Genomic DNA, 72,089 nt, shown 5'->3' with positions numbered 1-72,089 from the left:
CGGTAGATTCAAACTGGTTTGGTTCGACCCAGATAGCACTGGTCAAACGCACTGTATTGGATCTCTATAAGAAGTATGAGATTTCTGCAAGTTTGTCTCCACGGCGGGTTGGCGATGCATACAAAACAGTTGGTTTAAAACTGCGTAAGTTTGCCTCACGGCTGCGTTTTACACTATACGAAATTGCACATTTGATTTTCACATGAACCGGGCCGAGAGGAATCAATCCCATTCTAACTCCAGGTCAAACAAAGGCCTAGCCTCCGGTTTAATATGCAACTAAACTAGATTAACGTTAAAAACCTGACCTATCCTTCACCCCACCGTAAGAGTTTGGAACGTTTGTGGCCGTCAATAAATAATATCTTGGCCTGTACTGGCTTTACATCCGTACATTCACCATACCACAGGTTATGTCTCCCACGTGGTACAAACATTGATCTAGACGGGATTGGATACAGTCTATCAACAATCCCATAAAGACATCACATACACCATACAACATTTAACCACAGGTATTATTTCACCCACGTGGGACAAACATTAGATCTAGACGGGATTGGATACAGTCTATCGACAAACCCATAAAAACACACTCCTAGCCCTTTGTTCCTTTAATATAATTATTTAATTTAATCTGTTAGCGTATATGAGGCCGTCCAAGTAACCAGCTGTTATGAATTACAATCCAGGCCGAGACCACGAGACCCCGCAGCCAGACAGAGGCAGTACAAGCTATTTGCCCAAATGTTACTATTCTAACTATTAATGACGGCCGTGTGGTTAGGGTCTCGGTAGAACTTTTCCAATCACGTCAGGGTCACCAAATGCTGAATAGTTCTTCAAGGAAAGGGTTCAAATCCGGGATTGCTTTTAACTCACTTTATTGTTAAATTAGTAAAGTAGTATGTTTCGGTATGGTAACTGGCTACACTGCAAAAACTGATTTTTAAGAAAGTAAAAAAAGCCTGATTTCGAGAAAATGTGTCTTATTTTAAGTCTTAAAAGAAGAAAAATCTTGCCAAGCATATTTAACATAAGAAAAATAGTCTTATTTTGAGAAAATATATCTAACTTTTTCTTAATAAGATTTACCAACTAATATCAAGCTCGATTTAACTAGTAACAAGGTGTTGGCATATTTAGCTAATTATCCCAGCAAAGGAACAAGATTATCTTCCTTATTTTAAGATTGAGACCACGCGCACAACTTCTCAATTTAAGAATCTTAAGAAATGACAGCAATTTATTTCATTTACATGACAAACATGAAAATACAGTTTAACATGACCGTTGACTGATTGGGAAAAAGATATAAAACAGTTCTGTGTTGCCCACTACCTTCTTACCAAATATATTTCAAAACTTTCCATAACATTTCTATAACTTTTTGCCAAATTGCCATGCATATCTTATGAGCCACAGCTGTTGTAATAACAGAATAACAGTGTGCCTTTTACAATACATCAGATGAGGCTTTGTGTAGCCCAATCACATCCCCGAGGTAATATTTCATTGGGACAGACCATATCCTTGTGAGTAAAGCTGTAATACGGGGTGAAATCTACAAGGTTATCGACAGATACCAGTTCAGTTGCTTGTGCCAAGTTTGGGATCTCTATTTGATATGCCATATAATCTCTATCATAACAAATGGTGTTGTACGGCATGAACTCAAAACAATACAATGATGAATTAATCACATAGATATTTCTTAAAAGTCCAAATTCTGGCAGATCAGAATTAACATCACTCACAAATAATGACTTTTCCCGTATATATTTGTTGCCATTTAGATTAATCCATTTTACAGAAACAGCATGGTTAACCTCATCATTTCCAAGGAAGGCTCTGGTTTTCTCTTTTAAGTATGACATGTTTCTTATTTCTGATATGGGTCCTAATGTACAATCATTTGAAAAAATGGGGTGTTCAGAACTACTTACATTCTGACAGCATTCATACATTTGATTATGCTTTATTAAGGATTTGCAAACATTTTTAAAATTGAGTTTTGAAGCCCACTGTTTGAAAAAGCAATGCTTTGATTCAAATCTCATGCACATATGACGAACCATTGGTCCCAGTAGCTTAATCTGAGATGGCACATGGATCAAATAATGTTGCTTTGGAGTGATGTTGTTATCTGGGAAAAGGTTCTTCATATGTTTTAGGTGCTGTTCAATAAGTGATTTCAATTTGTTGATAGTCTGTAGACAAATAACAGGAGCAAACAAAATTTGAACTATCTCTATCAGCTCAAGAATGAGTGTGTGGTACTCATTGCCTTTAACTGCATCTATCAGAAATGGCAGAATTTTAAGTAGAACAAGCATTTGGCCTGAGGACTGCTTTAATTTATTGTCACTGGATGCTAATGTACTGTGTTTTATAAGGCTTGGTTTGTCTCTGACATCATGTGGAGAGTAGGGAAATGCAAGTAATGCACTATTGAAAACATCCAAGTCAAGTTGTCCTAAAAGTACTAAGTGTTTCATCACACACTTTATTTCTAATGGGGCAATGCCTTCCAGTATTACGTGCATGATGTCTTGGGGTGTTTGTTGGATCAAGTTAAAAGCCGGGAATTCTACCAATTTACTCCTTCTATTGATCCCAAATGTAGTTTTTAAACTGTTTCTAAGAGACTCTGTATTGGCAATCTCAATATCACTACACTGACGCATATGTCTCTCTATTGTTCTTCCTTCAAAGTAATCCTCATCAAAATACAATTGCATGTCCTCAAATGTACATTCACACTGCCTACATTTCTTGAAAGCAAAACCAACACCCTCTTTAAAACCACAAAGCTCATGCTGAGCTAAAGTGTCCCCGCATATCGAAAATAATGCTCCAAATATTTCTCGTTCACCATTCCCGATTTTAATTTTAACACCTTCATATAGCCTTACTAGGTCCTCATGCAGCCTTCCCAAAATTCCATCAACTCCACATTCAGAGAGTTGGCTCCTCTTTGCAATGGCAAGTAGACGAATCGAAGCCAGTTTTGATCTATATTTTGGATTAATGTTTCCAAGTGTATAATAAAACATTGTCAACTTATTCTTTGAAGCATGAGACCCAAGTGGGTTACAGAGTTCAATGTCATCAGTGTAAAGGATTATCTGTAAGGCAGAGGGCCGGGCAGAAAATAAGGGGTGTGATTTCATGAATTCACCATCTGTAATGTCATACAAATAGCCACTTCTGTATTTCTGTGGCTCATCTATCATTGCCAGGACTTTTGGATGGGACAACAACTGTTCCAGACTTTTGATCAGAGGAACATACTGAAAACATTTGGGTATGGTAGAGAGGACTCTTTTTGCTCCTTTTTTAAGAAAGCAAGCAGTATACCCAACAATAACTTCCTCTGACTCTACAAAATGGAAACGGTCCTTAATCACACAGTCCTGCCTGTACGTTGTTGAAACAGAGGCAAACGGATCCTCCAATCGGTCAAATACTTCCAGAGCCTCCTTTTCAAGTTCACTTCCCTGATGTTGATGGAATACTCTTTGTAGCCGACTCCTCAGATTGGTTACCAACGAAGCTTGGTACTGTTGCATTGCCGCCACAACATCATTCACACCAGTCTGAAAAACAGGCCCAAAAGGACAGATAAAAATAACATTAACATTATTATCACAATAGTCCAATATAAAACATGTTCATGTTGTCCTGTCCTCTAAAGGGCCAAAGATTACACCACCCTTTCAATGTGAATGAATGAGAGAAACATAAACTATACTATAAAAAAAAACTAGGGAACAATTAACTTATCAATTGAATGAAGGGGCAATAAGACATAATGCAAAATACATGTCTATCTAATTTGTGTTGAGCAAAAACAATTGCACAGGTTTAAAAAATAAAGCATCCCAGAGATGTCAGTTGTGTTACAGTAAAAATAAGTTGCGAAGGAAACAGACTAAATGCACAGCAAAACTGAGAAAATAATCAATGCATGAGATGCTTGGTAGACCGTCAGATTCACTACACTCAAGAGAGAGGCTATAATTATTAAGAACGTTTTTTTGGAGCACTCCAGACTGTGACAGTTTAAAGACAAATGTAAATATTATCTAATGATCAGATTTGACATTGCAGATGATCAACAAGGCCAAAGAGTATGTTAATGTTGCATGCGGACAGACCTGCGAAAGATGGTGTCTTTCTCTTGCAGTCAACACAATAGCAGTAGCTTGTCTGGTCAGAATGTCCTGGCTGGAGTCATCCTTTAAAAAGAACAGTCAAATCAGATGTGTCTAATAGGTTCAAGTATCTTTTGGTCATTTTATTTTTCTTGAAGAAACAGCAGCCGCATACAATGAGTTACACTTTATGTTGCAGATATATGTCTTGTATGCCTTAGTGATTAGCATGACCAGTAGTATTTGCGTGGAAGACCAAGAGGATAAGACTCACTGCTCTTACTATTTTAATGAAATGTCAGTGTCTCTGCTTCATCTTCAGAGTAACCAAGCCACATAACAAAAGATCTTGCTATATATGTTTTGTGTAACCTTGACGTGGAGCAGGTAATGTGTTTGAGGAAATTAACCTGCTCTAATCGCAGTATTGGCTGATTGTGTGGGAGCAGAGGGCTGCAAGGGCCGTCAAAATATGAACTACTGACCATGACCAACAACAATATACCCAGAAAAGTCAAATGACAAGAAGATACATGCAGCATTATAAAAGATTGTTATTGTGTGCTCAAGAAAACTATTAATATGCATACCTCAGATTGGTGTGATGCAGAGGGGTCATCTGCCAACCCGGTATCACGCAATTGCGTGCTCCTGCGCACAAACGTTAATCTATTGAAGCGTGTTCCCGAGCACGATAGTCCGACTTTTTGCGTGTTACACAAAACGAAATGTAAACCAATGCATTCTGAATGGGAGTGTTCTAAGACAATCAACGTGCTCCACAAAACGGTACGAGAGAGAGAGAAAGAGAGAGCGGGAGGGACAGAGAGAGAGAGAGAGAGCGAGAGAGAGAGAGAGAGAGAGAGAGCGAGAGAGAGGCTTCAGAAAGGGTGTGCGCAGATAGTACAGTGCACCCTAGTTATGTTTATGCCAAAACCTATATATATAATTAGGCTGTGGAAATTGCAATAATTTAAGAACACAACTTCGCACGTTGAGCACACAGCCGTGTGACTCGTTTATTTTGTAAAAAAGAAAACCGGAAAACAAAGCGTGCTGAAGGTAAACAAATCCAGCATGGTCTGTGACGTCATGAGACGCACGTAATCCTTAGGGACCGCGATCCCTGAACCACCAAGAACGTAAATGACATGCAGTAAACAACAACACAATTGAAAGAACAACACATAACGAAATACTGTAGGTGAATTATGTTACGGTCACTACAAGGCTATAATTATATTATTTAGCGTGTAATGAGACAATCTATAGCCAAATTGTCGAAGATGCCCGAGAATCTTCGGGGATATCAGCATGGGAAATCGGCGAATCAGACCCATGAAGGATGGGGGGGGGGGACACGTTAGTTGAAGGGGGGGGGGGGGGGACACGTTTGTTGAGGGGGGGGGAGACACGTTTGTAGGGTGGGGGCACGCTCGACAACGAGAGTTGGTTTTTATTGAACGCTCGACAACGAGAGTTGGTTTTTATTGAACGAGACTTCAACACGGAACAGCTGCACGAAACGATGGTCACGTCACTCTCGGTGACGGTGTCGACAATAATGAACACACGAACAATGTGGGGCAGAGAGGAGAGAGAGAGGTCATGTTTTCCCGAAGCTCCGCTGGGCATTGGAAAGAACTACTTAATTCATCGTTCAGATCTACTTTATCTTATTTTATTTACCTAACAGTATATAGTTTGTTTCCGTCGTCCTCAATCGCTCGATTCAACAATACATTTTGGCACTTTTTACTCCCGGATCAGACCGCAGAAAAAGCCTTGGACTTTCCTATCGCCAACATGCCTCTGTATTCGGATATCTCAGGCACGGAGACTGGGAAATGCACAGACTGCGCCAAACTGAAACAGACATTGGCTTTAATTGAAACGAGACTAGCAGCAGTAGAAAAATGCAAAGGACTATCACAGGATACAGTGCCGATGGGTGAGTTTGCTGAGCTCACTCAGATACAGCAAGATGATCAAAGCTACACTGTATCCTTCCCGAAGCTGGACAAGAGAGAGACAGTTCCAGCTGCGTCTCACTGGAACAGAGTCGGCGCTAAGCCAAAGCAACATACCAAAGTGAATCAACAAGTTCACTCAACACCAAATGCTAAACTACCCAAAGCTAAAGTTATCAGCCGGATTAGCCCGTCACTCAAATCAACCCTGCCACTGAAGAACCGGTTCCTGCCACTTCAAGAGTCCACGAACGCGCCTGCCACCGATGCACCCCTGAGCCCCGAGATGCGTCCGGACGGACAGTGCGGACAGAGACGGAACAACCAGTCGCCACGGAGGCGGGCTGCGCATGTGTCTGCCACCGTCCAACAAGGGCCCATCTCAGAGAAAGCAGATGAACCAGACACTCTGATTATAGGAGACTCAACTATCAAGGATATAACCGGTAAGAAGATCAAAACATGCATCTTCCCATATGGAATGGTTAGTGATATCAACCATAAACTAGCCAAAATCATATTGGAAAACCCCAAAATCTCACAGATTATTGTGCATGCAGGATTTAATGATATTCAAAGAGAACAGTCAGAACTTCTGAAGAGGGATTACACTGATCTATTGGATACACTGGACAAAATACACATCAAGTCTTCCATCAGTGGACCCATACCAACAGTTGACAGGGGAATAAACAGATTCAGTCGTCTACTTGCACTGAATACATGGCTTTCCAGAGTCTGCAATGAAAGAGGAAGGGACTTTATTGACAATTTCAACTTATTCTTGGGGCGCAAATATCTTTTCAGAGCAGATGGCCTACACCCAAACAGGTTAGGCTCAAAACTGTTGAGGTACAATCTTCTCTTCTTGCTTTACGCACAGGCCACAATCTTGCCATGGTCTGACGCACAGGCCACAATCAGAGCACAGGTTGAGAAGAAGCGAGACTACAGCCTCCCCCACACAACTACTCTGCCACTATCTGACACACAGATAGCAGACAGCCCACAGACCTTGAAGAGAGACAACAGCCCGCCCGACGCCATCAACACTGTGCCCTCCCCCATCGCTGATGCTGGCTTGGCGAGGAACGGCCACCCCCCTCCTCTGCACTCCCCCATCGACGATGACCTCCAGCCTCATCTCTCCCATAGCCACAACAACAACTCCAGCTGGGATAGAGTCTCCGATGTCTCCCTTTGCGATTTTCCAGCCGAATTTAAGAAACTGGAATATGCTGGCATCAAACTTGCATCTGTGTCAATGATAGCATCGCCACGTCATGGCCGCAGGCTGCTATCACCCAGGAGGATGGCGCCCCACCCCCACCACCGTACTGATAGTAGTCCTGAGTATTACTGAGACAAAAAAGGGTTCAGCCGTAGACACAGTATAAAGGAAGTTTCTCATAATCTGCTGAACCCAAGGTTGCCTACGTCAAAGCAGGGCAACTTTCGCATTCATGCTGTAACCACTAAGAGAGTAAACAAAGGGAAACTTAGACACACTGCTAACCTCACAAATCTCATATCTATTGCCTCCAAACCAAAAACAACCTTAAAGCCTATCAACAGCACCATCAGGATGGCTCTACTTAATGTGAGGTCTCTTGATAACAAATCATTTTTAGTTAATGATTTTATTAACACTTCCAAACTGGATTTTATGTTTTTAACTGAAACATGGCTGGAACAAAATAACAGTGCAACCGTTCTGATAGAGACAGCTCCTCCCGACTATAACTTTTTTGATGCATGTAGATCTGGAAAAAGAGGTGGAGGGGTTGCTGCTATATTTAAAAATGTATTTCAGGGGAAACAGATGTTATTTGGTGATTTTCCATCGTTCGAATACCTTAGTGCTGTATTGAAATGCTCCCCCAGAGTTCTCCTATTAATTATTTACAGGCCACCCACATATTCTGCAAATTTTTTCGATGAATTCACATAATTATTGTCTAGCATCTCCACAGAATTTGACTGTCTAGTTATAACTGGTGACTTCAATTTTCATACCGATGATTTGAATGACAAGTGTGCAAAAAAACTTTTTACCATTTTGGACACATTTGAACTGTCTCAACATGTGAAAGAGGCTACTCATTGTAAGGGGCACACTCTAGACCTGGTTATCACAAAGGGCCTCAATGTTTCTGATCTCTCTGTGACTGATCCTTCCTTGTCTGACCACTTTTGTGTTTTCTTTAACATATCTTTTATTCCCGACATACAGACAAAATCAAACACTGTCAAAAAACGGTATATCAATGAAGATTCTAATGTACTTTTTTAAAAAGGCCATCTCCTTGCTACCACCTCTAAACCCATGTTCTGCTGATGATCTTGTAGAAAACTTTAATTTGAAAATTTTGAAAGTCATAGATGTCATTGCACCTTATAAGGTTAAAACGATTTCTGGAAAGCAAAAGGCACCCTGGAGAAAAGCTGCTTCTGTAACAGCACAGAAAAAGGAATGCAGGAAGGTTGAACGCATCTGGCGTAAAACAAAACTTCATATTCACCATGATATCTATAAAGAGAGCCTCCGTGCCTACAATTTAGACTTAAAAAATGCTAGAGAAACATTTTTCTCCAATATCATTAAAACCAACACTAATAATGCAAAAACCCTATTTGCAACTGTTGACAGACTGACCAACCCCCCAACAGAAATTCCACCTGATCTCCATTCCACGCAGAAATGCAATGAGTTTGCAGCTTTTTATATTGATAAAATTGAAGGTATCAGACGCGCCATCAATATCTCCACGTCAAACAAAAATGATGGACTACCACCCTGTTCAGGCAAAAATTACGTGGCAAGGATGGCATGCTTTAATGTTATAGACTCTCAAAATCTTGTGGAAACTGTGACACAACTAAAGCCATCCACCTGTTGCCTTGATACTATACCTACCAACCTCTTTAAGAATGTTTTCGACTGCCTAGCAGTAGACATATTGCAGATAGTTAAATACTCTCTCCAGTCAGGCAAGTTCCCAAAAGCTTTGAAAACTGCAGTTATTAAACCCCTTTTAAAAAAGCGGATCCTAGATGCCTCTATTATTAACAACTACAGACCAATATCAAATCTACCCTTCATAAGTAAAATCATTGAGAAAGTTGTCCTCCAGCAACTAAATCACTTCCTGGCATCAACTGGTTGCTATGACACCTTCCAATCAGGATTTCGACCCCTGCACAGCACTGAGACCGCCCTTATTAAAGTTGTAAACGACATCCGTCTTAACACAGACTCTGGCAAAACCTCAATACTAATGCTACTTGACCTCAGTGCTGCATTCGACACTGTAGACCATACATTACTTCTGGAAAGGTTAGAAAACTGGGTGGGGCTTTCAGGCACTGTCTTAAATTGGTTCAGGTCCTACCTACAAAATAGGAACTACTTTGTTTCCATTGGCGACTTTGTATCAGAATCAACCAGCGTGACATGTGGAGTCCCACAAGGTTCGATCTTAGGACCCTCTTTATTCAACATCTACATGCTCCCACTAGGGCAAATCATGCAAAATAACAATATTGACCATCATTGCTATGCTGATGACACGCAAATCTATGTATCGCTATCACCAAATGACTATCGGCCCATAGATCTGCTGTGCCAGTGCATTGAGCAAGTGAAGGAATGGATGTGCCGAAATTTCCTTCAACTAAATGAGGACAAAACAGAGATAATTGTATTTGGTTCTAAAACGGAAAGGCTTAAAGTAACCCAACACCTTCACTCTCTGTCCCTGAAAACCTCAATCAAAGCCAGAAATCTAGGGGTTATCATGGATTCAGATTTACATTTTGACAGTCACATCAAATCAGTTACAAAATCGGCATATTATCACCTTAAAAATATAGCAAGACTTAAAGGGCTCATGTCCACCGAAGACTTACAAAAACTTGTACATGCCTTTATCACTAGTAAGCTTGATTACTGCAATGGTCTCCTCACAGGTCTCCCAAAACAAACTCTGAGGAAGCTTCAGCTTGTTCAGAATGCTGCTGCTAGAGTTCTAACAAAGACCAAAAAATTTGATCATATTACACCAATTCTGAAATCGTTACATTGGCTTCCTGTAGGTCCGAGAATTGATTTTAAAATCATGTTGCTAACCTATAAATCCCTACATGGTTTAGGCCCAAAATACTTAACTGATATGCTTCCACTACATCAGCCTTCTAGACCACTAAGATCCTCTGAGACCAATCTGTTAATTATCCCCAGAGTAAACACAAAACATGGGAAAGCAGGATTTAGTTACTATGCAACAAATAGCTGGAATAAACTCCCAGAGGATTTAAGACTTGCCCCAACTCTGAGCACCTTTAAAACAAGACTGAAGACTTTTATGTTTGCTATAGCTTTCTGCTAAAATCTTAAATACATTGCACTTTATAAAAAGCTTTTTTAACTTTGCCTTTATTTTCTATTTTAATACTAAAATGCCTTTTTCTATTCTACCCATTTCTTTGCATATGTTTTTCTTTTACTTATCTATTATTTTATTTTATTGTATGACAATGTTTATATGTGAAGCACTTTGAGTCTGCCTTGTGTATGAAAAGTGCTATATAAATAAAGTTGCCTTGCCTTGCCTTAATAGAACAACACACAACCACATAACATCCCGAACCCATTAACCCCCCTTAATCCTAACAACAAAACAAGTTAACAAAAGCCCCATTTGTCAACTGAGAACCCCAATTCCCAGAATCCCCCGCGGCTCCGGAACACGGCGTAGCTTATATTAATCTTTATTATCTGAATGGGAAATGCAATATTTTAGGACAGATACACCATTAAACGCGTTTCTAATGACATTTCTAGCGAGAAATGTACATTTTCCTTACATAATCTTCAGTCAGTGAATGTGTATGATCTTTATTAATCTTTATTATCTGAATGGGAAATGCAATATTTTAGGACAGATACACCATTAAACGCGTTTCTAATGACTTTTCTAGCGAGAAATGTACATTTTCCTTACATAATCTTCAGTCAGTGAATGTGTATGATCTTTATTAATCTTTATTATCTGAATGGGAAATGCAATATTTTAGGACAGATACACCATTAAACGCGTTTCTAATGACTTTTCGAGCGAGAAATGTACATTTTCCTTACATAATCTTCAGTCAGTGAATGTGTATGATCTTTATTAATCTTTATTATCTGAATGGGAAATGCAATATTTTAGGACCGATTCACGTTAAACGTGTTTCTAATAACATTTCTAGCGAGAAATATTCTTTTTACTTGCATAATCTTCAGTCAGTGATTGTGTCTGATCTTTAGTTTTATAGTTATTAGGATTTGATCGGCTCGCTCGCATGTTTCAACGACGTCAGGTTGCTTTCGCTAAACTAGCAGCTCACGTGCTTCCTGCGTTTGTGTTATTAAACTGTTACTTTATGTAACTTTTAATGATATCATCTTGTTAGAAACACGTATATCTGAGAGCCAACCCAGTCGCCAAAAGCATACGTTGACAGTGTACTTTTCGTGAACACTGGATTACGTCGCATTTCAACATAAAATAGCGTGTTATACACACACACACACACCCACGCACAAGCACAGACACACACAAACAAGCACACACAAGCACACACACGCACACACAGACACACACGCACACACGCACACGGTGCATTTCGCTGCTAAAACAACAACAAAAAAATATTCCCTCAAATATTATTGCTTTCAAAACGTTGGGCAAAATGGCCAATAATATCATTTTTTATTTGGGATGCTTCGAGGACATTTTGGGTGGATTTTGAACGGTATGTGGGGGGCACGTTTTTTGCAGGACCTGGCAACCCTGCGCTGTTGCCCGAGATCTGGCTCCACCCCGGCGTGGTGCCGTCTCCTTTTGACCTTTTGACCCCAGACTTCTGGGGGAATAGCTGAATCAATTCATTAGTCAATCAGAAGCATGTAAATATCGTCCCGGTGGCGTAAGAGGACGAACAAGGTGTCCTTCAACATCTACGCTTCCAGGAGATTGCAACGGTGCCACACATGAACATATTCGAACATGTTTAATGGTAGTAATTAGCTGTCGAAATTGGAGGCCTAATCAATACTGAGCAGCTATTGATTTGCTTCCCGATAAAGATTTGTCACAAATTACATGTTATTTAGCATCTACACGTTGAGCTGAGTCCAATGACACCAAGAACGACACTCTAGCTAATGGTAACATGTGTTTTACATGGTACACCTAGGTCTAGGACATGATCTCAGTGTAGCAAGAGGCCGAGCTTGATCTCATTGGACTCAGCTTAACGTGTAGATGCTAATTAACATGTAAATTGTCAAAAATCTCCATCGGGAAGCAAATCTATAGCTGGTCATTATTGATAAAGGCCTCCAAAATCGACAGCTAATTGCTACCCCGAAACATATTCAAATATGATCATGTGTGGCACTGTTGCAATCGCCTCGAAACGTAGATGTCAAAGGACACCTTGTTTGCTCTGTTGCACCACCGGGAAGATATTTTCATACTTCTAATGGATTGATTCATATTTTAAGGTTCTCGGAGTGAGACTTTAAGTGGCTGCAGCAGAAGTGTTGAGACGAAAGATTATATCAAGAGATTTATAGAATATTCCCATTCACATTATGATTCTTCGTCGTAACATCCGACCAAACATCCTTTACATTCACAGAGCGAAGATTATGAAAGTCCAGGCTCAGCAAGTGCTCCATCTCGTTGCACATGCACCCAGCGGCTCGCTTGCAAGATTTTGGCCTGAAGTTCTTCCCAGACCAACACCCTAGCCATCCAACATGCATATCTGAGAATCAGGCCTCTCTTTAATAATGACAAAAAGTTATGAGAGAAACACACATTAACTTTTTGTTATCTCATAAGCGGCGTGGTGCCGGCTCCTTTTGACCTTTTGACCCCCGACTTCAAAAACGTGGCCACAAGCCAGCTGTGTCTACACACCTTTAGCCACAAATGTACACCTCCATCCCACAAAAAATGGGGACTAGAAACTAACCTCTGTCTTATGTACATTTACTGTACTGTTGGAGGTCACGCCCCTTTGCCGACCTTTTCGAGATAGCTAGGGATGCTAAAATGTTTACACACATTTCCCGGGGCCCCGTGTACGACATATCCGAGATTTGGAGTTCTAGCCCTTAGAGAAAAAAAGTTTTCCCAAATGGAGTGTCATTTGGACAAAGCCCCTCAGAAGTGTAGCCTGCAAGACCTAATGGTTCAGAATGTGGTGGAAAAACAGTTTTTGAGATAGGAAGGTCCTACCGCCCTGAAATTTTAATACCTTATTCTAGGGCCTAACTTGGACCTCCGCACCGAAACTTGGCCCGGTCGGACCCCGAGGGCAGGAAGGGGGGGCCTGCCCTCGGGGTCTGACCGGGCCAAGTCTCGGGCAGGAAGGGCCCCCCCTTCCTGCCCGTGTGCGTGTGTGCGTGTGTGTGTGTGTGTGTGTGTGTGTGTGTGTGTCTGTGTCTGTGTGTCTTTGCGTGCGTGTGTGTGTTTGTGTGTGCTTGTGTGTGTGTGTCTGTGCGTGTGCGTGCGTGTGTGTGTATAACACCTTATTTTATGTTGAAATGCGACGTAATCCAGTGTTCACGAAAAGTACACTGTCAACGTATGCTTTTGGCGACTGGGTTGGCTCTCAGATATACGTGTTTCTAACAAGATGATATCATTAAAAGTTACATAAAGTAACAGTTTAATTACACAAACGCAGGAAGCACGTGAGCTGCTAGTTTAGCGAAAGCAACCTGACGTCGTTGAAACATGCGAGCGAGCCGATCAAATCCTACTAACTATAAAACTAAAGATCAGACACAATCACTGACTGAAGATTATGCAAGTAAAAAGTATATTTCTCGCTAGAAATGTTATTAGAAACACGTTTAACGGTGAATCGGTCCTAAAATATTGCATTTCCCATTCCGATAATAAAGATTAATAAAGATCATACACATTCACTGACTGAAGATTATGTCAGGAAAATGTACATTTCTCGCTAGAAAAGTCATTAGAAACGCGTTTAATGGTGTATCTGTCCTAAAATATTGCATTTCCCATTCAGATAATAAAGATTAATATAAGCTACGCCGTGTTCCGGAGCCGCGGGGGATTCTGGGAATTGGGGTTCTCAGTTGACAAATGGGGCTTTTGTTAACTTGTTTTGTTGTTGGGATTAAGTGGGGTTAATGGGTTCGGGATGTTATGTGGTTGTGTGTTGTTCTATTAACATTATTCGTGTGTTCATTATTGTCGACACCGTCACCGAGAGTGACGTGACCATCGTTTCGTGCAGCTGTTCCGTGTTGAAGTCTCGTTCAATAAAAAACAACTCTCGTTGTCGAGCGTTCAATAAAAACCAACTCTCGTTGTCGAGCGTGCCCCCCCCCTACAAACGTGTCTCCCCCCCCCTCAACAAACGTGTCCCCCCCCCCCCCTTCAACTAACGTGTCCCCGTCCCCCCCCTTCATGGGTATACGCCGATTTCCCATGCTGATATCCCCGAAGATTCTCGGGCATCTTCGACAATTTGGCTATAGATTGTCTCATTACACGCTAAATAATATAATTATAGCCTTGTAGTGACCGTAACATAATTCACCTACAGTATTTCGTTATGTGTTGTTCTTTCAATTGTGTTGTTGTTTACTGCATGTCATTTACGTTCTTGGTGGTTCAGGGATCGCGGTCCCTAAGGATTACGTGCGTCTCTTGACGTCACAGACCATGCTGGATTTGTTTACCTTCAGCACGCTTTGTTTTCCGGTTTTATTTTTTACAAAATAAACGAGTCACACGGCTGTGTGCTCAACGTGCGAAGTTGTGTTCTTATTGCAATTTCCACAGCCTAATTATATATATAGGTTTTGGCATAAACATAACTAGGGTGCACTGTACTATCTGCGCACACCCTTTCTGAAGCCTCTCTCTCTCTCTCTCTGTCCCTCACGCTCTCTCTTTCTCTCTCTCTCGTACCGTTTTGTGGAGCACGTTAATTGTCTTAGAACACTCCCATTCAGAATGCATTGGTTTACATTTCATTTTGTGTAACACGCAAAAAGTCGGACTATCGTGCTCGGGAACACGCTTCAATAGATTAACGTTCGTGCGCAGGAGCACGCAATTGCGTGATACCGGGTTGCATCTGCAGGCTCACTTGGAAAATCTGGTATATTCAAAGTTGTTTGTATGGTACAGTCACAAGACTGGGACGTAGTAGGGTGCCGGGGAGCGGTGGGGTTGCTGTTGTCAAAGCCAGAGTACAATGACACTGAATTGTCAAAAGCACCAAAATGCTCTGGGATGACAGGATCAGGACAGGGTTGCTCTCTGTTCTCCATCATTGCAGCCTCCGTTGGTCGCTCTACGTTATCCACCACATGTTCTGCTGGACATTCTCTGTTCTCCACCATTGCATTAATTGGCCTGTATTTGCGGACATGAAAACATTAGAAGAGCAGCGGCCCAAACTCAGTCTGTGCATCAAAATACTTTTGCTATATAATAAAAGGTATCTATTTAAAACTAACCCATAAATGGGGTCGGATCCAATGTTACAACTCACATCATATTGGCCCAATAGCCTACTGCAACTTTGACATCATGCATTAAGTCACAATTTAAAAAAGCAACACATTGGCAAATCATTAGTTCTGAAAATAACTTCTCTCTCTTTTTCTATCTATCAAAAGTCTATCCATCTATCAATCAGTCTCTATTTTATTGCACTTTAATCATCCGCGTGAGTCAAATTTATATTTATAGGCCCGCCGCCGATAGGGGGGGACAAACAGGTCTGTTGCCCCGGGCCCAGGGTAGGGGGCAGAACTCGGCCCTCATTAAATTATTATTATATTATAATTAAATATAATTTAATCTAAAATTATCTAATCCCGGACCCAGGCAAGACTGTCATCTGGCCCGTTATAGGCTATATTTCCCAGAGCTTCCCTTTGGGCACTCCAAAGGGATGGGCAATGCGCGCCAAATACGCTGATTTAAGTAACGCAGGTGCTTTACCTATATGCCCACACGTTGTTAGTGTTTCGATCCATCGCTGATGTGAAGTCCAGTCTTGAGGTTGCTGTCGTTCCTTGTCTCCTTAAATTGGCGCTGCCACTGTCAAAGTGTTCAGAATGGGTTCTTCGAATATGATACCAAAGTGAGTTGTAGACGCGATATTCTTTGCTACAACCGTCGATTCCACAAACAACACGGAAATCTGGACTACGACTATGAGCCGAATTTATATGACTCAATAAAGATTTGAGGGTTAGACCTACAAAAACAAAGCAGATAACGCAGCGCCAAATCATGATCCTATGTAGTAGCTAGTTAAGCTAGCTGGCTTGTTGACGCAGATATGAACAATTATGTTCCTCCTTCCCACGGCACGCACTGTTCCAAGGCAAGCCAAAGGGTAGTGTGTGTCCCCTTGGGGCGACCTGGTTGGTTTATCACATGAGCTCATCAAGGGGAAGTGACCATAAATCTGTGTCTCATAAGAGCAGCAACCAGTCATTAATTAAGTATCTCATACACAGGCTTAATATGTATTGTATTTTAATGAAATTGAAGGGAAAAACGGTCTGTCTAGTTACTGGATCAGATAAAATGAGACGGAGAGGTAATAAAGTCTGTCGGCACGAGGACCTTGGATTTATTAAGTAAAGTGGCAACGGTTATACAGAGTCATAAAGCGTGAGAAATCGAATATGTCTAAGTCCCTAATCAGCGCTGATGGTTCGTCCAGAGCTTCGCCTCCGTGGAAGGTCTGCTTCAGAAGAAGTGAAGAGTCTCTGTGTGGTACAGTTTTATGCTGTATCCTCCTCTCGATGAGGTGTGTGCGTTTGAGGTGTGTGTGGTTCTGTGTGTTTTGGCTCCCAGGCCCTGAGAGAGCTTCGTAAAGGGGGAGAGTTCCTCGTGTCTCCGGTGTGATAAATTAAAACGGGGAGTGCCCCCCTGAAATGTCTCGTGTGTGATAATTTAATGTGGCTCTCAGGCCCCTGGTGTGGGCAGAGGTATCTCTTGGTTCCTCCTAACGGGGAAGAGCTCTCAAAATGTCTCCTGTGTGATAATTAATGTGGCTCTCCCGTTCTGGAGATGATACTGGTGCATTGTCTGAGTGTCCACCATCTGCCTGCCTGGGAGATGGGGCCTTCAGCTCCGGCCTTGACCTGACTATATATTATCATGTTTGTGTTATGTGTTAAAAGTTGACTATATTGTAACGTGACTGCCATGTGTTGTGCTCCTCAAGCTAGGGTGGGAGTTAGCTATATTTATATGTGCTCAGCAGGTTATTTTGCCCAACAAAATGATCTAAAGTAAATTCATTTTTGTAAAAAAAAATCGCTGCAAACCTAAGCTATTTCGGCCGGCTGCACCCCTATCCTACACTGGAACATTCCAAATGTTTCAGCGCGATTCTGTGAAGAATTGGGCGCGCACTCCGCGCAGCGTCTAACGGCAATTGTTGGATTTCAAATGCAGGTACATTTTTTTGCAACCGGAGAGCTTTTGGAATCGTTGAACTAATGGATCAACTGGACGAAGTTACAATTGCTACACTAAGAGGTAAGATATATTGTTATCTGTTTCTATTAACATAAACGTGTTTATATTTAGTTTGTCTAACCTGTATTCATTGCTATGTTGGCTTGTGTACTAAAACCCATGAAGTTAGCTAGCTAGCTAGCGTGGCTCAAGATAACCTTATGCAGGGCTCCAAACTGCGACCACACCGTTTTTGAGCCAGTACTGTACTCACACATGTACGACCTACACATTTTTAATGTATTGGGTGTGCCCATCGAGTAAGACAACGATATCAGCTAGCCCTCAGCATTAGACTACTAGTAGTACGTATAGGATTTATGTACACAAGGCTGAATAAAGTCAGTGATGAGCTCAGTGTCTTGGCACTAACTGTATTTTCTATAGCTGCCAAGATTGGAGAAGACATACTGCCTTCCCTTTCTCGAGAGGAAATCAAGGATCTGTTTCCTGGTCCTGAGAACTTTCACAGGCGGCGGGCTATATGGCTTGTTGTTAATAAAGATGAAAAGGTCAGTTCTATGTTATGCACATTAAGTTTAGATATGATAAAATGTAGTGGAGTGCATCCATAGGCCTATGTGATACCATCAATTTACAAATCTTTTCATTTTAAAAAGTATTTATTTTAGCCAAAGCTCATTCTTTGGTAAAAAAAAAATAAAAGGTTTGACCCGTCAGTGTAACAATAGTGTAAGTCCATATTTAACCTAAATTCAGCAGGATCTTTGTTTTTTCAGTTCTGTTGTATGGGCTTTACATTTTGGCTGGGCCATATTACAGAGCAAAAAACTAATTGCGTGGGAATACATTATGACATTATGAAAATTATCCTATGAAATATGTCATTGTGAATGTATTTTAGGTGGAGACTGCTGTGGAACTACCACAGCCATCAGCGACTGGAGGCAGTGGTCCTTCACAAGAAGAGCCCAACATTTCTAAGTTTGTGGTTATGTCCAGCCCAGAATTCATTGTTTATTCAGACAGTGAACTTGAACAAGTGCGACGCTCCTACTTCGAGCAGAAACGGATGGGGACTGAGAGCGTTGTGGTTTTATCCAAGGAGCTCTTCTGCCGGCTCATCAGAAACACTATGTGTAACATGATTTCCATTGCAAGAGCCACAGAAGATGCCAGATACCCCACCAAACCAGAGGTCAATGCCATGGCAAAGCGATTGGTGGAGTATTATCCAATGGTAAAAGACTGGGTAAGTATTTTTTTATCTCCCCTTTTGATTGTGGTTTTATTTGTATAGTGAAAACATTGTCATGTTTCATATTTGAATGTTTACTGTTTTTACCTGGCAGGAGCATGTTGCCAAAAAGATGATAAAGAGGTTATCAAATGTAAAAAGCCCAAAGAAGGCCAATCCTCCTGCAAAGAAACAACGGCGGGAATGTGGAGAAATATCAACTAGTGACTACGACGGGGATTCGAGTGCTTCTACGGTCATTCTTCATCGGTCGCCCAGTCAGAGCCAGTACCCCAGTGCAAGACCTGGATAGCAGTGATGAATGTATGTATTCAACTTAATACATTTTGTTTACATGAGTTTTTTTTGTACAGCTAGCCTCAAGTTGTCGTGATGCATTTTTGATTACTGAGATGTGTGGGAGAGATTGCTAGAAATGATAGGCCATGGGTAAATGGCCTTGCAAAAGTATGAGTCCAGGGATGTTAGTATTCTAACAATGCAATACTGTGATAACAAGTTACAGAGAATGACTGAGTCCCGTTACCTGCTATGTTCCTCCTACTTAATTTGGAAACCTAATGTTGTTTTACACCTCTAACCCCACCCTCTATTGTTTTTTTTTCCTTCAGGTGGTTCCGGTGACGTCTTGGACAGCCAGAAAACCCAGGCAAGGCACTACAAGACACTCCAAGAGATATGCCGGTCCAAGAAGCCAAACAAAGCTTCAGTAACCCATCTGCTGAACTTGGAGTTTGAGTCGAGAAGACTCTTTATATCCTCTGACACTCTCAAGGAGCAAGACCGACCCAGCAAGATTCTGGAGGCATATTCTTGTTTCAAAGACTTGGATCATGTAAGTGAATCCCCTCATACCCAGTCTTTACCTTTTTGTAGCTTTCTGTACAGATTTGGGGCCATTAGGGCCTTTAACATATCATATCATTGGGCAATATTCAAATGATGTGCAATAACCCACACTGTATATAAAACCATACTTATATTTTATATAGTGTCTCAACTGTGCACCTCACCTTGAAGAGACATCAGTCATCAACAGGACCAGCAATGGAAATTATTTAAACCTGTTTTTTTATGTCTTTCAGGTCTTAGATGAGTTGCAAAGGATACTACAGCCAAACAATGCCCACTACGTCTCAGAGATGCAGAATAGATGGAAAGACTTCTATTCAAAGGTCCAATTTTATGGGGTGATGAAGAAAGTGATTAAACCCCCTAAAACGTTGGATGGAGGTGAGATCACTGTATACCTTGATTTGTCCAAGTTTATATTTTGAGATCTCATGATGAGTGGTTACTCATACTGCCTTGTGTTGTGCTCTCTGTCGAAATAGTGGAACATGCCACTGCTGTGTTCAGAGCCCTGCCACTGCTCTTTCCATCCAGCACTTTGCCACCTAAGAAGCTAGGCGAAAGCAGCGAGGCTGTTTTCCATGTCCTTACGGTGAGACAAAGTATTTCAGTTGTTTCAGTTACTCATGCTTACCACGCACGCATGGCTGCTCAATTATGGGAGAGAGAAAAAAAATCAAGATTATTCAACACGGTTACCTTTCGATATAATGGATAGTGTCCAGGGTATAATGTTAGTGTCCTTTATCTCACAGAAAGACTCTTTGGATAGGAATAAAATCAGTTTTGAGTCAGTTCAGCTTTACAGATATCACACATACCAATACCAGACGGTTAGAAAATCTGGCTTTTAATCAGAAGGTTGCTGGTCGATTCCCGGACGTGCTGTATGACATTGTGTCTTTGGGCAAGGCACTTGCCCTGGGGGGAATGTCCCTGTACTTACTGTAAGTCGCTCTGGATAAGAGCGTCTGCTTAATGACTGAATGTAAATGTAAGTGATTCCTTCCGAGTGAACACAGTGAATCTTGACTGCAGTAGATCTAAAAGAAATGCATACACGTTTTGCTAATTCAGCTCTGTTTAGTTCCTGTGTTTATTTACAAACAACAGAGCTATGTGTTGAAATCGACCAGAATTCTCCTTTAACGTCCCTGTTCATTTTACATACACTTTAGCAGCAAAACACTGAGGGAACATAACTTTGTGTTTTCATGTTGGTTTTGAGCAGTATGCATTTTTTAGTATCCCAGTCCAGGACTAAGTTTGTGTTACTTGTGATTTCCTAAACTTCCACTCTGGTCATCTAGGCTTCAGAGGACCCTGATGCATACTTGAGCAAGCGACCCCTGTCTTGTCCAGTTTTACTCGTCTGTGAGGACAACTGCATGATCGCCATTGGAAACACACCAGTGACAACCTTTGACACGAAGAAGGTGGATGAAGGCCTGCTCTACCTCTTGGGGTATTACTATTGCCTGCATCTCACTTATCCAAAGTCCATTTCCACCATGCTCTCAGTATTGCAAACTGAGGTTCTCCAGGACTCCCTGCATGACCAAGATTCAACTGCTTCCTACAAAAAAGCAATTGCCGAGTGGAGGTCCTTCCTTGAGTGAGGAATGTTTTTCAGTTTGAGAGAGTCAGACCCATTCTAGCCACATGTTTGTTGATGTCATTGTTGCTAAAAAATAAAGAAAGAGATGCTAAAAACAAGATGCTTCTGGTGCCTTAATTTGAGACGAATTAGCTTGTTTTTATTGTGCTGTTTTAAGATATTGTGTCATGTTTTCAACTTTTTTGGCTAGTTATTAACCTTAATTCAAGGTATTCATTCCTAAAGTCAGCTAAATTAAGAGAATGAAATGCTTATTTTAGGATTATTTATGCTAGTTATTAATCTTATTTCAAGATATACATTCTAATTGTCAGCTCAATTAAGAGAATAAAATGCTTATTTTAAGGTTATTTATGCTAGTTATTAATCTTATTTCAAGATATAAATTCTAATTTCCAGCTCATTTAGAGACTAAATTCCTCATTTTAAGTTACTTTGTCTCAAATAAATATGATTTCATTGCTTGTAATAAGCTCAGTTTGCTTGAATTCTAGCCTTTTTGTCTAGATTTAAGGCACATTATGATCTTTCAGTGGCTAGACATTTTTGCTTGTTTTAAGAATTCTAACCTAGTAAATTTGTCTTACCCCATTGGCAGATTTTTTTTGCTCAATACAAGATAATTTGACTAGATTTAAGAATATTAGGCTTATTTCTAGAGGGGCCTTTTTTGCAGTGTATGGAACGAAAGTCTAGGAATTGTGTTGAACACGTGTGAGAGATAATAACTTTAGCTACTTCGGGCCACGGGCAGAGGCCCGTGACCCTTCGCGGGTGTGCGTGAAAATCTCTGACGCTCTCTACCTCGAGTCCACAGGTAGAGACCGTCAAGTGGGCGTGGCCTATGTAGTGGGCGTGGCCCGGGGGTGACGTAATGGCTTCAGCTTCTTCGCCTAACTAAAGGTGATGCCTTCTGTGGTGGAGCAGCCTTCAATAAGGTCTTGCTCCCCTTGTGGCTATGTATAGTATTTATAGCATTCACAAACATTACCTAATATTCATTAAACATTAGCAAGACAAATATTAGTAAAAGTTGTTTGTTGATGAAGGTTTGTCGATGAAAGGAAGACTGCTCACTTTGGGCTCGTTGTCCTTGAATTTTGGTTCGCGTTCAGCCACCCTCTTCTTGAAGTTTGCCAGAACTGAGATTTTTGTTTCATTGCCCTCATAACGGGACTCACTGACTGCCACAAAATCTCTTGAGGCGTAGAAGAGGAAAATTGTGGGAGATTAGATAAGATAAGATAATGGGAAGTCACGGTGTAACATTATAAAGTGAAGGACAGGTATAATTAATGTGTAACGGGTACAAATAGACCGCCCCTTTAAGACACATGACGGACACGGTAAAGGAAAGAGGCAGGAGAGAGAACGAGCGGGAAGGGGTGAGCGGAAGATAGTGAAGGATCCCGGCGGTATGCAAGGCGAAGGAAGGCGGTTGCATGCAGGTTTTTGGGGGTTTTGTTTTATTAGTGCTGAGTTAGGTCTGGTACGGTTTTGTGTCAACTCGGTCGCTGGGAGTGGTGCGGCTGAGGGACATTGCAACGGAAGGGACATTGCATCGCTGTGCATTCCGTGCATATACCCATGGACATATTATAGAATGGACACCGGATTCCAAAATGGCGCCCATTCATTCCAATGTAAACTGCTTAATGGCGCAGGGCAACATCAAGGAGAGATATGCTTCCGCATCATGGGAGCCTAGCCACGCCCTAGTTTATGACGTGCCGGATGCAGAAATATTCTTGTTTTTTAGCATTGTTTTCATTGTAACATCATAAGCGAGAGGTCTGAGCGATCGCAGTCGCTTTGTTTACCGACCATGGAAGTAGATTGCTCCATATAACATATAATACCAACAACATAGTAAATATATGTTGGCCTAGAAAACAATACAGTTCAATGCTATTGCTTAAGAAACAGATTCCATCCAACTATTTACGAAAAAAGCAATCAATAATTTATATACAAATAAATGGTTACATATCGATCAGCAACGAGGTTGGAGTAGCCTACCCACATAAATATTTGTAATAGGCCTACACCAACATTGTTAACTGTCATACATAGCCAACCCGGTATCACGCGATTGCGTGATCCTGCGCACAAACGTTAATCTATTGAAGCGTGTTCCAGAGCACGATAGTCCGACTTTTTGCGTGTTACACAGAACGAAATGTAAACCAATGCATTCTGAATGGGAGTGTTCTAAGACAATTAACGTGCTCCACAAAACGGGACGAGAGAGAGAGAAAGAGAGAGCGGGAGGGACAGAGGGAGAGAGAGAGCGAGAGAGAGGCTTCAGAAAGGGTGTGCGCAGATAGTACAGTGCACCCTAATTATGTTTATGCCAAAACCACAAATGCTATATGTATATATGTATATATTGCCTAATTATATATATTGCCTATATATATGTATAGGCTATATATATAATTAGGCTATAATTATATTATTTAGCGTGTAATGAGACAATCTATAGCCAAATTGTCGAAGATGCCCGAGAATCTCCGGGGATATCAGCATGGGAAATCTGCGAATCAGACCCATGAACCTATAAAGAAAGACATCATCTCAAGCGGGAGAGAATGTTTGCGGTGCTGGTTTGTGTCACGTAAGTACAGGGCTCTCATGTCCCATGCATTCGGCGTGAGACACACGCAATTCAACCCATGCACACGCTCGAACCTGTGCCGTGTTCCAATACCCGTACTGTCCGTACTTACTAGCCAAAATGTGAGTACGCAGTACGTTCCAATTCAGATCCGGCGAAAAGAAATATACTTCAAGGACCCGGATGCCGTACTCAAAACGGGCTAATCCTGAAGTGTGGATCGAAGGACACTCCCCGAACTCAACGGCAGCCATCTTAGCTACGTAGCGGAAGAGGCGGAGCCAGGCTGAGCCAAAGTCGGCGCATTTTCCACATAGCCTGCATTAATAGAGTCATTTTGTAGTTTTTATAGTTTTTATAGCTGCTAGGCTTAAAGAGTTCACCGTTCAAAGCGGGATGTTTATTGCGGGGGAGGAGCCACGGTGGCAGTCGTGATCGTAATTTCCGGTTAGTGCCCCACGGAGTACTCGATTTGGAACAGCACTCACATCTGAAAAAATAACGTAGTAGATAGTGCGGATAGTATACTTCCTTTAAGTATACTCATGGAAGTACGGGTATGGGCCGTTTCTCAATTCCTAGCACGCGTACTACGGACTCGATGACTTGCAAGTACGGACTTGGCAAGTCCGTACTTCAAGCACAGACTTGCGAGCATGCGAGTAAGTACCTGCAATTGGAACAGCAGCAGACTCGATGACGTCACCACCTCTGCTCGGCCGTTAACTGTGCTACGGCCTCATTTAGGCATATACTGAACAATATAAACAAATGATATAAAACAAAATCCCAGCCTCTTTCATTTTCAAATAGTATGTAAATATTCTGAATGAATAAAAATTGAAAAGATATGCGTGTCCTGTCATGTGTATAAGCTATACACACACGACTTTATATATATATATTTATATATTATCTTATATTAATATTATTATTATTATATTATATATTATATAAATATATAAGTTAAGAGTTACTTATGCTACAGTTGTGCGTCTTCTCCATATCGTCCGCCATCGTACTGCAGCGAGGGCGAAATGCATCCTGGGATTTATAGCGGTTGCAAGTACACACGAGCCACCTCCGATGCATGCTCGGTGAAACGGCGGGAGATCGAGCACGCATCAAGAACACTTCCGGGTTTTACGGCAGTACTCGCTTGATGCGTGCTTCGAATTGGAACAGTGCTCGGGCAACGACTGATGACGTTTCACGAGTCCACGAGCACACAAGCACGCACAAGTACGCGAATTGAGAAACGGCCATGGTCTCACGAAAATACTTGACACTGTCACGTTATTTAATCTATTGAAACGTGATCAGGGACACGTAGGCCTATTTTCTAAATTTTGTATTTCAATTGGAAGTAGGCTATTTGTCGTGTCACTAAGCATGACTTCCAAACTAAGGTTCTGTCCGGGAGCGTTCTCCCTAAGGTCCCTTATGGAGCTCTGTACAGATATAACTAACCCCATAACTAACAAGTGACTGCTTTTGGCCACCCGTTTCTACTTAAAATTGTCTGCGATAACTAACAATATGACAGCTTTTGGCCACCCGTTTCTACTTTCACCTTTGATACTGAGAAATTGTGACAATACACGGATATATTAAATGCAGGTGCGCTGCTCTGTAGGCAAACCGCGAAGGAAAAAAGGGTAGCTGCTTCATCTGTACTTTTTAGAATTGTATGTCTTGATGTTTATTTTATCTAGCCATCTATTCTCTTGTTTTTGGCTATGTGAATGAACGTCCGCGTCGATGCCTCCATCGCAAGTCCAGTGTCGCGAGCGGACGTTGCCATGACATCTAGAAATCATACCGTATTTAATGGGTTGTATTGAGTGTAACATAATTCACCTACAGTATTTTGTTATGTGTTGTTCTTTCAATTGTGTTAGGCATGTCGTTTACTGTCTTGGTGGTTCAGGGATCGCTGTCCCTTTAAGGATTACGAGCGTCTCATGACGTCAGAGCCCATGCGGGATTTGTTTACTTTCAGCACGTTTTGATTTCCTGTTTCTCTCTTACTAAATAAACGAGTCACACAACTGTGTGCTCAACATGCGAAATTGTATCTCTCACTTATTGCAATTTCCACAGGGTTATCATTAATATTGATGTGTAGGGGTTGATTATAACTCGTGAATAATATTGTTTAGACCACGGTCTGGGGGAATACTCGTATTCTGATTGGCTGCAGTGCGTGCATTAACTCCTGATATAGCCCTACAGACACCTGCTAAGTAGTTCCAGTCAGTGTTTAGATTCTCTGCCCGAGCCCGACGCGGGCCGGGTCGGGCCGATATTTCCCACCACTATACTCGGGCCGGGCCTTTGATCGAGCGTTTTTATTTTAATTTTACCATTGGTTTATTGGCCTAATCTGAGGAGAAATCTATGCCATAAACAGAAATATTATAGGCCTTTATTAAACAGGTCTTCTCAATGCCTTGGAACGCTCCGTTCACTTGCATGGGTAGTAGTCCGGTGACTTGTCTACCTCAGCGTCTTCCGTTGCTAAGCGACGTCACCGTCTTTGCGGACAAATTATTTCTCTGCTGATCAACACTACGAATGGCCAAAAGACTTGTATCCCCCCCCCCCTTGAATAAATACTATGGTAGAATTATTATTATTATTATTATTATTCTCATTCAACTTGAACATGTGTTTTTACAGTAGAGTGGTGGAGGGATGACGTATGTTGGCCAACCCGGAAGTGAGCGTCGCCCTGGATTCCCTCGACAAAAAGCCAACGGGTTTTGCCATTGGATTTTGGATTATTGCAGAAACATTTGCATCTTTGAAGCACCTCCTGAAAAACTGAAAATAAATAAATATATAAAAATAACCGTGCTCCAAAGAACGAAATGTAAACCAATGCATTCTGAATGGGAGTGTTTCTCAGATTTTTCCATGCTATACAAAACGAAATGTAAACCCATGCAAATAAAGACTTCATGGTCATAATAATTTAAATATCATTAATATCCTGAGTGTGTAGGGTGGTATTCTATTTTTTTCAACGGGGCTGCATCCAGTCACTTGACCGTTATGGTTGCTATGGTGGTTGCTATCGACCGCCCCCTCTAATCCTTACATGGCTCTAAAAACCACGCGGCAAAGGAGCTGCCGTCAATTGTGTTGTTTTTGTCGTAAACTAGGGTCCGATGGTTAGAAAATAGGCAGATATTCCAAGGTATCCTTAAAAGCCAGCTTGGATGTTTTTATTTTCTGCAGTTTAGACTTCTGCTATAACCTATTTTGGAAAGCAAAACACCAAGCTCATTGATTTAACGAGGCAGGGTTATTTGAAACAATTTATTAGATAAATATTTGTGAGATGTCATTACTTCTCCTGAGTTTGCTTATTTATGTAGAGTACACACCCCTACTGTCCACAAGCATCCCCCCCCCCCTCCCCATATGGATTTGGAGAATTGTTGCCACGTCGTGGTGGTGGAGGTATCATATATATGAAAGAAGGCATTCAATTATACTATAATGATCAATTAGGATGCCAAAGCCCTAATGGAAGTCATGCAATAGGTGACTGAGGGTCAACATTTGAGACCCCCTTTTATCAAAGGGGGTCTCAAAGGACGCATACGCTTCAACCTGTGGCTCCAGCCCTACAGGAAATGACTCAGCAAGTGCTCCATCTCGTTGCACCTGCACCCAGCGGCTCGTGTAGTGGATTAACTGAGATATATAACACTTAGACTAATTCAAGAGAGAGAGAGAGTAAAATGAGAACGAGGGGTCCGGAGCAAGAATTGACAAAAGACTTTATCGTGCAGAAAAACAACAACGACAACAGCCTGAGTAGGTCTATAGAGTACTGCTCGAACATCGATTTCAGCTTCTCTTTATGCACACATACATACAGGAATTCCTTTGTTCCAATGGAGGTTTCCGCCCACATCAATCTTCGTCTTAGCAACTTATCAACAAAGTGATTTCGGACACCAGTCTGACCCAAGGCTGAAGGCTGAGGTCAACATAGCTTAACCCCGCAGCTTCCTGCTCATTCCTGTGTCCCACCATCTGTTTTGAACCCAGGCTCTGTAGGTATCATGTGTCTTCTACCATTAAAAATATAAGGCCTAATAATAATCATGGTTTACCATAGAATATAATCCTTAATTTCTACCACACTCGCTTGCAAGATTTTGGCCTGAAGTTCTTCCCAGACCTACATCCTAGCCATCCAACATGCATATCTGAGAATCAGGCCTCTCTTTAATAATGACAAAAAGTTATGAGAGAAATATACATGAACTTTTTGTTATCTCATAAGCGGCGTGGTGCCGGCTCCTTTTTACCTTTTGACCCCAGACTTCTGGGGGAATAGCTGAATCAATTCATTAGTCAATCAGAAGCATGTAAATATCTTCCCGGTGGCGTAAGAGGGCGAACAAGGTGTCCTTCAACATCTACGCTTCCAGGCGATTGCAACGGTGCCACACATGAGCATATTCTAACATGTTTAATGGTAGTTATTAGCTGGCCAAAAGCTGTCATATTGTTAGTTATCACAGACAATTTTAAGCAGAAACGGGTGGCCAAAAGCTGTCATTTGTTAGTTATGGGGTTAGTTATATCTGTACGGAGCTCCATAAGGGACATAAGGGAGTTCCCGGACAGAACCTTAGTTTGGAAGTCATGCTTAGTGACACGACAAATAGCCTACTTCCAATTGAAATACAAAATTTAGAAAATAGGCCTACGTGTCCCTGATCACGTTTCAATAGATTAAATAACGTGACAGTGTCACATATTTTCGTGAGACCAGGTTCGAGCGTGTGCATGGGTTGAATTGCGTGTGTCTCACGCCGAATGCATGAGACATGAGAGCCCTGTACTTACGTGACACAAACCAGCACCGCAAACGTTCTCTCCCGCTTGAGATGACGTCTTTCTTTATAGGTTCATGGGTATGATTCGCCGATTTCCCATGCTGATATCCCCGGAGATTCTCGGGCATCTTCGACAATTTGGCTATAGATTGTCTCATTACACGCTAAATAATATAATTATAGCCTAATTATATATATATCCTATACATATATATGGGCAATATATATAATTAGGCAATATATATATATACATATAGCATTTGTGGTTTTGGCATAAACATAACAAGGGTGCACTGTACTATCTGCGCACACCCTTTCTGAAGCCTCTCTCTCGCTCTCTCTCTCTCTCTGTCCCTCCCTCTCTCTCTTTCTCTCTCTCTCGTACCGTTTTGTGGAGCACGTTAATTGTCTTAGAACACTCCCATTCAGAATGCATTGGTTTACATTTCGTTCTGTGTAGCACGCAAAAAGTCGGACTATCGTGCTCTGGAACACGCTTCAATAGATTAACGTTTGTGCGCAGGAGCACGCAATCGCGTGATACCAGGTTGGTCTGGGTGTCGCACGCTCCTCGGGACCAACCTAGGTCGAGACCCACTTGTTTCTGTGGTTCGTCGGTTTCACGGAGGCGCTCGGCCCGGCTCGGCTCAGTCTTAACCCGGTCCGACCCAGGTCACTCTGTTAAGTCCCTTACAACAGTTGCTTTATACGAATTCAGCCCTGACCCCCGTTATTTTAGCTTATAAGCGGGATCAAGGTCTCTCTGGTCACCACGAAACATTGATGTATCTTTTGCCTTGTGATTAACAAAACCACTTTTACGTTTTTGCCTTGTCACCCTCTATACACGTCAGTCACAATCAACCATTGCTTGTAATATGCGCCACTTACCGTGAGGGGATCAGCTGGGAGAGCGCATCGTTCTGCTTTGCCTGTGTCGAGGAGTCGACAGGGAAAAGGACTCGAACGATTGAGTTAACCTACTACAAATGTAGTCAGGTAGATTTATTTTTAGGTCCAATAAACACAATAACTTTTACAACTGAGTATAGGTTTGAAAAGAACAGACAATAAAAGAAGAGGATAGATGTAAAATGGACAAGATTAGTATAGTTTGGTTAGATTTTAACCAAACTATACTAAATCTAAGAGGGGATCCTAATTGAGCCTTCCCGATGAAGGGTAGGCAGCGCTGGGGGGGGGGAAGCCTAACTAAGGCTAAAGCGGCTTCCTTCTCAAACCAATCTAACACTTTCCGACTCGGTCGGATATGGGGTTCTCCGAGGACCAATATAGACTAAACCATAGTTTTCAGAGCAGAAAAGCAGAGGAAAGCAGATCACACGACACCACACCAGTTGGTATCATAAGAAGAACACTCTGAGCCTCTCCTTGCAGATCTCTCTGCCCAACTCTTTTTGGTAACAAAAGCTCTTTTGTTACACGTTTCCAAATACTTTCCCTTATTTTGCCTGCGGGGCAACACAAGAAGCTTGAAATCATGCAAATTTTATCACAAGTTATCACATGTCGAGTGTTCTCATATCATGGGGTCTACAGGGACACACGTTCTTTGTATTCCTCTAATGTTTCTCCACAAGGAGATATGTTTAAGCATTCAATTTACTACATAAAAAGGTATATAAAGTAAACAGTTGGCTCTATGATAAGACATTTTAAGGCACACAATTTACCACATAAGAATATATAAAGTAAGCAATTTACTTTATCATAAGATATACAAGGCACACAAGAAGATATAAAGCAAACAATTTACTTTATCAAAAGATATATAAGGCATACAGGAATATATAAAGTAAGCAATTTACTTTATCATAGGATATATACGGCACACAAGAAGATATAAAGTAAGCAATTTACTTTATCATAAGGTATATACGGCCCACAGGAAGATATCAAGCAAACAATTTACTTTATCATAAGATATATAAGGCACACATATATATGTACGTTGACCTTGTTGACAGCATGGTGTCATGCTGTGATTCTGGAGTGATTCTGGAACGGCTAGGTGCATCAATATAGTGGGTCCTATCGGGACACACGTCATTGTTTTGTAGAATCCTTCGCAGCTCCCTCCCCCCTCCCCCCCCCTTCTGAAGTCTAAAATAGTCTCCTGATTGAAATGCATTGGTTTAATGTTGAATAAATTAAATATAAAAAAATATAGATTATGTATAACTAAATATACAATTATTTAGTTATAATATTATAACCAGAACATGTAGCTATTATCGTTATAGCAAGATCTGCATCTGACCATTGACAATCCACTTCCACCAGTCCAATCAACGAAGAGGGTTGTCACACCAAGTAACACAGTGTACTTTTTCTTCGGGGAATGTGGTTCAGGTATGACAATATTTAAATATTTATAATATAAAAGACTATACGTAGGCCTATACCCATAACCCATCTAAATGTTAATTTTAAAATTAAATCAATTAACTTAATTTTTTTTCTTAACCATGTTAATTATAAACAATAGCTTAAGCCAATGATCAGGCACATCTCCAAGTGGAGTGAACACTAGGAACATAAAGATAAGTAAAGCCACAGGGGAGAGACAAGGTGTCCAGCCGTTCATCCAGGCCCCGTACCCCTCAACCCCTGGTCGGCTGTCTGCTTGAGAGCCTACTGCAGTTCTGCCCCCACTTTTCACCCAGACTGAGGGCCCCAATATACAAAAATACAAAAAATATCAAGGTCCAAATGACTCGGATATTAATAAAACAGATAAAGGTAAAGGTGGGGTATGTGAAGCGGTCGTGGCATTGGGGAAGCATTTGAAAAATCTGGATTTCCGTTCTGCCGTTCTTGACTTTAAGGTGTGCATGTAGTAATGCATGTTAAGTACTACAGCGCCAGGCACTGAGAACGGCCTGTGTCACTTCTAGTTACGGCATGACATGGAAGAGCAGCTTATTAATTAGGGATCCTACGAAAACTGTAGGAACCCTAATCGTTGATATTATTAGGGGTCCCACGAAATCCGTAGGAACCCTATTGTTTTCGTTAGTAATATTATTACTTTCCTGGCTTTTTGGCTGCAAAAGTTATAACATTTGGAAGGCTTGTAGAACTCAAAAGATAACCCAGAATAACAAATAGGTGGCGCTATAACAAGGTCTGGAAGTTCAGCATTTCAACTGGCTGCAATTACCACTAAGAAGGTGGAATATGCATGAATCTTGTTACACTTGCACTATTCGTCGCGATGAACCACTTGCAATGAACCATACGGTCAGACCATTTGGATATAGTGCAGTGACCATAGCCTGACCAAACACCCCCACTCCAACAGATTTGCTGCCGGAGATGATAAAAGCTGCAAACTCGGCACACATACCAGGTGACTGTGGGACTATATGGTGTAGAATTCATAGCAATAAGGTGAAAAACAGCAGAGATATACATTTTAAATTTAAATACATGCATTTAACACCTCTACAACACATAGGACCAACACATCCCGCATAGTTTTTTGGTTGCACCAATTTGCACTATTAAAATATCTGTATTATTTATCTGACAACACTACTGTGCAATACAGATTAGCTCAGCTGCTATTCTTATTGATTGGCATTTTTTATCCTTATTTGTTATTTGTATATTTTATCTTGATGTTTACGTCGATTTTTTTACCTTTCTTATATATTTTAAATGTTGAATGGATGAATCGCACCGTCTGGATTAAATTTAAATTTCGTTGCCCATGTGCAATGACATGAATGGAATTCTGATTCTGACTTATGATTCTCATTCGAGCTCGAATAGCCTCCCAAACCAAACAGTTAATGCCTGCGCCACCACCTTGAACACTGCCTGTATCAAGTTGGAGGAGGGTTCCGTCTCCCTCCCAGCCCTATTCTCCTGACTCCTAGCCCTATTCTCCACCTCACTCCTAACCCTTTCCAAGCAATCAATTATTGTATTTATGAGTTCATAAATACATTCACACATTTGTATAATAAAGTGATTGAGATAAAGGTACAGAAAAACACAGAAAAACATGTGCAATATGTGTAATGATTCATGTATGATTTATTCTGGTAGGCCTACCCCCGAATCCTGGAAAATGTCTGTATTGTTGGTGGATGGAAATAGCCCCCTACCTACGGAACCTTTTCTAATTGTTCATGTCCACAAAACAATGTAAGATTCACATAGTCACTGAGGTTCTGGAGATAAATCCACCTTAACTGACTCCATATTGAGTATGTCTTTCTCGATATTTATTTATGTAGGCTAGCCCTACGCAGTTTAAAGTAAAGTTAAGATCCGTTTCTTCAAAAAAGTGAGATTTGGAGTTGAGACAGCAGTTAGCGTAGTCTACTGCAAGCAGCACGGTTTTAACACTCCACCACTGATGAAAAACGAATTAGATCCTTTGAGGTATGGTCGTCTCGGGCTAGGTATGACTCTGAGAGTGGTAAATGCTCAACAAGTGGTGTATTATAACAAGGTAAATGACCTTGCGTTCTGGAGGAAGTTTATGACTCATCTCTCGAACACAGGTAAGAATTGAATTTATATTGGAAGTGGGCGGAATGGTAAATAAGCCACGCCTACATGTTCTAATATACCCAGGTAAACCTTTGGTCTGTCTTGGCTTTGGCGGAAATGGTGAAGTGGCCATGTTTGTAGCCTTTAACTTATCTACAAAATCGTATCTACAAAGGAACTTTGGCTTTGACTCCCTCAAGAACATGAACCACGTCATGGAGGAGAAAGGGATTGTTGGCGGCGAATGTCTCCCGCTTGAGCCCCGCTGAGGGACCACCGCCGGAGGCGGAGGTGCCTAAGCGCTGCCCGGCAACAATCCCTTTCTCCTCCTTATCGCGGTTCAGTCTACTTCACATTGATGTGGACGTGGAAGAACCAGGAACGTCGGAGAACCCAACGCGGTTGTTTGAGATTCATAATATCGGCTCACACAGCTTTTGGCCGTGATAATATATATTATATGATATACATATCTATATAGGCTATATGATAATATTTAGGTATAGAGCTCCAGGACTCCCGTGTGTTCTAGAATATTTACAGAACACGGCTAAAGGCTGTGTGCGCCTCGCCATTGCGATACATCCACTGTAAACAGAGCGCCTGGTACCGTGGCTGCAAGCTGCTAAGGGCCACACCCCCACCCTCCTCCTTGACCCGCCTCGCTCCTCCTCATTTGCATTATAGCTACAGACACCAAAACAGCGCATTTGGGGGAAGCTCAATGTGGCTCGGAGTGGCTGTAACTTTGCACCACGGCTGAATTTCGGGAACGTCTTTGAATACTGTGTTAGTTGCCCACTAATACCTATATTAAATAATACATAAAATAGCATGTCATGGGACCTTTAAGGTACGGCCACACTGCACGCGTTACGCGCGTTACTGTCATTCACACCAAACGCGACGGGGCGACAAGATCCCATACAAAGTGAACGTAGAGACGTGTATCGGGCGAATTTTTTTCCGCGAGATAAAACTGGCGACAAGTTTTGATTTGTCGCGCCACACTTTCGCCGTGCACAGGCGTGCGCGTTCATAAGGATTTGTGGCGCGACAAATTCGCTTGAGTTTAAATATTTCAACTTTGACGCGAATTTCGCGTGATGACAGCCAATCAGCGTTCAACAGCGTGGCCACTGAGTCACATGTATAACGTACAGCCAATCAGCGTTCAACCGTCAAACTCTGCAGCATGGAGGAGAAAGTGAATGTTGCCGTTTGCGACTCCCGGTGCTCTATATATAATATAATAGTATGTAATAAGATATTTGTACATATAATATCACGGCCAAAATAATGTGCGCCTCCGGATGGCCGTAGCGCGGGGAGCTCTCATAGGGATTGGGCTTCTCGGGGTTTGTTTACCGGCGTTGCTATGTTTCAGGTCTTGTGCGTTCCAACGGTTTAATAGTTAGGCCTATCTAATAAATCTCTGTCTATTCAATACTTCATTCACTGCCTCTTCCGTGGTCATTACAATATTATGAATATACTGCGTCGGGTCCTCCGACGTCTCTCCCTCTTCCACAAAAGGTAAAGACATGCAATGGTGGTTATCTTGTTGTGGCGCGACAAATTCAACAAAACTTGCACAGCGACAGATTATGATGTGTGGCGCGACAAAACTTCGGCGACAACGCGAACGGGCGACAAATTTCGCGTTTGGCGTGAGCGCACAGTGACGCTTGATCATTATGTGTCACAAAAATGGTCCACCTCGCCTACGCAGCTAGATGAGCCCGCCTAGCGGAGGTTTCTTTTTGATAATGACTGGCGACGTTCTATACATTACCCAGCTTATTACACGGCTACTTGCCAAAACGAAAACATTTATTCACATTGTGTGTCTTTTTACAATTTATTCGTTACCAGCAGAGAAATAGTCAGCCAAAGACGTTGGCGTCGCTTAGCAACCGAAGATGGTGGGGTTGACAAGTTACCGGACTACTACCCATGCAAGTGAACGGAGCGTTCCACGGCATTGAGAAGACCCGTGTAAAAGGCCTATAATATTTCTGTTTATGGCATTGATTTCTCCACCGATTAGGCCAATAAAGCAATGATTTAAAAAAGAAACACAAACGCTCAATTGAAGGCCCGGCCCGAGGATAGTGGTGGGAAATATCGGCCCGACCCGGCCCGTGGGTCGGCTCGGGCTCGGGCTCGGGCTCGGGCAGAGTATATAAACTCTATTTATGACGTCCTCCGTAGGCGCTCACAGCTGGGTGAGTTTCACCTCCTCCTCATCGTTTCAGCACACACTGAAACGATGACTTGGTCGTCCATGTTCTTTCTGCTTCTGTGCGTGAGTGCTTCCTCCGTTTCTCTGCCAGTTTGGGTTTCCTACTCTCCTCGAACTCCCACAACAAATACAGCGCAGCGATGGTGGTGATCTCAGCCATGTTTGTGGAGCAAAATAAAAGTAGCGGGTGAAAATTATGAAGGTATTATTGTAGCAAATGTCTTTAGCACCTGTAACTGCAGAATTTGAATGCGTACACTAAAGTCACAGTCAATTTGAAGTCGTATATATTTATTTTGCATGTGTACTCTAAAGTCACAAATGTGTAACAGTACATTTGTAGTCGTAAATATTTTGTATACCATTGCAAACACAAAATAGGGTCTACGAGTACGCAAATCTGTTCTACAGGTGCACAAATCCTTTTGCTACAATTATTGCAGCGCAGTTGGTGCAAAACACATTCGCTCACCCGTGTTTCATAATCTGAGAACATGCCCAAAAGGTGTGCATTCGTAAACCCAAATTTGAACCAATGCATCAGAAGTTGCACATCTGTGAAAGATTTCCTCACAAATAAAATGATAAAGAACGCTATGTTAATTCAGCATTTTAATGAGCGAGCACAAATCCATTTTACAACTGCTCGAATCTGCTCCTGCAAATCTCAGCTGTGGGTTTTTTTGCAGGTAGTTTTGCAACACGTCTAGATAGATAGATAGATAGATAGATAGATAGATAGATAGTAGATATATACTTTATTAATCCCGGGGGAAATTCAAGTATCCAGTAGCAGCCGAAAACATACATAAAAACAGTGCAGATGGATGTGCAAAAATACAGATATAAATAAACATAAATAAATAAATAAAATGTCCATTGTTGTTATCTATTGTCCTCCCTGCCTTTACTGGGAGCTGTTGTACAGTCTGATGGCCAGGGGGACGAAAGAGTTTTTTAGTCTATTAGTGGAGCTGGACTGGGACAGCAGTCGGCCACTGAAAACACTCCTCTGCCTGGTGAAGGTGTCGTGCAGAGGGTGGTGGGTGTTGTCCAGGATGGACAGCAGTTTGTCCAGGGTCCTTCTCTCTGCCACTGTCACCAGAGAGTCCAGCTCTGTGCCCACTAATGAGCCAGCACTCCTCACCAGTCTGTCCATTCGACCAGCGTCTCTCCTCCTGCTGCTTCCTCCCCAGCAAACCACAGCATGAAAGAGCACGCTGGCCATCACAGACTGGTAAAACATCTGCAGTAGTTTTTTGCAGATGTTGAAGGACCCCAGCCTTCTCAGGAAGTACAGACGGCTCTGCCCTTTCCTGTGTAAAGCGTCCATATTTGCTGTCCAGTCCAGCTTGTCGTCCAGCTGCAGCCCCCAAAAGTATTCGTATCCGTAGATGCCAGAGCGTCCGTGGGCGGGACAAAATAGTTCCGCCCATAATTTCCTAATCCAATGAAAATCCCCGGCAGGGATGCATTTCTCAAATTACACTGGGGCCGTTTCTCAATTCGTGTACTTGTGCGTGCTCGTGTGCTCGTGGACTCGTGAAACGTCATCAGTCGTTGCCCGAGCACTGTTCCAATTCGAAGTACGCACAGAGAATGTCTAATATGAGGAGAATGGGCACTCGCTGGTTAGTTCCTGGTTTTCTGGAATGGTTGCAGTAATAATCTCTGTCCACGCGGGGCGCTCGTAGGCGAGTCCAGAATGAATGGGAGCCTATGGGGTTTTATCCTCAGAATCCACTTTTCTCACGATGTAATTTTTTGTCAAGTAATTTGAAAGTTGCGTTCAAAAGGTTGGGCTAAAATAATAAACTCAGCTGAATATTGCATTTTTTAAGGTCACGTATCTGTTCTAAAAAGGCGTTAAAAACATGCCATGACGTCACACATTGTCATACTGTCAGAGGTACTGCTTTACGGCAGTTTCTGAAGCACTTCCGCATTTCCCGCAACGATAATACCAGCTGTTGGAGGTAAGGCTTTTTCTTGCTTACTAGTTACAGAGTTTTGTAAAAAAAAAGAAATGCGCGAATGTTTTACATAATGTATGTAACTTACAGAGTGATTTTTTTTAATCCTCACTAGTGCCGATGATAAAGCTTTTTTTTTTGTGGCGATTATGAGCCATTCAATGTGACCCAGACCATATTTCTCATTTAACAAACATGCAGAGCTTATAATGTGTTGCAGGGCAGAGCAATTATATTCAATGGCTTAAAACAAACCCATCTGTAAAGATCAGTGAATGCATAGCAATCAATGACCAGTGGTGTAGATGGTTTTCGCTCTGTGCAAGGTCATTAGCCCAAGTAAGTCCTACAAAAAAAGAACTACACTAATAGCAGATGTTGAAGTTGTTAAATCGTTAACAAACAATTTGTATGGAACAATCGGTCAAGGTAAGTTAAGTGCTTGAGTCTCAACACTCGACACTCGCGATTTTACCCGGGCTCCAGCGCAACTTTCCCTACCAGGTGCAGCCTCAGGTAGCCTAGGACCATTAATACAGGAGCAAGCAAGAACGTTACCCTTTTCTGTCCTTGGGAAACGAAAAGACTGACAATCCGTTTCCACTGTTAGAGCAGTTTATCATTGCATATTTACGAGGCATTTCTTTTTTAAACTATCTTTATTTTCGAAAAAATAGACAATGACAGATGAAATGATATTGAGCGGGACATTGACTGTATTATTTAAGGTGGTCATTCCGTACCTACCATGTATATAACACATTGAACATTGAACACAAGAAATGGAAGAAATTCCATTATGCCCATGAACTTTCACCATACATAACTATATAAAAAATAAAAGGGCCTGCAGGAAAATATAAATACAGTACGCAAAAATTAACTTTGACGGAATGTTTCTGATCGTGCTTCAGCTTCAGATGCCGTCAAGAGGGGTCTCTGGTCGTAATCAGTCGCAAGTCCGTCCCTGACCAATCAGCATTCATTAGCAGAATGCTAGCGTGTACGGCCAACAACGGCCCAAACTGTAAGAAATCGAAAGGACATAAGTACTCATTCATTGGTCTTTTGAACTATAATCTATATTGAACTTGCAGAATCTACAATAAAATTTGCGATATTTAAACGACAAGCAGGTGAAAGAGACATATTTAGCCGTCTAGCCCCATAGACTCCCATTAATTCTGGACTCGCCCGCGATCACACCCAGTGGATGTCTAATGGAACTACAACCAAGATCGGTACAATGGGGCGTATAGGAAGTGCCCAGGCTCTTCGTAGACGGGCTCTGGTACGCATCAAGCGAGTACTGTCGTAAATCCCGGAAGTGTTCTTGATGCGTGCTCGATCTCGCCGTTTCACCGAGCATGCATCTGAGGTGGCTCGTGTGTACTTGCAACCGCTGTAAATCCCAGGATGCAATTCGCACTCGCAGCAGTACGATGGCGGACAATATGGAGAATACGCACAACTGTAAGCTATTATCTATAAGCTATTAATTGTAAGCTATTGTATTATTATATTGTTTCACGAATATCGGTATTTATTATTTTTAACGTTTTTATTAGGCTATCATTGAATTCTCCAACCTGTCAAATCCTACTTGTTTTTCTCGGACGTTTTCACTTTTTCGGAGCGGGACAGCTAGCTCGCCCGGCCAGCTTCAGCAATCAGTCCTCAGTTCGTAGATGATTACCTATTATAAAAACCTCAGGCAGATAGCAGTAACTCGACAGGTCTTGATATGATGGCCTTTATTATGCATTCAATTAATATAGGCTTACACGTTCTATTTTATCAAGGGACAATTGAAGAAACAAGGGCCCTCATCGAGTGGCGGGCGGCAAATGAAGCTCTGTTCACTGGCCTCCGCAACTCCTCTGCTACGGGATGGGAGTGAGTATTGATTGATTTTGAGTGCTTTCATTTCTTGGGGACGGTTCACGTCGGGTTTCAGTAGTCTTAATTTATTATGAATAATATGTTACATGTTATTAAAGTGGCAGTGTGAATCTGCTTTAGGGACTTCATTTCCCCTTCATGAAGAAGTGGAACAATCTGAAGCTCAAGTACAAAGTAAGTATACGTTGCCTGTTTATCTGCTTTGTATTATATACTGATTATATTATATATACTGAGCATTCCAGCGATTCCTTCATATGAAAATTAACCTACACACAATACCATTTCAGTGGCCCTTTAAATAGAGTAAGTGTAATTAAGTGTATTACATGAGAATAATTAGTTTGACAGTGCAGTTATTTATATCCTGTTTTGAGTCGCTTAGGGACCCACCCACAGGCAGAGGGGTAGAGGCCGGTACAGCTACTGCCGCCACCTGGCAGTGGTATGGTGCCATGGATGCTGCACTCCAGGGACATCACTCCATCTGTCCGCCCCTGGTTGTTGCATCCAACATGACTGCCACTACAGGTGGGGTAGTAAGCACACCGGCTTCTACCTCTTCTGCTGAGGAGGCCGGAGGAAGCAGCAGCAGAAAGAGACCCAGGGACAGTCTGCTGGAGCTTTTGAGGGAGCAGGGAGAAAGGGACGAGGAGAGAGAGAGAGAGGCAGTGGCGAGAGAGGCGGAGAGGGAGAGGGCGGCAGCAGTCAGGGCTGAACGGTACCTGTCCCTGTTTGAAAAATTAATCTCCAAGATGTAAATAAATATCATTCTAAATTCATCTGCTCATTCTTGAAAGCAAAAGTGTACTTTTATGTTACATTTCACATGTATACTGGCAAATTCAGAGTTACACAAGGACTTCAGGAGGCATGAGTTTGAAGCTTTATTAAGCATAAAAGACTGAGACGATATCTGCTGAAAGTTGATGAAAAGAATATATGTACATTTATTGACAAAGCTAGGAATATATATACAAAAAAAAAATAGGGCGTGTGTGTGTGTGTGTGTGTGTGTGTGTGTGTGTGTCTAGAGGTAATCATGTTCTTGCAGGCAAACATCAAGTCCTGCAGGAGCAGAAACATGGGCAGCAATCCTCGCCCGTGACGCATTGCCTGACAGGTCCCTGTCATCTGCCTCCACGGTGTCACCTGGGCCATCCTCCTCCTCCTCCTCCTCCTCCTCCTCCTCCTCCTCCTCCTCCTCCTCCTCCAAGATATCCCCTGCTGCCATGCAAATGTTGTGCAGGATGCAGCAGGCACCTACCACCTTGGGGGCAAACAGAGACCGGATCTCCAGATACCGCTGGAAGATGGCCCGCCAGCGGGTTTTGAGGATCCCGAATGACCTCTCCACAATGTTACGCCCTCTAGCGTGGTGCCTATTGTATCTGGCTCAACCTGACCTGGTAATCAAAAATCACATGGATGTATCAGTGTCACCAAACTAACAATTTGTTTCTGTGCATGTGTGACAGAAAAGAAGGTGCTTACCGGCTACAGGGTGGCGGTATGGCGTCATGATGGCCACAGGACGCTGCAGGCATGGGTACCCTCCATCACCCAGCAAGAAGTACCCAGCTGGTGGGTACAGAGCCTGCCTATAAAAGGGAGAACGCCGGAGCACGAGGGCATCATGCACTGACCCCGGGGTCCTGATGTACACGTCAATAAATTGACCGTTTCCCTCGCAGATGCCCTGCAGGATGATGGAGGTGAAGAGCTTCCGGTTAAAATAGCTCTTCTTCTGCTCTGCAGGTGGCAAAACTTTTATGTGGCATCCATCAATGGCCCCAGCAGCACATCTGAAGGCCTCGTGACCTGCAAGGCGAGCAAAGCCAGCCCCCACCGCCTCCATCTCCTCTGCCTTGGGGAAATGAATCACCCTGTGGAGGATGGCCATCATCTCCTCCATCACGCCATGGACCGTCCAGCAAACTGTGGACAGGGGAATCCCGAAAGCATCTGCCGTTACCCTGTACGATGCTCCACAGGCCAGCCAGTACACTGCCACCAGCACCTCCACCTCATGACTCCATCCATGGACTTTTTGCCGGGGCAGCAAGGCAAGCAGCCGGTTGAAACTCTCCCTGGAGAGCCTGAAGGCTGGCTTCAGGTCCCCTCCAGAGAAAAACACGGCTAGGATGGGCACAGTGATGTTCAGCTGTGTGTACAGCTGCGAGCTGCTTTGGTCCTGGTTTCCAAACAAAGAAAATAAAATATATTTTTAAATGCCAATGGTTAGGTTCATATATTTTTTGATTTATTGCTTATTTGTGTATTTTAATGTACAATAAATTGCAATTATGTATTTAATATGTATTGTCTGTATGCTGTATACCAGAATTAAAAAACAATTTAACATTTTACTTGTTTGATCAGTAAAAAGGTAGGGGTAAATTCACTAAAGGAATCTTTCCTAGGGCTAGTTATTTTTTAATAAATTTCAGCCTGTTTTATATATTGTGTGTAGCTTTAAGGGGTTTAAACTTTCTACCCTGTGGTAAAAATGGAAAATTCACCCATTACAGTCAAGTATATATATCAATATCAACCGATAAAGCGAAATGTTAAAAACAAGCCATATCAATAAAACACATACGTGAGACAGACAACTGAGGATGGCTCGTCTCCTTAGCATCCCCCGCCGCATTCTAGCTCTCCGCTCAACGATGATCCTCCTCAGTTGGGCAGCCTCCTCTTCTGCTTGTAGATAGAGGAAACCCATCGCAACGGCAATCCCTCTCAGATCCATCCTGTAATTTAAAACAATAACAATAGCTTACTCTTAACTTAAACTGTTACTCTTAGCAAATGAAACATGCGAGATTCATCTGGCTCCCGAGCTAGCATTGCTATGCCATGTGTGAGCGAACGCAAGACAGAATTCCTGAACATATGCATGTGTGAATAGTGTTAATCAAGCAATGTTACCTCAGTAATTTACCTGGGACGATGTGTGACAGTCTTGACATTTTGATCATTCATTACCCCCCTTTTAATGTTAATGGCCCAATGTGCACCAGGTGTGGTATGGTATTGGGGTGTGATTTCATCAAGTCATATATTTGTAGCTTAAGTTACTCTTAACTTATATATATATTTATATAATATATAATATAATAATAATAATAATATAAGATCATATATAAATATATATAAAGTCGTGTGTGTATAGCTTATACACATGACAGGACACGCATATCTTTTCAATTTTTATTCATTCAGAATATTTACATACTATTTGAAAATGAAAGAGGCTGGGATTTTGTTTTATATCATTTGTTTATATTGTTCAGTAGTATATGCCTAAATGAGGCCGTAGCACAGAGTTAACGGACGAGCAGAGGTGGTGACGTCATCGAGTCCGCTGCTGTTCCCATTGCAGGTAGACCTACGTACTCGCGTGCTCGCAAGTCTGTGCTTGAAGTACGGACTTGCCAGTACGTATATGGCAAGCCGAATTGTCATTTATTAACTCAGTTTGACTATCCGGAATTTACATTGCAGATATCTGCAATTCAGTTTCGCCTAGTCAAAACTAACATTTTGGATATCCGCAACTACATTCCTCCTATCCGCAATTGTCATTTCAGATATCCACAAAGACATTCCTCCTAGGCGAAATTACGTCATTTTCGCCATTCATGTCTATGGGGTTTCTCATTGCGGATATCTACAATTCAGTTGCGGATATCCACTTTGTGAATTACGGATATCTGCAACTGAATTGTAGATATCTGTAATTCCAGTTTCAGATATCTACAATTTGATTCTGACTAGTCATAATTCCAGTTCAAGATATCTTTAATTCACCTCAATTCAAGATATCTACATGTCCCTTTTTAGATATCTTAAATTAAGTTTTGACTAGGCGAAATGAAGTTGTAGATATCTCCAACTGGAGTTACGACTAGTCAAAATGACGTTGTAGATATCTCTAACTGGAGTTACGACTAGGCGAAATGACGTTGTAGATATCTAATATCAAGTTATAGATATCTTGAAAGGAATTTTGATTAGAGATATCTACAATTGTAGATATCTTTAACTTTCATTCTGCCTAGGCGAAACTGAATTAAAGATATCTTGAATTCGAGTTTTGACTAGGCGAAATGACGTTTCAGATATCTCTAATGACGTTTCAGATATCTGTAATGACGTTTCAGATATCTGTAATGAAAAATTATAGGACCGTTTACTTTAAGCGGGAGCGGAGCAGCTCCTCGTTCAATCATCATTCACACAATTCACTGATTACATCGCTCCATATTTTCTCGTGATCTTTTCGATCACAGCCAACGCCATGACTGCTCCTTTCTTATTCCATTCGGAAATGAACCCACTTCTTCTTTGATTATGGCGGCAAGGGGAAATTACGTAATTCTGGATATCTAAAACGTAATGCCCAACACTCAAATGACGTTTGAGATATCTTTAACTTTCATTCTGCCTAGGCGAAACTGAATTACAGATATCTGCAATTGTCATTTAAGATGTGTGACGAGTTGAATGTCGTTTTCCTTGAAGTCATTGCAGATATCTATAATTCAGTTTCGCCTAGTCAAAACTGAATTACAGATATCTCTAACTATCGTTTCGACTAGTCAAAACTACGTCACAGATATCTCTAACTGTCGTTTCGACTAGTCACAACTATGTAACAGATATCTTGAATGAAGTTGTTGATATCTACAATGTAAATTCCGGATAGTCAAACTTAGTTAATAAATGTCAATTCGGCTTGCCATAGTACGTAGGCCTACTTGCAAGTCATCGAGTCCGTAGTACGCGTGTTAGCGAGGAATTGAGAAACGGCCTGGACCCACCCCCCGCGGTCAGCCATGGAGCTATAAAGATCGCAGCATAATCTGCGCGGATACGTTTCTTTCTGGAGAAGTGAAGAGGGCGTCCTACTGAACGGAGGTGGGTATCCTACATTATGTTAAAAGAAATTACTTAGTTCAAGTGAATTCTCCCCAAAGGATTGCATTAACATCATTGGCGACCATTAAAATACATTGAAGGACATTTGCGGTAGCCTATGTTAATGAAATACTTTGGGGGGAATTCACTTGAACTAGGCCTAAGTCATTAGTTGGAAGAATGGAATTTTTGCCCGATCTGAAACTGCGCAAACCTCTTGATTTTTTAGGGCGAGGTTGACCTGAACAACAGATAAACGACAGTAGGAAAGAATAATATTGAGAAAGAAATGCTCAATATGGAGTCAGGTAAGGTGGATTTATCTTCAGAAGCCATTAAGTGAATCGTATATTGTTGCTGACATGAACATTTAGATAATGGTTCCGTAGGTTGGGGGCTATTTCTTTTCCACCCATAGATGTTTAGGGGCATCTACGGATTGTCAAATCGACTAACCTTTATGCATCCTTTCCTTAACCTTTGTGGAAAACGTCGTCAGGGGGCTCTACGGAATGTCAAATATCCTTTGCTTTATTCCTCCTTTCCTTAACCTTTGCGAAAAACGTCATCGCGTCAAGGAGAGATGAAAATGTGCCTCCTTTAGAACATATGAAAAGACAGCACTGTTTGCAATTAATTCGATTCCCCTTCTCCTAACCGACGTCGAGAATTCCTGCCCCGTAGCGTCCAGTGAAACTACAATTTTCCGAAGATGGATTTAAACAAGCGCTCTTTCGATCCATGCGCGGGTCAAGGGGAGGTGAAAAGTTGCTTCCTTTCAAAAATAGGAAAAGACAGCACTGTTTAAAATGAATTCAAACCACCTTTCCTCCAAGTAGGCTACTATAATATATAGCCTACCACAATAACACGTCTGACGTAGGCCTATGTCAGGGAAAAAAATAATGTGTGCGTGTGCGGGGGGGATTTAAGATACGTGATACATGCTCTGTATTCTGCAGACCACTTTTGAACTAGTTCGTCGTTGTTCTGGTGAGTGTGCGTGCATGCTATGCGTAGGCTGAATCGCAATCGCTTCAAGACAAATCTGATTTGCCAATACACATTGAGGATAAATGAAATAATTTTAAAATAACTAAAATATCATAACTGATATCCAACATCATATAGTCTTGTTTATTTTACGAAACAAAAACAAATTCTTAAAGTATTTTCGATAGATGTGCCTTTACAGAAATGTGAAATGTTAGGCTCTAATAAATAAGTTTAATCTTTATTTGCGTCATTCTTCATTTTGTGGTTAATTAAAATGTTGTAAAAACGTATTTATAATCAAACAAAAGATTAACGGTTATTAGAAAATAATGACTAATTGTTTCACACGGACACACAAACACAACCATTTTCCGTGAGTGAAAAGAAAGTTTCAACCAGGTCTTTCTAGATTTCTGAAGCGCAATATTTGATTGACAGCCCTCCTCCTGCGCCTATACTCATAGAATCGAGAGTTACAATACGTAACTATCGTTTCAGCCATTTACTGTACAATTCAGAATTGAATGAGAGGAGGGCTGAGGGGGGCTGTCAATCAAATATCGCGCTTCAGAAACGGCCAATCATAGGAAAGCCCGTCCTGCCTGTTTTGTGCGACCGAAGTTGTTTCCCGCTCTCGCTTGCAACGAGGTAATGCTCTCGAGGAGCTGTATGGAAGCATATATGTAGCAAAATTCAAATGGCAATGCAATTTGCAATTTGCAATTCAATAAGTAATTACGTTATGCAATTGACAATGCATTATGCAATTTCATAATGTAATTTGTAAATACGTTATTCAAACTGTATTTTAATATGCAAAGTGACAATGCAATCCTCAATTAAATTTGCAAAAGTTATAACAATAAAAATACAATAACATTTTGTCAAATTATTTTGAGTTCCTTTATTCAAATTGAAAAGCTATAGCGTCCCCGTGATTGCAATCCACTTCGCCACGCTCCGTGTGTTGCGATATTCAAATGACATTTCAATCCGCAAAACGGAATCCAAAGAGGAATCCAAAAAGTCAATATGCAAAGTGGCAAACGTATCAGCCAATCAGCGTCTGGGCGGGAACTACTTCACTTTCTATTGTGTCTGACTGTTTTATGTGTGGGGGGTGGGAGTAGTGATGGGAATTTCGATTACCCCGTATTTTCCGGACTATAAGTCGCGGTTTTTTTGTAGTTTGGCTTGCCCTGCGACTTATATTTCGAAGCGACTTATATACCAAAATTGTGCGTACATAATCTTCGGCCGCAAGATGGCACCGTCATTTATTAGGCCTAAACGCTGCAAGCCTAGTGCACCACCGAATAAATTATATTCTCGTCGTCATCGTCCTCAATGTCCTCCGGTTCAACCAAAGCTACCCCAGCCTTAGCTGCAATGTTGTGCAACATAGCTGTCACACATATCACAGCGCATGACTTGGCCGGCGAAAACTGGAGCACTCCGCTGGCAACTTCCACCTCCCGATCGTGCGCTCAGGTTTAGGACCGCGGCGCATACGCGTCCGGTGGAATCCCGGTGTCACTGAATTCGGTATACTCTCAGAACTACGAGTGGGACCGACACGCCTATATTGCTATTGCAATTTTATTCAGTCTCTCCAGACTAAACGTTCTTGTTTAAATGTTTAAAAATAAATGCGACTTATACACCGATGCGACGTATATATGTTTTTTTCCTCGTCATGGAGCATTTTTTGACTGATGCGACTAATACTCGGGAGCGACGTATAGTCCGGAAAATACGGTATCTATGGAGCACAACATAAACATTAGTAAAAGAACTCTAGAAAGAGTGCTTCATAGGAATCAGCTGTGGCGAAGACGCAATAAGGCGGACATCGGAGAAGTAGCCGATTTCATACATCGCCAATTACAGTCCTCTGGCCAACAACATGGCTACAGGTGGATGCAACAGAAGTGTTGGATGGCAGGGATCATCACGGACAGAGAGACCGTTCGTCTCTTGCTGCGTCAAATGGATGGTGGTGGCGTGGATCTCCGTGCACGGCACCGTCTGAGACGTAGAGTGTCAGTCGTGGCCCGAATTATGTGTGGCACATAGATGGATATGACAAATTGAAGCCGTATGGGATATGCATCAGTGGTTGCATTGATGGGTTCTCGCCAAAGATGATCTGGCTAAACACCCACTCAACTAACAGCGACCTACGTCTTATAGCGGGGTATTTCATTGATTCAGTGATGCAGCATGGTCGCCCATTGAAAGTGAGATTGGATCGCGGGACGGAGAACACACACATTGCCGCAATGCAAAGTTTTATTCACATCAGTGAAAACGGCATTTCCCCAGACTGTGTCACTCTAGGTCCAAGCACGGGGAACCAACGTATTGAACGCTGGTGGTGTACGGCTGATTTCTATGAAGCACTCTTTCTAGAGTTCTTTTACTAATGTTTATGTTGTGCTCCATAGATAATCGAGCCAAAATTTCAGCATTTGTATACCTCCGTCTGAAATAATCTTTAATAATCGAGTTCATCATCTCCAGCTAATCTACTGTAATAATAGGCTATATGTAGCACCTATGGATAAGCTACAATTAGGCTACAATGACTGGTCTGGTCCTGTTGAGAAGTTATCTCATTATAATGAGATAGTATCTCATTATAATGAGATAGTATCTCAAAATAACGAGATACTATGTCAAAATAACGAGATACTATGTCAAAATAACGAGATACTATCTCAAAATAACGAGATACTATCTCAAAATAATGAGATACTATCTCAAAATAATGAGTTGTGACCTGCATTTTTTTTCTTTTACGTGGCGGAAACGGGCTTCCATACATATGAACTAGAAGTGAACAAGGAAATTACGAGCAAGTGACGTAGTTCCCGCCCAGACGCTGATTGGCTGATACGTTTGCCACTTTGCATATTGACTTTTTGGATTCCTCTTTGGATTCCGTTTTGGATTCCGTTTTGCGGATTGAAATGTCATTTGAATATCGCAACACACAGAGCGTGGCGAAGTGGATTGCAATCAAGGGGGCGCTATAGCTTTTCAATTTGTATAAAGGAACTCAAAGAATTTGACAAAATGTTATTCTATTTGTATTGTTATAACTTTTGCAAATTGAATTGAGGATTGCATTGTCACTTTGCATGTTAAAATACACTTTGAATAACGTATTTACAAATTACATTATAAAATTGCATAATGAATTGTCAAATGCATAATGTAATTCCAAATTGCATTGCCATTTGAATTTTGCTACATATATGCTTCCATAGAGCTGTTTTCCTCGCTCGGGGAGCAGCGCTCTGAGTGAGCGCGCGCGCAGAGATAATTTGCGCGCTCGCAATTAATATCTACGCGTGTGATATGATATAATACGCCCGAATGCATGTTTTATCACATGAGTGCTTTATGGCACTAATGTGTCCGTGCTGCCGGGGCAGCACAGACTTTGTTGTGTCATGAATTGATAAGTTATTGTAATAGTTAGTTAATAAATAAGTGATTGTCAATTAATTCATTGTGAATACATACATAATGATACATAAAAAATACGTTTTTTGTTATTGAATACAGTTATTGTGTATTTATTTATATACTGAAGACTACATGATGAATATGTTGTCTATAAATAGCTACTTATATGCACAACATCCCTTAAAACCAACATTTGTAACCACCTCTGTCATCCATGCTCCCCACCACCGGCCCCGCCCCCCGCCGCCGAAATCTCCCGGATTTTGCTAGTCAAATGTTGGCAGGTATGGCCTAGGTTTAAAAACAAATCTGCGCGTACTGAAACATAAACAATTCTGGGGTGTGGTTTACGGAATCTCATAGATACATAGGCCTATCCACGAGTCAAACGTGTCCATCACATACTAAATTGTTTAGATGCAGTAGACTACGGCAACTGCTGTCTCAACTTAATCCCACTTTTTTACTCACTTTGCGAAGAAAGGGATTTTAGCCTGACCTGAAACTGCGCGAGAGTCATTTATTTTCTTAAAATCAATGACTGCTACACGACGATTTGTCCGTGTGATTTATATCATTTGCACAGCATTGTAGCCTACAGAAAAGTCAGGTACATAGACCTTGTTGTTGGGATGTATGAAGAAGCATAAATTAGGCTTTTCAATTGCACAACGTTAAGCCTAAAATAATCTAAACATTAGGAAAATAACAGCATGTCCATGCATCCAAAACTTAAATTAGGCCTGCTACATTTATTAAGCATTTAACTATAAAACTGTAAATTTTAGATATATGTGCTCATTACTGGCAGCTTCCAGCAGTTATTTGTTGGCAAGGAATTGCCTGTAAATCTGTGTGCACTCTTCTGCAATATTTACACAAATCTGCAGTTCTGCTTTTTTGTCAAAATCCAGGCAGTTTCTTGCATTCTTCCAGGCTGAGGTCATCATAGAGATCCACTTCTTACAATACATTTACAAATCAATGCATTTGTCCAATCACATGGCCAAAACAAGGTCTCAAGGTTTCTGGCAAAAGTTGCCCAGTGGCCAGCTGTGGTATTCCAATACTAGAAAGAGAGACCCAGGAGACCCTGTATTCAAGGACAATGCTCGAAATCTATTAAATCATGAACTGAAAATTTTTTAAACTGGGAATTTACCGTTAGTATTATATAACTATTTCAGCATTGTGTTAGATAACTCACCCCAAGATTAAGAAAGTAATTTTGGGACAAGACGATGCAATATAATGGATAGCTTGTGTAATGTTCCACCCACAGGAGCAACGGGACCGTGTCCAACCGACATGGGAGAGAATGATCCAGAAGAAGTGCTGAAACTTATCCTGATTGGAAACACGGGGTCTGGGAAGAGCGCCTCAGGGAACACCATCCTTGGCCAGGCTGGCCAGCGTCCCTTCGAGTCCATTTGTGGCCCAGCCTCCGTGACCCAAGTCTGCCAGCTGGAGACCTCTGGATACCATGCTGAAGAGGAGGCGAAGAGCAGTTCAAGCAGGAGGAGGAAGAGGAAGAAGGTGGCGGTGGTGGACATGCCAGGTTTTGGACACACACAACTGACCCAGGAACAGATCATCAAGGAGATCAGCAAAAGCATGGCCCTGACGGCCCCCGGCCCACACGCCTTCCTCCTGGTGGTCACGCTACAACGCTACACAGAGGAGGTGAAAAGGGCCATGGATATGATAGCTGAGGTATTTGGTGAAGCGGCGCTCCGCGACTACACAGTGGTGCTGTTCGCCAGGGGAGATGCCCTGGAGGAGCTGATAGAGGAGTACCTGTCCAGCTCTGCTGACTTCAGGGGTTTGATTCACAGGTGTGGAGGCAGGTTCCACGTATTCAACAACAGGGATCAAGGTGATAGGCAGCAAGTTCTCGAGCTGCTGAAAAAGGTGGAGAAGGTTGTGGATTTCAACGGTGGAGGGCGTTATACCAACGCCATGTACGAGGTAGAGGCAGCAAAGAAGAAGGAAAAGTTAAGGAAGGAGTAACAGGCTAGGAAGGAGGAAAAGTTAAGGAAGGAGGAACAGGCTAGGAAGGAGAAGAAACCTGCTGGAAGTTGGTGGAAAATATGGTCATGGTTTTCTTAATCGCAGCCTTTGCAATTTGCATATTGCGTTATATTACGTCGCAATTTCAATTAATCGATGAATCGTTCACCCCTACTTTAAAGTATCTAATATGGCCATTGGGGCCGGAGGGTTTACGATCCAGATTTTTCAAATGCTTCCCCTATACCACGACCGCTTCACCTTTACGATTCATCGATTCAATTAATCGATGAATCGTTCACCCCTACTTTAAAGTATCTAATATGGCCATTGGGGCCGGAGGGTTTACGATCCAGATTTTTCAAATGCTTCCCCTATACCACGACCGCTTCACCTTTACCTTTGCCTGTTGTTTTATGTATCAGGGTCATTTGGACCGTGATATATTTTTTGTATTTTTGAATATCGGGGCACTCAGTCTGGTTGAAAAGCGGGGGCAGAACTGCAAAAGGCTCTCGTGCCCTCCTGTAAGGGAAGCAGACAGACGACTAGGTGAAAAGGAGTACAGGGGGCAGTGGAGGAGCGGCTTGACATCTTGTCTCTCCCCTGTTGCTTAACTTATCTTTACGTTCCTAGTTTTCACTTCACTTGGAGATGTGCCTGATCATTGGCTTGAGTTAATATTCATAGTTAACATGGTTCAGAAAATAAAGTTAATTGGATACATTTTAGACTTAACATCAGATGGGTTCTTGGTTTTACAGTTGATTCAATCCTGCATAAAACTGGCTTCATATATGTTTTTATTGTCATGATTTATTCACTGGAAAATAATCAATTAAGGATGTATTGACTTCACAGTCGCATATATAACTTGCATATTGTAAATCAATAAACATATAATTTCCTGTACTGACTGGATAATTTTTTTCTCCAAAAAAACATTTAAAAACATCATATAGAGTAAACTGGGACTTTTTCAATTCTTAAAAGTACTTTTATCATTCAATTTTAACCCGTTTTCAAATCTTTTTGAAAATTATATTTTTAGAAACACTTTCTATTGTAATCAGGATCTTGAAAATATTAAGAAAATATAATCTTACATAAATATAATATAAGAATACTTAACAACATATACAGTATGTCATTAATATTCTGCCGCCCTTTTCCACTCCTACAACATGTATACCTACCGTTGATCAGAGACAGTATACATATAATGATTATAATCTCTTTACATTAGCAACATGTATGCAGAATAAAACATTTGAAATAAATACGGTTCTGTCTGGAAAAATCACAAAAAATAGGCTTTAATAATCATTTCCATAATATCAGATTAAATTATAAGTATTATAAGTCATATGCTACCACCACAAGTTCAACTAAGTGATCTCTGAGGGGCAGGGCCAAATCTGTGGGCCTAGCCTGCATATCCCTCCAAATGAAATGCTACCTTTTATTTGTCAATTATGATAATACAATCTGTACTGTATCTCATTCAGGTTTGAGTTCCCAATTCTGCTTTCTTTTCTTTTCTCTTATTATTCTTCAAGTAACAACATTATATCGAATATCACAATTGCCATACTAGACTAGGCTTATACAATTTGGGTTTGGTCAGAAGGGGGAACAGACCGTGGCTGGGGTCTGAGTTGTCTTTAAATCTGTGCGCTGATATCACTGATAACTAATAACCGACTATCATGTGCAAGTAGTGTTGGGACAAGTAGACCATCTAAATGCTGTGAATAATTCTTTGTTTTTTATTCTGGTACAGATAGCTGCAGTCAGAAGACTAATCCTTCTGTTGATGCTCCTGACAATAGCTCTGAGGTGGTCTTTGCTCCAGAGGCTATTGGTATGTACTTAACGATGCTTCCAGTTGCCCAAAGCATTGTGTTAATATAAAAAGTAAAGAAAAAAAGTTATGCCTTTAACAGCCACTACACGCAGTACACACTGTTCGATAAACAAATATTTGTGCTTTTGATTTTTTTTTTTTAACATTTTAACAGAGGGGTATTTAGACGACCTCCAGCTATCATTGTGTGATGCCACAGGAGGTGAGATGGAAGCACCAACCCCAAGACCTCTTCTGGCTTCATCCAACTGGAGCATCAGAAAAACTATATTTTCAGAAAACTGGACCCAGGGCTTAAACCCACAACTTATGTGTTGAATAGGGCCCTTTTCCCCTGTGGTAAGTTCTGGTTTGTGAGTGTACAAAATATGTTAAAGGTCCCATGACATGCTATTTTATGTATTCTTTAATATAGGTATTAGTGGGCAACTAACACAGTATTCAAAGACGTTCCCGAAATTCAGCCGTGGTGCAGAGTTACAGCCACTCCGAGCCAGTCGCACATTGAGCTTCCCCCAAATGCGCTGTTTCGGTGGGCGTGTCAAGGAGGAGGGTGGGGGTGTGGCCCTGAGCAGCTTGCAGCCACGTGCGGTACCATGCGCTCTGTTAACAGTGGATGTATCGCAATGGCAGGCGCACACAGCCTTTAGCCGTGTTCTGTAAATATTCTAGAACACACGGGAGTCCTGGAGCTCTGTATCTAAATATTATCATATAGCCTACACAGATATCTATATCATATAATATATAGTATCACGGCCAAAAGCTGTGTGAGCCGATATTATGAATCTCAAACAACCGCGTTGGGTTCTCCGACGTTCCTGGTTCTTCAACGTCCACATCAATGTGAATACACACACTATAACGCAAGTGTTTCTTGTCGGTTCTTTGACGTGTCTTGTATTTCCACAACGAGACTGTCGTGGGGGTTATCTGAGCCATGGTTGAGAAGGAATTGGGGGAAAGGAACTTTGGTTTGACTCGCTGAAGTACATGAACTGCGACATGCCGCCGGTTGCCGCGAGGCACCATCGCCCGGCAGCGGACAGCCGGCAGCAGGCAGCGCGCGGTTCAGTCGACTTCAGGTTGATGTGAAAGTGGAAGAACCAGAGACGTCGCAGAACCCGACAAAGTCGTTTGTGATTCATAATATCGTCTGGAGGCGCACACAATATGTTATATGATATAGATATCTATGTATTATATGATATTATTTAGATATAGAGCTCCAGGACTATAACGCAAGTGTTGTACACTTCCTTGTTATTTGGATAACCGTTCTGCTGTTGGTGTGATCGTGTGATCGAACAGTTTGTTCGATTAAAGGACACCACATCGGACATCTTAATCAGCAGCACTGGGGCGCCTCAGGGGACTGTGCTGGCCCCTCTTCCCTTCACCTTATACACCTCAGACTTATAACTCTTATGACTCATAACTCTGAATCGTGCCACATTCAGAAGTATGCTGATGACACAGCCATCATGGGGTGTATAGGGGGGGACCAAGAGGAGGAGTACCGGACTTTAGTGAGAGACTTTGTCACCTGGAGCCATGCAAACAGCCTGCAGCTCAACACATAAAAAACCAAAGAGCTGGTGATAGACTTTGGGAAGTCAAGGCCACGCCCCCAAGCAGTGGACATCAATGGGGTAGAGGTGGAAACCGTGGGCAGCTACAAGTATCTGGGAGTGTGGCTTGACAAAAAACTGGACTGGGCAATCAACACTGACCACCGCTACAAAAAAGGCCAAAGCAAACTGTATTTTTTAAGGAGGCTGCGATCTTTTAATATCTGTAGTAAACTTCTGTCAATGTTCTATCAGTGGGTGGTCGCCAGCATCCTTTTTTACGCTGTGGTGTGTTGGGGAGGCAGCACAACCAAGAGGGACCGCTCCAGGCTTGACAAGCTCATCAGGCGGGCCGGCTCTGTGGTCGGCTTCAAGCTGGATTGTCTGGTGACAGTGGCAGAGGAGAGAACCACAAAGAAGCTTCTGGCCATCCTGGATGACACCAGCCACCCTCTGCACACTGTCATCAGCAACCAAAGAAGCTCCTTCAGCGACACACTGCTCCTTCAGCGACACACACTTTGTCTATCGTGCCATCACACACCACAACTCCGCACTTGGAGGGAGGAGGGGGGGGGGCAGCAGGAGGAGTACAGTGGATAAAGGTAAATAGAAATAGGATAGACTGATCGAGCTTGCATAATCTATTTATTTATTTATTGCTACACACTCCATTTATTTCACTCCATTATTTATTTTAATACAAATAAGATACAATAATTGCTGCTAACATCTGCTGCTGCTGCTTCTTCTTTTTAAAATGTATTTATTTATTTATTTATACAATGTCTTGTTGCATTTTAGCGTGTGTTTTTCTTGCTTGTTTATGTGTCTCGTCTGTACTACCGCTGCTGGAATTTTGAATTTCCCTGAAGGAGCATTCCCAAGGGATCAATAAAGTGTCTATCTATCTATCCATCTAACCAACGTGGCTTGGAGCCATGTAAGGAACAGAGGGGGCTTGCAAGGCAACCACTATAGCAACCAGGAGTCACGTGACGTGGACGCCCATTTAAAAGAAAAGACCAAAAAACGTAGGCAAGTCACATGTTTAAACCCGTTATTGTATTTAATTAATTAAATATTAATAGATCTGTATCTGACCATTGACCACCAACTCGGAAATTCTATGAATGAAATTCATATTGCCGTATGGCACTATAGCCCTATACTCCCATCTTGAATTTAATCAACCATTCTGGTTGCTTCGAGGAAGACTGGTGGTGTCCGTATATAATAAATAAATAAATAATTAGGCCTATATTTATTTATTTATTACACGTCTCTTCACAATGCTGTGGAACACTCCGTTCACTTGCATGGGCCATCCAACTTCCAGTCGTGAATTATCTTTTCCTTCAGAATAAAAACCATGTCTGCCATTTTCACAGAAAACATCGCCGGGATGGCATTACATTGTAGTGAATTGAACCCCCTCTCCGTCTGCAGACGACGCCGAAGGTTACCTTTCCAGTCAGCGACCGACGCTAAAGTGCCCTTGCCAACAGTCGGCCTCGGAGTGAGGCTGTGTTGCTCTGCTATGGCACTTCCATGTGTACTTTCTCACAGGCTCTATACATTTTTTAAGGGATATTTAGTGGCCAAATGTGGTCAGTGTATTGATGGTTACCTCATACTTTTCAATTCTGACCAGTGTTGACCAGAAAGGAGAGAGAATGAAGGGTGAAGAGCAGTTGAATAGACGGCTGGTTGTGCATCTGTTTTAAAGGTAATCTTTTTGTCTCAATAACATTTCAATATGCAGCCCACTTTGTAGTCGATGAACAAGACAAAAAGTAAAAGGCCTATGTCCAAAATGCATGACATATGGTTTGTGATTGACCTATGGACGACACTAAAGTAGCCTACAGAATGGTTTGTTTAAATGCAATGTATTTTTGTATACACTGTGTTACGGTTTGTGCCACGAGAACCTTACTTGAACACCTACAAGTTAACCACATTCCATATTTTGGATGTTTTATCAATACAATTGCCATCACTATTCCATTACTATACTTACAGCATGCATGTATGCAATACAACCAAGCAAAATCTTGACTATTTGATGTTTGTGCAATGTGCCATGAATCTTTGTGCACCTCTTCCAGTCAAAAACAGCCAGAAGATAAGGAGTTTTAAGCGTAATTTTCAGGATGTTGTCATATATACCTACAAACAGCAAACACAAGTTCAACATTTATTTTATTATTTGACACAACATTGTAAAGTGACAGATGTCTGACTAAAAATAGAATGAACTTTACAGTAGAAAATTAAGTAGACTTGAAGAAGGTTAAGCTCGCTGCTGATAAGTATTAAAGTGAACATGAAGAAGCTAAATGTTCAGTCAAGCATGAAAATATATTTTGTACACTCACAAACCAGAATTTACCACAGGGGAAAAGGGCCCTATTCAACACATAAGTTGTTGGGGGCAATGGCTGGAAGAATCCCAAAGTACTGACATCTCTGTTGTGGAGGGGGTGTCTGGTGTGCATGCTGACATCACATTCGGACAACCCCTTAGGTAATCTGTTGTCCGTTGCCCGGCAACGGACAACTGATTACGTACCCGGTCCAAATTTGGCACCCAGTACAAATTTGGTGTGACACCGATGTCGGGTTAATACAAGAGTGACTGGAGCAGCCGCTCACCCGGAAATCCCAAGAAAGAAGACGCCATAATGTTGTTCAATAGCAGAACATTATTACACGGTTACATAAAATAACTTATTACACGGGTCATCTCAATGCCATGGAACGCTCGGTTAACTTGCATGGGCCCTTCACAACTTCCAGCATGAATTATATTGATAATTCACCGTTGCCAAGTATAATTGACCGCTGTCAAGGTAAACAAAATATTTTTTGCCTCTTATGACGTCTTTGGTATCACTCGGCAAATAGTCCGGTAACTGGTCAACCCCAGCGTACTCGGTTGCTAAGCGACGTCAACATCTTTGGCGGACTATTTCTCTGCTGATCAATACTACGAATGCTGGTAACCAATAAATTGTAAAAAGACACACCATGTGAAGTTAGTATTTCGTTTTGGCAAGTATCCATGTAATAAGCGGGTTAATGTATAGAACATTATCGAAAATAAGCCCCGCCCTTCTATACATTATCCCTTACATAATCAGCAAAGACAATGGTTTTATACCCATGATTTAAATGGCATGCGAGCTGCTGGTTTTAGCGTCCATTACAACCATCATAGCAACCATGTCATTATAATTATGTGGAGACCTGAATTATTCTTCGTCATAACTATCAAACCAAACATCCTTCACGTTCGCCGAGCGACGATTATGAAAGTAAAATGCACATTTCTCGCTAAAAATGTTTACATAAACACTTTTAACGCGTAACTATGCTAAAATATCATATTTTCCACCTAGAATAAAATGTATGTCCGCCATTTTCACAGAAAAATATCCTAAAAACTATCCAATAGGAAAGATGCTCACAGCGTCTATTAGAGACGTAGTTGGGTTAATACAGGAGTGAATGGGCTGCTGAAGCACCCCCTTTCCGTCTGCAGAAGACGCCGAAGGGTACCTTTCCCGTCACCGACCGACGCTAAAGTGCCTTTGCCAACCGTCGGTATTTGACGTTCTCGGAGTGAGACTGTGTTGCACACACACACACACAATTTTCACACACAAAGTCCCATTTTTGCAATGCATGAGATTTTGTTTTTGAAAAGGTAAGTGTAAAAACTAAGCGTAATGCATTCACTTGAGAAAATTAATTCTTCCCTGGTTTTTCTGAATTGATGAGACCTCAAAATCATTTATGTCAGGGGTTTTCAAAGTGTGAGAGAGTGAGCCCCCCCTCAGAGAAAAAAATTCAGCTGAGCCCCCCCCCCCCCCCAATTTTTTTTTTTCTAAAGACCTGTGTTTTGAAAGCTATCTTAATTATTTTACACATTTTAAACATCTCTGATCATAATTTTAAAACATTTGAAAAATATTTTTTAAACATTTGAAACATACTTTTTAAACATTTTAAACATATTTCTGAAACATTAAAACATCTTTGTGCGTTTTTAAACACATTTCTTAACACAATTTAACCTTTTTTAAATACATTTGAACATCTTAATCTGTGTAAACTGCCAGTTTGCACAGATTCATTCAGGGTCCCCGACTCTGAATTTTCAGAGTCGAATCAGATCAGCTTTTTCAGTCCAGAGATTCGACTATTCGGCGGGGTTTGTTTACCGGCGTTGTTATGGTGACCTAAATTATTATAAGCAACTGAAAACGATGCCGGTTTGAAACTAAAACTGTGATTCTGAAAAAAGTATAAATGCTATCAAAATTCAGTTTCGATAGTATTGAAGATACAAGTGTATAGATTTGTTTAATGGTTTGAACGATGGTAAACGGTTGAAAAATGAATGAGTTACGATGTCTAGAAGTAGGTGTATCAGAATGGGCTGACGTCTTCAATGAAAACAGCTGAAAACGAAGCGGTACGAAACTAAAACTGTGATTCTGAAGAAATTTTAAATGATATCGAAATTCTGTTTAGATATTATTGAAGATACAAGTGTGTAGATTTGTTAAATGGTTTGCACGAAGATAAACGGTTGAAAATCGATTTAGTTAGGTTACTTCTACAGTTGAAGTACGATTGATGATTTGAATCATCGACTTTCAGGTTTTTCTTCGGGTTTATTTTTTTCTCACGTCGCGCCCCCCCTGAAGAACTCTGGCGCCCCCCACAATTTGAAAACCACTGATTAATGTAACTCTCCTGCATGGAGTATGTTTGCCGGTGTTAATCTGCCATATACCCAAAGGGGATTTCAAGTACGGGGTCGCCAGTGTTGTGTCCGAACGCGTTCATTGAACGGTAGTTCATGAACTCGTTCATATTTTGGGCGAACGTGAACTGAACGTACTGTATTATTGCCTGATGAACGTTACTGTGAACTCGTTCATTCTGGTGCCTGTGAACGGGACGCTAGCTTAGTTTAACTTCGTTCAATATGGGGGTTATTTGTTTATCAACGCGGCGGATGCGCGCACAGAACGCCGTGTTGTTTGACCGGTTGCCATGCTACTCTCCATGTGGTTAATTTGAAGTTGCGGTGAGTTCAGTTTACTGTTACATTAAACTGTAATCAGAAAATGCGGTTATATGCTATAGACCCTATAGTATCTGTCGTATAAAGGCTGGGACGAATTTCCAATTATAAATATGTACACTTTATGTTGAAAGTATTGCGACGCCGATTCCCATTGAAACGAATGGAGCAGTGATTCTTTTTCAAAACGATAGCTGTTAAATTGTGGAAAAATGAATTCAACTGTAATCAGACAACGCGGTTATATGCTTTAGACCCTATAGTATCTGTGGTGTAAAGGCTGAGACGAATTTCGAATTATGAATATGTACAATCCATAACGTTAATTCTCTGGCTCATAGCTCAGCGGACTAGAATGCCTCATTGCTTGTTGGCCGGAAACGGAAAAGGGGGCTGTTTACGTTTGGTTGTAGTCTTTTCACTCGGTTCTCCGTGTCAACAGTAGGGATAGAACCGAGCAAAAAGACTACAACCAAACGTGAACCCCCCCGCCTTTACGTTTCCGGCCAACAAGCAATGAGCCTTCCAACAGAAATCAATGGGATTTACAAAATGCGCTAAATGTGCAATAAAACAGGATAGAAACTGTATTTCGCTACGATACTTGATTCAACCACTCTATTATATCCTAGACAAACCAAAAAGCGGGCTCAATGTTCAAAATACCGGAAAAAACGAATAGCTCACAGCAACATATTGAAAAAAAGAACTATGAACTAGTTCATTTTTTGGAACTGTGAACTTAGTTCAAAATGTTGAATTATGAACGTTGAACTGAACTAGTTCATTTTAAAATTTGTGAACTGAACTTTGAACTAGTTCACGTAGAAAGTGAACTTTCCCAACACTGGGGGTCGCCATAAGGTATCGAAGGTATTAGTAAATATTAGAGCTGTCAGTTAAACGCGTTATTAACGGAGTTAACGCAAACCAATTGTAACGGCGTTAAAAATTTTATCGCGCGATTAACGCAATTATTTTATTTAAAAAAAAAAAAAAAAAATTTTTTTTTTTTTTTTTTCTTTGGCTCAAAACAAAGAAGCAGTAGCCTGACTGCTATGTTCAAATTACATTTGTTCAAAGCAGTCGTTTAATTGCACTATAGGCTCTTTTTTTGTATCGTCCTGTTTTGATCAGTATATGCCAATGTTGTTATCAATAAAAAATCATTTGCACAAGGCAAGCCGATGCACTTCACCATGTTGATAAGAGAATTAAAATGAGAAGAATTATGGGACAAAAAAATCAAGGGATATTTAGCATAGAAAAATAATTTGCGATTAATCGCGATTAATCGTGAGTTAACTATGACATTAATGCGATTAATCACGATTAAATATTTGAATCGCTTGACAGCTCTAGTAAATATGTCAAATGATGGAATCTAACTGTTCGCTTGACCACATGTAACTCTAGAGGTTGCATTTCAGATGCATCATCTTATATCCATGAAGCAATGCCATAATGTTTCTCAAAAACATTGCCATAATGTTTCTCAAAAACTTGGGCGAACGCCCAAGCAGGCGGCGCCGCTCCACCTCTCGTCCCAGCGCGGACTGCTGACCCCGTCCCTTCGCCCCGTGAGCTCAGAGTGGGGATTCCCGAGCGTTATGATGGCGACCCTACTACTTGTAACGCCTTCTTGTGCAACTGCTCCATTATCTTCGCCCTTCAGCCGCTCACCTTCGCCTCTGAAAAATCCCGGGAGGCTTACACCATCAACCACCTCTCTGGGCGGGCGCGTCTTTGGGGCACAGCTGAGTGGCAGAGAGGGACCCCCACCTGCCGCTCTTTCCAGACCTTAGCCGACGAGCTCAGAAGAGTCTTCGGTACCGGACCTCTGGGGGCCGAAGCCGGACGGGAACTGTTGGCCCTTTCCCAGGGAGGCCGCTCAGTAAAAGTCACCGTCGAAAACGTAAGTTTAATATGTCTTAGTTTAGTTTAGTTTATTCATGTTAAGGTGCTGGACAATACAAGAGCACAAACATAATACATACATCCAACACGCATTAACAACAACAAAGATGGCAGCATGAAAAGGCAATCCCTAAGAAGCAAGAAATGCTTGTAGCAGGGACCCGTGCCCCCCCCCTCCCCCCACACACACACACACACACACACACACACTCACACACACACTCCCAAACCCCCACACACACAAACACACACACACACACACACTTAAAGGCAAGCCTGTACTTTGGTTATATAAATGTTGGGTTCATATTGAAACATTTTGCATGTAAGTTTTATAGTTCATGTGTCATACACCGGTCGTATTTCTATGCTGTTTTATGTCCGTGAATAGTGTGTGAAGCAAGCTAACAGCTGACCCATGAATGACTGGTGAATCCAATCTGTATTGATTTTCCCTCGTCTTGCACCCTTGGCAAGCGGAGCGAGGTATGTTTCTTTATTGTAAGCTTTTAGTTTGGTGTCTTTATGTAAGTGAAGCAAATAATGCACACGCTTAAGTTTTCTTTGTTGTGCTGAAATATGTTTTCTGTCATTCTTTTATTTCCTGTATTGGAATAATATTTGAATTCAAGTGAATATTGTAAAGGTCTTTCAGATGTTTATGCAGTTTGCACACCCATGAATGTTATCTTAATATTAAGAGACTAGTGTAACCCTCTCCCTAACCCTCTCTTTAATTTGTGAACATGGAAATTGTACTACACCGATATATTTGTATTGTGTAATAGTGCAACCATTTTGTGTTACTTTTTCTAGTTTCACGATATATCGACGAAAAAATGCCGCAATAAAGAGTTGCACCCGTCAGAGACTCTCCGGTTATTTTGACGTCAAGGGCTGCTACAAGGGGGATCTAGAGCCCATGCAGGTGGGTGGCACCCATCTCCAAGCGGAAGAAAAGGAGAGAAGACGGAGGCAGAACCTCTGCCTGTACTGCGGCCAGCCAGGACACCTTGCCGATCGGTGCCCGTTAAAAGACAGAGCTCGCCAGTAACCAGAGGCATACTGGTGAGCTCCGTAGTAGACTCTGGCCTCCCTAGTAGACCCACCCTCTCCGGTGAGCTCCTGCTACCCTCCGGTTCCCATCCCATAGCCGCCCTCCTCGATTCAGGGGCCGACGAGAGCATCATGGACCGGTCCCTCTCTCTTCGGCTGGGACTCCGTCCAGAGAGACTGCCGTCGTCGATTTCTGCTAGAGCCCTGGATGGACACGTGCTGGGGAGGGTAACTTCTCGGACGAACCCTGTGCACATGCTCCTGCCGGGGGGCCACAGGGAGACCATCCAGTTCATGCTTCTGCCTACACCCAGCCAGCCCGTCATCTTGGGTCACTCCTGGCTTCGCACGCACAACCCCAACATTGACTGGACTACTTGTTCCGTCCGGGAGTGGGGAGTGACCTGTCAGCAGTCCTGTCTCAGGACGCCTTCACCGCTGCCTGTTCCCCTCATTCCTGCCCCAGCCTCGGATATCTCCGGGGTCCCTGCAGCTTACCATGACCTGAGGGAAGCCTTCAATAAGGCTAAGGCTACCTCCTTGCCTCCTCACCGTCCCTACGATTGTGCCATCGATCTGCTTCCGGGCACTTCACCCCCCAAGGGACGCTTGTACAAGTCCCTGAGACCCTGTATCGAGTACCGAGGACCAAACAACATCACGGTGAAGAACCGCTATCCCCTTCCACTACTCTCCGCTGCCATTGAGCTGCTCAAGGGGGCAACGGTCTTCACAAAGCTCGACCTGAGAAATGCCAACCATCTGGTCCTTATCCGAGACGGAGATGACTGGAAGACGGCCTTCAACGGGCCATTACGAGTATCTCGTGAGGCCCTTCGGCTTGACCACAGCCCTTTCAAGCTGTGGTCAACGACCTGCTGTGGGACATGTTAACCTTCCTGTCGTGTTCGGGTCAAATCTGACCGATTTCCATTTCAATCAATCATATATATTGTGTTTTACATATATTTGTCTCGAGGGCTTATGATATCGTCCACAGTAAGCATTTGAACATATACAATTGCTGATCACTACTTTCATTGAATTTTAAGTTGTTTAGTCAACTTTGTAACACCTGTGGTGTTCCCGGTCAAAAAAGACCGCCATAGGAAATGAATGGGTGATCCTAGATTGTGTTCATCCATCAGATAGTACACAACCACAAATCCACCACCACCACCACACGCAAACACACACACACACACCTACATGCACACACACACACACAGAAACACACACACTTTCACGCACACACACACACCTACATGCACACGCACACACGTTCAGGCACGCACGCACACACACACACACACTCCACCCCACGTGAACCCCTTTCAGACTGAACAATTAGGTGTCCTCTCTTTCCCGTGCTTATGTACCTATCCCCCCATGTGAACCACACTTTCAATACAAAATGTATGATATCTTCTCACAGATTCCCTATATATATAGCTTGCTTGTGCATTGCTCTTATTTTACTATGAACACAATGAGTCAGCGCCCGATCAGACGATTTTCTCCCAGAGAGGCTCTTGTCCTTTTTCTTTCAAACTGATGAAGAGGGGATTGAAGTTGAACCAGAAATAGAGGAGGAAGTCTCAGAAATAGAAGACAACGATCCTGATTTTGATCCAGACCATCATGAGACCGAACAGTCAACAGATGGCGAGGAAGAGGCCCCTGAGGAAGAGGCACCTGGGGAGGGGGCACCTGGCGAAGAGGCCCCTGGGGAAGACACACCTGAGGTGGAATTCCAGTCCAAGGATGGCAATTTGCTCTGGTATTCATCCCCCAGGACAGAGGAGGCAGAGCAAGGATGACGCCAGGGCCAACACGGTATGCAACATCTTGTGTGGATGACATCAAGTCCAGCTTCCCACTCTTTTTACCAGAGTCCATTGTGGAAATTATACTGGCGATGACAAACCTGGGAGGTTTGCGGACACATGGAAGACATTGGACCAGGTAGACCCCCAAGCCTACATGGGTCTGTTGATTCTAGCAGGAGTACATCGGTCCAACAATGAGGCTACAAAAAGTCTGTGGGATGCAGAGTCAGGGAGGCCTATATTCCGGTCAACTATGTCCCTGTAGCAGTTTCATATCCTCTCAAGAGTTGTCAGATTTGATGACAGAGCTACATGACCTTTCCGCTGGCGAGACGACCGGTCCCTTTCAGCGGTCGCTGTCCATTCAAACAGTACATCCCAAGCAAACCAGGCAAGTATGGGATCAAGATCTGGGCAGCATGTGATGCCAGGAGCAGCTACGCCTGGAATATGCAGGTTTACGCAGGGAAACCTGTTACTTGATGGCCAGAAAAAAACAAGGCATGCGAGGCAGACCGGCTGTTATGTCCAACACAACGTTGGACATGACAGCCGGTCTCAAGGGGCATAACATCACATGTGATAACTATTTCACATCACATGGGCTTGGTCAGGAGCTGCTGAAAAAAAAGCTCACCATGGTGGGGACAGTGAGGAAGAACAAGCCTCAACTTCCCCCTGCACTGGTTTCGACCAGAGGGAGAAAGGCACTCTCATCCAAATTTGCTTTCACTGACACAGTCTTCTTCATATTTGCCCAAGAAAAATAAGAATGTCATCCTGATGAGCACTCTACACAAATACGCCGCTGTCAGCAAAGCAGAGCACAGGAAACCCCAGATCATCCTGGACTGCAACAGAAACAAAGGAGGCATTGACTGCCTTGATAAGGTAATGTATATTTTCATCTGTCATGCATTTGATTTACTTGTATTCATGTAAAACATTTTGTGTAAGACAGATTCCATATTGTTTCAAATCTAGTAATTGTTTCTTTCATTGCAGCTTACTGGTACATACACCTGCAAGTGAATGGCAGCTCGTTGGCCTGTTGCAGTGTTCCACAACATCCTTGATGTGTCTGCATGTAATGCATATGTGGTGTGGACAGCGATTGACCCAGCCTGGAATCAGGGGAAATGTTTCAAGAGGAGACTCTTCCTGGCAGAGCTTGGGAAAGATTTAGTGACTCCTCTAATTCTAACGGCGCCAGCACCTTCCCCGCACACCAGCCCATGGCAGTCTGGTGAGGAGTCTGCAAGCCCCAGCCACTGCCCTGGCCGCTCTCCCCCCAAACCAGGGGCAGAAACTGAAGAGTTGTGAGCTCTGTGCCCCTAGAGACAATGAGACAAGTTTTACATGTTTCAAATGTGATGCATACGTTTGCAAGGCACACTGCGACCCGATTGCAAAATGCCACTCCTGTGTTTGAACACACACACACACACACACACACACACACACACACACACACACACACACACACACACACACACACACACACACACACACACACACACACACACACACACACACACACACACACGATGTGTTCTTGTTGATGTTCTGTGAATTTGGTCTCTGTTTAGATTTTTCTGTATTTTTTTTAACAATAATTCCTATTGTAACTCCTATTCACTGCAGTTATTCATGTAAACCAGTAGTCTGGAGACATTGTTTACAGGTTAAAAGGGAGTTCAATACAATTTGGTAATGATCATTGTTTTTTTTGTTATTGTAAGGGCAGTTAAAATAGGCCGGTCAAATTTGACCGGGAGCTCCAATGTAAGGGGAGAGAAACGAACATGACACAAAGGTTAAATAAGTTTGTCTTTGCGTATCTGGGCGACATCCTGATTTTCGACTGGTTTAATTTCACCTTGTCCTATCGTCCTGGTTCTCGTAATGTTAATCCGGATGCTCTCTCCCGACAGTTCCCCGAGTGCCCCGATGCAACGGTTGAAGCTCCCACCATTGTTCCAGCCTCCTGCCTTGTCGCCTCTGTCACCTCTGTCACCTCTGAATCAGCCTGCCCCCAGTTCCTGTCCCCCTGACCGCCTGTTCGTTCCGGCTCCCCTCCGCTCCGATGTGCTCCAGTGGGGGCATGCTTCCCGGCTCACCTGCCATCCTGGCATCCAGCGGACCCGGGACTTTCTGCAGCGACGCTTCTGGTGATCGTCTCTGGGGGAGGATGTCCGGGGCTTGGTCAACGCCTGCCCTGTATGCAACCGGAATAAGACCTCTCACCGCCCACCAGCCGGCTTCCTGCATCCATTGCCCATCCACCATCGTCCCTGGTCGCATATCTCCCTGGACTTTGTGACTGGTCTACCTGTCATCGATCAGTCTAGTAAGCTGGCCCATTGCCTTCCCCTTGCAAAACTCCCCTCTGCCAGGGAGACTGCGGAACTGGTCCTCCAACACGTCTTCCGCCTTCATAATAATAATAATAATAATACATTTATTTTAGAGGCGCCTTTCAAGACACCCAAGGTCACCTTACAGAGCATATAGCAAGACAGAATAACACTCAAAAGAAGGGGGGGGACCTCACTAACCACCGCCAATATGTAGCACCCACTTGGGTGATGCACGGCAACCAATCGGCGCCAGAACGCTCACTACACACCAGCTTGAGGTGGAGAGTTAGGGATGAGGTGGAGAGTGAGGAAATTCCCAGTAACATTCCGTCCAAGAAACATAGAAGACAGTGTGGGGAGACAGGACAGAGAGACTGTCAGGCGCTTGTTCACGAAGAACCATGCGGCCCGCATTATATAAGAAAGTTTCAAAGCTAAGACAAGAGGGAACGAGGGGGAAAAAATTGTCAATACCCCAAACTATGCTCCTATAAGGGGGGCACAGTGTAGGGATTAGCAAAAAAAACCCCACCTCAACACATAAGCATCACCTCAAAAACATCACAAACGCATATGGGAGGGGGGAAGGGAGTTGGGGAGGGGAGGTGTCACAACTCAGACACCGGGAGGCGGACGCAGCCGACAGGCGCATCACATCACTCACGGCATACTGTGCTGCAACGGGGGCAGGGGAGGGGGGAGGGAGTCCAGTAGGCGGTGAGTCCAGGGGGTGTGTGTGTAATCAGTCTTGTGTGCGTGTGTGTGTGAGCTCAGGGACTCCATCTCCAATGGACCCAACAGTGTCTCTCCCGTCTGATAGCTGGTGACGAGGACACGACCGTCGCCGTGGAGACGACCTCGAAGAGTTCCGACCAGAGATAAAGTTCACAGGAGGTGGGGGGTGGACTTTGTGGGGGGAAGGGTGGCAGGGCATCCGTCTGCATAACAACCAGGGAGAGGAGAGATATCAGCCTTCCAAGGCCAAAGTGGGGGAGCCGAATGAAGATAACGATTGCTTTGGGTCAGGCCGACTCTGCAATTTTTGCCAACCTTAGAGTCTCTCTGGTACTCTCTGTTTTCATGGACTGCCCACTGATGTCGTTTCTGATCGGGGGCCCAAGAGTTTTGCAACCTAGTTGGGGCTTCCGTCAGCCTGTCTTCCGGCTTCCATCCCCGGTCCAATGGACAGGCCGAGAGGGTGAACCAAGGTCTGGAGACCATCCTTCACTGCCTTGTGAACCGCAATCCCCCTGCACCCTCCCCGCTCGGCCTAGGATGTCGGGAGCCGTCCCTTGCCGGGGGGGGGGTACTGTCATGGTCCGCCCCTGGTTTTCCCATTCACCTTTCTGCCACGCTGATCTCACCTCATTAGCTCAACCACCTTCACCTGTGCTCCCTCTATATCAATCCTCTCTCTCTAATCAGTCTCTGCCGGATCGTCTCTCGTTACTCACAGAGCTTTCCCGCAACTCCAGAACTGTTTCTCCAACGCTAATCCTGCCTGTTACCGAACCCTCGCCGGTCAGACCACCCGCCTGTTGTCGAGTCCCTGCCGGCCTGTCTGCTCCCCTGTTTCCGGCTCCTCGCCTGTCTGCCCCCCTGATATCGACCCCTTGCCTGCCCGACTACCCGCCTGCCGACGAGCCCTTGCCTGCCTGATTGCCCGCCAGTGATCGAGTCCCCACCTGTCCGACTACCCGCCGGTTATGGTACCCCCAGTCTACCTGATTGCCTGCCGGTCCTCAAACTCTTGCCTGTCCCCGTATACTCTGCCTGCCCAATCCTGATCATCGTGCAATAAATAAACCTTTGAACTGCCATGTCACCATTGTCAGTCTGTGCACTTTGCTTCTGCCCAACCCCCCGTTGCAGAAACTTATCAAGTATGATGTCTGGTGTAGTAAAAAGGGACTTTGTGTCATTACACATGACCTACGTTCTTTTAGATTACTTGTTTAGCTATTCCTAACTAATGAGAGTGTTCCTGCAGAAGGCCAAGCCTGCGCTACTGTTTTCACCCTCAACACTTTACGAAGGAACCGTTCTTTGGAGTCGACCTGAACAACAGATAAAATTCGATAGGAAAAATAAATATTCAGAAAGAATGGGGTGGAGACGGAGAAGGAGGGGTGGTGGCAGGCCGAGACCACGTGCTCCCTCTGCCCCCGGTAATAGGGGGCGAAGGCAGGTGCCCCTTTCTCCCAGCGTGCTGCGGAGAGTGAAGATGGCGGCGGTGGTCACTGGCCTGGTGGTAGGGGCTCTGTGTGGTGCGGCTGTCCCAACAGCGGCAGCGGCAGGGGCAGCCGTGGTGGGGAACGCAGCAGGTTTGGGTGTAGCTTATCTGGCTGGGGCGATGGTAGGGTGGGTGGAGGCTATTGGCGCTGTTGTAGCAACAGCCCCGGGACAGACAGAAAAGAGGCTTCCCTTGGGTTCAGCCTTTGATCCGGATCACAGAAAGCAACTCTGTCTTGCTGTTTCAACAAGTGTTTATTATATTTTAAGATTTTCACATGTCATACCATATATCAATTTTCATAAATCATGTCATATCAGTAATATCCAATATCATATAATTTTGTTAATTGTAGTTACATATGGAACAAAGAATTTTCCATTTATGTGCCTTCAGGAAAATGTGAGATATCTAATAAATATGTTTCCTCGTTGCTTGCATCATTTTCATTTCCAGGTTAGGGAAATGTTATGTATAATGATTATTATTGAATATAATGAATGTAATTAGAAAATAATGTCTAATTTAGATATTTTCCATTGATGTGTCTATGGAAATGTGAGACACCCGTTTTATAGGCCTGGTTGCTTGCGTAGTCAGCAAACATTTGTTAAACCGGATGTATATTAATGATGCATAAGAATAAGGTTTATCATAAAATATTGTCTATTTTCAGTCACCCACCATAACTTAAGTCTTTTGCCGTGTTTTGCCGTGCGTAAAAAAATTAAAAATAAATTGATGTATCATCCTTATAATAGTTGAGTTCGATTTGGTATGCCAGGCTTACCATGCAGCTTTCTGGTGCAGTCTAGATTTGAAGTATTGCCCTGCCCACCATAGCAACCATAAACCAATCAAATCACCTATTACTTGTCAAGCACAGTTATGGCAACAGTTTGAAATCCTTTGCTGTCATTGGCCCTAAATTCCACAGGGGCTGGGACCCCCAAACCTTAAATGGCCCATTTTACCTGATGGCCCATTTTACCTGATATCACCCCATATGTTTTCCTTAATGTGTTCATATAGAAGTGTCGACCCAGTCTCACGGAAATACGTGACACTGTCACATCACGTAATATAATCTATTCATTTGTGATCTGGGACACGTAATTTCAAACTCATTCTAAAAAGAAGAGATGAAGCAGCTACCTTTTTTTCCGTCGCGGTTTGCCTACAGAGCAGCGCACCCGCATTAAAGCCTATATCCGTGAAACGTCACAATTTCTCAGATACAAAAGGTGAAAGTAGAAACGGGTGGCTAAAAGCTGTCATATTGTTAGAAATTTGTATTTTTTGGCCCGAAAAAATTGAAATAACATGTCCCAGATGTGAATAGATTAAATGACGTGACAGTGTCACGTATTTCCGTGAGACTGGGTTGGAAGTATAGAGACCAGCCACTTGACCCATTAAAATATTTTCTCAGTTTAGATTTGATAGAGACGTGACAACCCCCTTATTAATCAGTGGATAAAAAGAGCAAGATGAATTGCAACGCATCAGTGTGTGAAGCTAGACTGCTTAAGATTTGTTTCTGGAAAAATCTGGATTTCCAATGGTGTGAAATTACTTTAAGGCCGAGAGGGGTCTGGCTGCAGACATCCACCCACACGAACTTCCGCTGCAGACATCCACCCACAGAAACATCCACCAGCACACCGGAAATTGCAATTTTTTTAAAGTGTCATTTTGCACTGCACAAGCGTGCGTTGCAAATTATATTGCCAAAGTGCGAAAGGGACGGGACTGCACAAAGCTATGTGACACGTTGAGAGGGGTCTGGCTATAGACATTCCCTCAGACATTTTACCCTCAGAATCCACTTTTCTCGCAATGTAATTTTTTGTCAAGTAATTTGAAAGTTGCGTTCAAAAGGTGGGGCTAAGATAATAAACTCAGCTGAATATTACATTTTTTAAGGTTACGTATCTGTTCTAAAAAGGCGTTAAAAAAATGCGATGACGTCACACATTGTCATACTGTCAGAGGTACTGCTTTACGGCAGTTTCTAAGGCCGTTTCTAAATTCGCGTACTTGTGTGTGCTCGTGGACTCGTGAAACGACATCAGTCGTTGCCCGAGCACTGTTCCAATTCGAAGTACGCATCAAGCGAGTACTGTCGTAAAACCCGGAAGTGTTCTTGATGCGTGCTCGATCTCGCCGTTTCACCGAGCATGCATCGGAGGTGGCTCGTGTGTACTTGCAACCGCTATAAATCCCAGGATGCATTTCGCACTCGCAGCAGTACGATGGCGGACAATACGGTGAAGACGCACAACTGTAGCTTAAGTTACTCTTAACTTATATATATATTTATTAGAGCTGTCAAGCGATTAAAATATTTAATCGTGATTAATCGCATTAATGTCATAGTTAACTATGATTAATCGCGATTAATCACAAATTATTTTCTATGCTATATATCCCTTGATTTTTTTGTCCCATAATTCTTCTCATTTTAATTCTCTTAGCAACATGGTGAAGTGCATCGGCTTGCCTTGGGCAAATGATTTTTTATTGATAACAACATTGGCATATACTGATCAAAACAGGACGATACAAAAAAAAGAGCCATTAAACGACTGCTTTGAACAAATGTCATTTGAACATAGCAGTCAGGCTACTGCTTCTTTGTTTTGAGCCAAAGAAAAAAAAAAATTTGTTATTTTTTTTTATTTTTTTAAATAAAATAATTGCGTTAATCGCGCGATAAAAAAATTAACGCCGTTAAATTTGGTTTGCGTTAACGGCGTTAATAACGCGTTTAACTGACAGCTCTAATATTTATATAATATAATAATAATAATAATATAAGATAATATATAAATATATATATATATATATATAAAGTCGTGTGTGTATAGCTTATACACATGACAGGACACGCATATCTTTTAAAATGTTATTCATTCAGAATATTTACATACTATTTGAAAATGAAAGAGGCTGGGATTTTGTTTTATATCATTTGTTTATATTGTTCAGTAGTAAATGCCTAAATGAGGCCGTAGCACAGTTAACGGACGAGCAGAGGTGGTGACGTCATCGAGTCCGCTGCTGTTCCAATTGCAGTTACGTACTCGTGTGCTCGCAAGTCTGTGCTTGAAGTACGGACTTGCCTAGTACGTACTGGCAAGTCATCGAGTCCGTAGTACGCGTGCTAGGAATTGAGAAACGGCCTAATCACTTCGGCGCATCCGCATCATTCCCTTTTCT

General features: G+C 42.4%; 3 protein-coding genes across 8 annotated transcripts; 2 read left to right on the top strand and 1 right to left on the bottom strand.

Annotated features, from left to right (window-relative positions):
• Positions 1-942: 942 nt before the first annotated feature.
• LOC130370245 (uncharacterized) lies at positions 943-4,774 on the bottom strand. The gene is made up of 3 exons (XM_056575948.1): positions 4,748-4,774; positions 4,161-4,241; positions 943-3,599 (listed from the first exon to the last, which is right to left on the bottom strand). Exon 3 carries the CDS (start codon positions 3,570-3,572, stop codon positions 1,467-1,469), a length of 2,106 nt encoding a protein of 701 aa, XP_056431923.1. The 5' UTR covers positions 3,573-3,599; positions 4,161-4,241; positions 4,748-4,774; the 3' UTR covers positions 943-1,466.
• Positions 4,775-17,508: 12,734 nt separating this feature from the next.
• On the top strand, positions 17,509-21,729 carry LOC130370251 (uncharacterized). Of its 5 annotated transcripts, XM_056575957.1 has the most exons (6): positions 17,509-17,733; positions 18,100-18,224; positions 18,578-18,925; positions 19,026-19,766; positions 20,017-20,375; positions 21,094-21,729. In XM_056575957.1, exons 1-4 carry the CDS (start codon positions 17,694-17,696, stop codon positions 19,221-19,223), a joined length of 711 nt encoding a protein of 236 aa, XP_056431932.1. In that variant the 5' UTR covers positions 17,509-17,693; the 3' UTR covers positions 19,224-19,766; positions 20,017-20,375; positions 21,094-21,729. The 5 variants fall into 5 exon arrangements, with proteins under 5 accessions (XP_056431932.1, XP_056431933.1, XP_056431929.1 ...); XM_056575958.1 differs by having other exon boundaries at positions 18,100-19,766; positions 20,017-20,164; positions 20,266-20,375; XM_056575954.1 differs by having other exon boundaries at positions 17,509-18,224; positions 20,017-21,729.
• A 22,661-nt stretch (positions 21,730-44,390) lies between these two features.
• LOC130370247 (GTPase IMAP family member 4-like) lies at positions 44,391-51,837 on the top strand. 2 transcript variants are annotated; one of them, XM_056575950.1, is made up of 4 exons: positions 44,391-44,453; positions 44,683-44,761; positions 50,206-50,891; positions 50,946-51,837. In XM_056575950.1, the coding sequence occupies exons 2-4, from the start codon at positions 44,743-44,745 to the stop codon at positions 51,030-51,032; spliced, it is 792 nt and encodes a 263-aa protein (XP_056431925.1). In that variant the 5' UTR covers positions 44,391-44,453; positions 44,683-44,742; the 3' UTR covers positions 51,033-51,837. The 2 variants fall into 2 exon arrangements, with proteins under 2 accessions (XP_056431925.1, XP_056431926.1); XM_056575951.1 differs by having other exon boundaries at positions 50,206-51,034.
• Positions 51,838-72,089: the final 20,252 nt, after the last annotated feature.

The sequence above is a fragment of the Gadus chalcogrammus genome, chromosome 17, assembly GCF_026213295.1.
Source record: "Gadus chalcogrammus isolate NIFS_2021 chromosome 17, NIFS_Gcha_1.0, whole genome shotgun sequence".
NCBI classification, from domain to species: Eukaryota; Metazoa; Chordata; class Actinopteri; order Gadiformes; family Gadidae; genus Gadus; species Gadus chalcogrammus.
Note: the sequence above shows the minus strand (reverse complement) of the source record. Positions and strands in the feature narration are given on the sequence as shown.

Coding starts and splice junctions, on each gene's coding strand:
- LOC130370247 (XM_056575950.1), top strand. Junction 50,892..50,945: donor ATACCAACGCCATGTACGAG/GTAGAGGCAGCA, acceptor CAGGCTAGGAAG/GAGGAAAAGTTAAGGAAGGA.
- LOC130370245 (XM_056575948.1), bottom strand. CDS start 3,572: ATGCAACAGTACCAAGCTTCGTTGGTAACCAATCTGAGGAGTCGGCTA.
- LOC130370251 (XM_056575954.1), top strand. CDS start 18,033: ATGTACACAAGGCTGAATAAAGTCAGTGATGAGCTCAGTGTCTTGGCA. Junction 18,225..18,577: donor TTGTTAATAAAGATGAAAAG/GTCAGTTCTATG, acceptor AATGTATTTTAG/GTGGAGACTGCTGTGGAACT. Junction 18,926..19,025: donor ATCCAATGGTAAAAGACTGG/GTAAGTATTTTT, acceptor TTTACCTGGCAG/GAGCATGTTGCCAAAAAGAT.